Genomic DNA, 72089 nt, shown 5'->3' with positions numbered 1-72089 from the left:
AAGAGAGAGCATGGGCAGGGGGAGAGGGAGAAGCTGAGCTCAACATGGAGCTCCATCCCAGGATTCTGGGATCATGATCTGAACCGAAGGCAGACGCTTAACCTGCTGAGCCACCCAGGTGCCCCATCAATTTTTGGGATGTTCATGAAATTTGGAGGAAAAAAGGCATAGCCTCCCTCTATTTTCAAGATACAGAGATTCTTATATGTAATAATATACATATAAATATATGACATGCAGTTTTATTTATATACAATAAATTTCTATATCATATTTTATTTATTTATGATATAATATGCAACAGTTGTTTATATAATTAAAATACTTTCCTTGTTAATTATATTTTTAATGTTTACCTTTACTTCTTTTTTATAGATTCTGTCTGGAGTGAACATCAGTGAAATAAAATTTCACACCTGTACAATTCTCCCTATATTTCTGTCTTTCTTCTCTTTCTCCTTATATTTCATGTAATTTTTGCTTTGTGTATGTTGCTGCTGTTATTTGATGCAGTGGTAGTCACAACTTAAGTTTTTATAAAGTGCCTTTTTTCTTGATTGATGTTTTTTTTTAAGATTTTATTCATTTGACAGAGAGAGAGCAGCAGAGGGAGAAGCAGACTCCCTGCTGAGCAAGGAGCCCAATGTGGAACTCGATCCCAAGACCCTGGGATCATGACCTGAGCTGAAGGCAGATGCTTAACCGTCTGAGCCACCCAGAAGCCCCTTGATTGATGCTTTTTATGTGAATTCTAGTATTTTTTTAGTTTCTATTTATTTATGACAGTATTGCCTTATATAAGTTTTTTTATCACTTTATTTTTATATTTTCATTAGAGCTTTGTTTTAGATTTGTCCTGTGAACATATCAGGGAGTTGAGTTTTGTTTTGATTACTAGATGACTTTTGTTAGTGACTATTAATATGATCATAGACATTTGTCCATTCATTATGTTTCTAGCCTCCTAAAGTACAGGCTTACTGCTATATTCCCAGAATAAATCTAATCTTTTTGAAGCATTTTTCTTTGGTATCTGTCTAGATTCACTTTGTCCACTTTTTGTTAGAATTTTACATGTATATTCCTAAGTAAGATTGAGCTATCTCTACATTTCTGTTTTATACATTACTTTTGTTACTTTTGTTAAGGCCTGGTATCCTACTCATGGTGGGGGATAATTTATATTACATTGGGATTATCTGTTTTCCAATGGTTAGATTAAACAACATTGAAACTTTGTTTCTAGGATAACTTTGGTTCTACAATAACTTTTAGTATTAACCTTTCATTTTGTTGTTCTTGTTTTCTTTCATTAACTTTCATTGTTGATTATTTTTATTATCTTTATACTGTCTTTTGACTTATGAATTGTATTCTTTCAAAACTCTTAGGATGAATTTATTGACATGCCTTAAAATTATAAATTTTGAAAATAGTTTTACATGTTTCCTTCTGGCTGTGGTAAGATGTTTCAGCAGACATTTTGGGGTGTCTATGAAACACATTTTGGGGCGCCTGCATGGCTCAATCAGTTAAGCACCTATCTTCTGCTCAGGTCATGATCCTGGAGTCCCTGGATCGAGCCCCGCATTGGGCTCCCTGCTCAGCAGAGAGTCTGTTTCTCCCTCTGCCCCTTACCCCGCTCATGCTCTCTCTTACTCTTTCTCTTTCTCAAATAAATAAATAAAATCTTTAAAAAAAAAGAAAGAAACACACATTCCTCCCTTATACCCATTTAACCCAGTTAAGTAATCCTAACTAATGTAATTAACTATGGATCAAATTTACTTTACTTGTGTATAGTTTGCACTTGGGCATGTGATCAAATTCTGGGCAATGAGATGCGAATGGATGTCTATTGGGGGACTTTGGCAAAAGGTTTATTTGTTCTTATAAACAAATGCTGAAAGAAATGGTCTCTTCATCCAGTGGATGCGGGCACATTTGAATACAATACCTGGAAATAAGGCAGACCTCTTGCAAACTTGCGAGAGTGAGAGAGAGAACTGAGAATGAATCCTATAAACCAAGAATGGCATGGCAGATCAATCCGAAAAAACACAGCGCCCTGATGATATACTTGAACAGCTGAAGTAATTCTTGAAGTGTCCCATCTCAGGATTCCTTGTTTTAGAGGATTATTATTAAAGCAATTTGATCCTGGGGCCTCTGATACCTTTAACCAAATAATCAAAGCCAACATAGGAGAATTTATTTGCCTTTCCATAATTTTCTAGACTGTAATTTCAGTTTTGTCTTTTCTTTGGCCCCAAGAAGTATTCAGACAAAAAGTCCTTAATTTGTAAGAAATTAATATTTGAAGGATATTTTATATTAAGAATTAAATTAGGTTATGATCAGAGATTATAGACTATAAAAATTTTCTTTTTGAAAATGCTTTATTTATGGACAGGATATGAATGATTCCTGTAAATATGTCCTAAATATAAGGAGAAATGTCTTTTCTCTTCTTGTAGAATCCAGTGATGTACATATTGTATATTTGTGTATACCCACCCATGAAATCTAGTTTATTGACTGTATAATTCTATGTCTCTGTGCCCTCACTTATTTCTGGTCTATTATATCTGCGCAATTCTTGATTGTGGTGTAATAAAATCTTCTCCCATAATTGCATTTTTATCAAGGTCAATGTGCATTTCTAATATTTTGCTTTATATATTTAGCTGCTATCTTCCTGGTTCATGCAACTTTATGGCTTTTATATCTTCTTCATAAATTGTTCCTTTTATCTTTGTGTAATGTCCTTCAGCATCCTCCTCAGTACTTTTAACCTTAAATCCCACTTTCTTTTGTATTAAGTCTAATACTCCTGCTTTGTTTTGTTTACATTTGCCTAGAGTATTCTTCTCTTTGTTTTCAAACTTTTTTATTACATTGTTTAAAGTATTTTTATAAGCAATATATAGCCAAAAGCTTACATTTTATTCAGTCTGAGATTTCTGCCTACTTGAGGTGAAAATGGAAACTGATACCACACTGTTTAATGTTACCACTTACTTTTCTCTGCTATGCTCTCATTTTATTTTTCCTCATTTTAACTTATTTCATTTAATTACTGTTCATTCTACTTTTCCCCTGTTAAATTGGAAATTTGACTGATTTATTGACTATTCATTCCTGTAGTTGCTTTCCTACTTTCCCTGCATTGTTAATCATGCTCATTTATACATTATTACATGTAACAAATGCTTTTTATTTTTTTCCCTATCAAGATCCTCATCCCTTACAGGAAAGTTTAGAATGCTTTTATTTCCCCCACTCCTCGATATTTTATAACTCCTGGGTTCTGCTGAAATATTTTAGTACTTTTATATAACTATGTTATTACTATATTTTTCCTTGCCCTCTGTTTTTTCTATTTCAAAAATCCATACTTACTAATTACAATGTATGTAATAATCTCTCATAATCAGTTTAGCTTTCACTATATTTATTGCAAAGCTCTTTGTCTATGATTTCCTGCTCATTTAATACTTCCTCTACAGTGAGATTTCAGATTCGATTCATTTGGTGTTTAATGTTCCTCCTCAGGTCATTTCTTCTTATGGGAACTTGATGAATATATTCTCTGAATTTTTGCATATTCACACTAATTTTTTTTTGATCCACTAGGTTAATGATATCTTGTCTAGGAATAGGATTCCAAGGTTCAAAATCCTTTAATTCAATACAGCATAAATGATCTTTCCACTATGCCTATCAGCACACTTTTTATGTAAAGACTTAGATAATAAAGAGTTTGGGCTCTGCAGACCAGTCTCTGTCTCTACTACTCAACTCTGTAGTCATAGCACAAAGGCAATCACAGACAATATATAAACAAGTAGGTGTAGTATGATTCAGTAAAATTTTACAAAAACAGACGGCAGTAGAATTTAGCCCATGAGCCATTTTTGCCAACCCTGTTTTGACTTCTACTCCAATGTCAGTCTGATTCCTTTTACCTTTATAAATATTTTGTTCCTTTTTTTAAAGATTTATTTATTTACTTGAGAGATGGAGAGTGCGCGTGTGCACATGCACAAGTTGGGGGAGGAAGGGGAGGGGCAGAGAGAGAGAGGGAGAGAATCCTCAAGCAGACTCCCTGCTGAGCATGGAGCCTCATGCAGGGCTCAATCCCAGGACCCTAAGATCATGACTGGAGCCAAAACCAAGAGTCAGCCTCTCAACCAACTAAGCCACCCAGGCAGGTACTCTATATTTTGTGCTTTAAAAAAGCAAAGAGTTTTTGCAAGATTTTTCTTTATTATTTGATTCAGAATACTGAGAAGATATGGTAAGGCATGTGTTTTTTTATTTACTGCTGCTTTGAAATTAAGTGATATTTCAAACTGCACAATTTTTTCAGTTTAGGAAAACTATTTTCTATTATTTTGATAAAGATTGTCTTCTTTCTCTGTTTAAATTTTTCTTCTTCAATATTGGGGAACTCCTATTATTGGCATTTTAAGGCTCCTGAATATCTCCCTTCCACATACTTTTTCCTCTTGCTTTCCATCATTTTTTTTTCCTACATTTTCTTCTACGTGATCTTCTGGGCCATCCATTCATGTTAAATATGAGTTATCTCCAATCAATGTAATGCTGCATAATAAATAAAATCAATCACAAAACTTCAGTGGCATATAATACACACACACACATTTATTCAGCTCTTAAGTTTGCAGTTCAGTAATTTAGGCTGGGCTCAGTTGGGTAGTTCCTCTGGTCTCACTTCTGTATGTCTTCAGGTCCTCTCTGAGTTGGCTGACCTAGGATGATCTTGGCTAGATGACTGGTGACTTGCTCTACTCTACACGCTGCATTTTCCAGGAGGGCATGTGCTCATAGTGAAGACAGAGGAGCAAAAGTACAAGTGCGAACACCTCAGGTTCTTGAGATCTCTATGCAGACCTGGCACACCATCACTCTCGCTTCATTCTGCTGGCCACCCAGAAGCTCAGCCTGGATTTCAGTGGTGAGAAAATAGATGCCCCTTATTTTCTGAGAGGGACAAATTCATGTGGTAAATGTCATAAACACAGAAAAAGAAGAATGGGGGATATTAATCAACCACATGTCTCAACACTTAAATTCATCTAGTGAATATTTTTACTGTACACTCCCATCCCAGTCTTCTGGCAGACTTTTCATGTTTGTCTAATTGTTTAATTTTCTAATTGAGTCTCCATTAATACTTTAATTCTATTGTTTGACGTTCAAGAAAATGCCCATTTCTTACAACAGTTTTATTATTATTTTTTTAAGCTGTCTGCTCTGGATGCTATAATTGTTTATCTCTCCAGTTCCTGGTTGTTTGTTTTTCCCCAGTGAGATTTTTATTCATTTTTTTGGAGCCAATGGCTGGAGAGGAAATACTGTGAGTAGTGGGAGGAAATACAGTAATCTTGGCCTTCGTTGAGAAGTGATTTGCCGGATTACAATTTGCTATTTCCCTATGAAGATACCAAACACTATGGATCTTCTTGGGAGCTACAGTTTTACATGGCCTAAACTCTCTCCAGCAATTGGAGTCAGATGCTTGACCAACAGTCTTTATTCTGGATTCCTGTGTAGCATATTGTAACTATTCAGATCCTGGCATGGCTAGAAGCCAGCTTCCACTTCTGGTTATAGCCTGCCTCCAGAAGCTACCTGGATAGATGAGGTGGTTGAACATTTTATTGTTACTAGGGAAGGAGAGCAGCAGAGATGCATGTTCTGGTCAATCTTAGAGGATTTCTTGAATGACAGCATTTAACCACTGAGTAATATGCTTCTTTATACCAATGGGTTAGTAAATTTGATTCCAGAGGAGAGAATACAACCAGACGTCCCAAGAAATGCTCAGTCATTAGAAACCCATGTCCTTGGAAGGACCCACTCATGGGTTATCATTGCCCTTAACTGGTGATTAAAACAGTTATTAAGAGGTCTACCAATTAAGGACAATGATAAACCATTGGTGAGCCCATTTAGTAGGTGTCTGGACCTAATACACCACTCACACATTGTTTTAAAAAAATAATAATTACCTGGAAGAATTTTATTTTAACAATGTCCTAAGCATGCTCATCACAAATATTTTGTCATGCAAACTATACCCATACAGTTCAGTACTTCTCAGCCGTCATCTTTTACTGTTTCTCCAATAGACAAATGCCTTTTTAGTGTGATTTCATGGTTACAAAGAGACCAGTAACAGGTAGGTAGCTCTTTATGTAAGAGAAAACACAGGGAGTTTGACTACAGGTTCTTTTGGTCCTTCACCTTTTTAGCTACTGTTATAACCATTGCTGTCCCCCTTTGATTGTATCATTTCTCTAAATCTGCCTATTTTCTTTTTTTTTTAAGATTTTATTTATTTATTTGTCAGGGAGAGAGGGAGAGAGGGCACAAGCAGGAGGAGTGGCAGGCAGAGGGAGAGGCCCAATGTGGGACTCAATCCCAGGACCCTGGGATCATTACCTGAGCTGAAGGCAGGTGCTTAACTGACTGAGCCACCCAGGCATCCCTAAATCGGCCTGTTTCTAATGATGACTCCACCATCTGCCAGAAGCTCATCTTACATGCATCTATCGCTTGTTATCTTTTACTAGTAATGGAGGAAGATAATCTTGATGCCTTATGTGAGCATTTGGTATGTTCACCATATCAAAGTAAAAAGTCATCTGACTCAGGGTAAGTGTGGGCCAGAGAATTGATTATGGCATCTGCCACGGTCTTATGCAGAACCAAACTTTTCTATCACTGACACCACCCAAAGCTGAGACTCCATTCTAGTTTTTGGTTGTGGGGAGAGAAGTATGGGGGGAAAAAAGATAATTGAGTCTTATCAATCACTGATGCCATACCAATCAGAATTGTGTTCATTTTTGTCTTTCACTTTATTTCAAAATCTCAAATGTGCTCCTCGATTTCTTTGCCTCAACATCCACTGATGCTTCTGGTTTTGGCTTGCATCTTAGATTGATTTTCATATTAATAGATAAATGTGGGTGTCTTCCCCATTGACTAGGTTCCTGACATAGCTTTTTTCCTTCTATACTTTCATTCTTTGTGAAACAAGATGTGCTGGCCCAGCTTTGCCTTTCATGCTACCTGACCTCAAACTAAATTCAGTCTTTGGTTTGAAAATTCTGTATAATCATTGGCAACCCATAAGGGTATTACTCCACAATGTGACACATAGTACATATATCTATATATGCGTATAGATATTTGCATCTTCCAGTGTGCGTACAAAAAGTTGGGTGAATATGAGAAACTATTTAAATACTTAATGCATTCAGCTATTCTTCATGTATTTATAGAGACAATACATATTTTTTTAAAATTTACTGTCAAAAGTTTACAATCATATTTACATATATTCAGAAAACACACATTTGTAACTATGCTTTACTAATTATAGAAGTAATTTGCTCTCAATATTAAAATTTAAAATATTTAAAATATTTTCTGTATTTGTTTTTGTAACAGTTTGATTTCCTCTTTGATTTTAAGGGTAATGTTGGAAATAATATTTTCTAAAAATATTTAATTTTCAGTGTAATTTGGAAATTTATTGAACTTTATGTTTCAGTAGATAAATTTTAAATATCTTCCATGGACATTTGAAAACCATGTATATTCTTTATTGGTAAGATATACAGTTTGAACCACTTGTTGAATGAAGCTATTTGGGTAATCTCTATATTACTTATTTTTGTTGAATTAATCTGCCTGAAGTTAAAAATGTCATGTTAAAATTATTCAATTTTTAAGTATATTTCTATCAGTTTTAATTTTCCATAGATATGGAAATATAGAAATAACATACAGTTTTGATAATTTTCAGAAAAAGATAAAATCATGACTCTCATACAAATATAAAACTGAGCATGTGTTTACTCATGATATGAGAGAATCAGGGAGATGTTATAATTCGTTCAAAGGACAAGTTAAAGATCACAAATTTTATATGGAGTAATATTGAGAAGAATTGTAAATAAAGAAAACTTTTTCACAGGGGTAGAGTGGGGGGAATCAAATACAATCACTAACAGACAATATAGCATATGTACATCTCTCAGTTAATTACAGTTCACAAGAAGTTGCAAAATAGCTCAAAGACAATTAACTGGACTAGAACCTGATAACCTGATAATCTGATAAAAAGCATGTATAGCTTTCCACTGGAACATGTTATGACCTTGTTAACATCTGTTAAGTAGAGCACAATGTGTCCAATGATGAGCCAAAGTTCAACAAAAGACCACAAGAGAAATTGCCTCCAGAAGTGCCTCCACAAGTCCCCTCAAGGGGCCACATGGAAAGGTGAAGGCAGGGTGCAGGCAGAAAAAGAACAGGACCTCAGGTACATGCCTTTATTAGAGTCTGCTTATAGATGTGTTTTGGGGTTCCCAAACTAAGGCTGGATTGGTCATTTCAAGCCAAAGTTAGGGGGGTTTTGGTAAGCTCCATAGGGGTCTTATCGAAGGAGCACACAAGGGGAAGGCTCTGGGAGGCAAGAGAGACTGTTGATCACAAGGGCTGATCACAAGGAAGTCATATTGGGAACCTGCATTTGCTTGTGATTCTGTAGCTCCACATGTGGCACACATTTGTATGAGAGGGCTAGTGTCAGCCACTTGGCCAAACAAAATGGATGCTGATACAGCAATACCATGGAATAGCTTAGCTAAACTCGCAATAAAACACTTTTTTTCCCCCTACAATCTACCCATTTTAAATAAAAGCAATTAAAAAAATTATTGATCACAAAATAAGATTAATCTCATTAGGTTTGACCTGATTATTTATATTGGAGCAGCAAGAGTGTGAATTTGCCATATGAGCTCTCTTAAATTTGCTTTGCTGAATGTTTTCACAAAGAATATCAGATTGAACTTTTAAAAGCCATTTGAGACAAGAAAATCAACGCAATTACTCACCACCAGCTTTCATTGGCATCATTTAATAATTTAGGGCCATTTCTTTCTTCTCCAGGGCCTCCATATTGTGAGTTTCCTATGCCTGCCAGGAGGGGACACTACTTACTCATCTGTAGGCTGGGATCCTGTAAACCAGGTAGGCACCCGGTCAGTTTTCCTATGATGGCTTTGTAAATAAATCTTAATTTCTGTGAAGTATTTAGTCATTTCTGATTAAATGAACATGTTTCTCAAATATAGCATCCCTTGATTAAATAACCAATGTTTTCCAGTCAGGTCCTGGTAAAAAGGAGGACAGATACTTATTGAACCTATACAAGAAGACCACATTGCCTTGAAAATAAAGATATTCAGTAAGTATTTCCAAATTCTGGATGGGCTATACAGAGAGAATATAATATCATTTATAAATGTTTTATTTCAGTTTACAAAGCAGAGTCTACCAAATTGTAATGAGTTATACACAGAAGAGAAGAAAGAGAAAAGGCTTACTTTTATATCTCCCAAATAGAATATTAAAACAATATCATCAATATTCTAAACAAAACTACAATTATCCCTCAGTTCACTTAGTTCTACGTAATTAATTTTTGATCCCCTGCCTCTTGGGTCAGCAGTCTAATGAATTCAACTACTTCTCCACCAGAGTCCTGACTCAGCTCACTGATACTGTCCCAAAGTTGTTAAAGCGATGCCATCAGAAGGCTGTATTCAAAGGTACCTTTTATAGTCCCTTTACATTTCCCAAGATACCTTGTTTGCTGAAGATAAAGCAATCTGGTCTGCAGCAGATTGTGAAAGCTTTCAGGAAAGCATCAGTATAAAACAAACAAACAAAAATCTGTAGATGACAAAAATTAATTAGTTAATTTATTGCTGATAATTTTCAAATGTGAAAGATCAGATGGGAGTTCCTAATAAGAATAGTGCAACTGACAAGGGAATTTTGTTCCATGGAATGCAAAACAAGATAATAAAGTCAATTCCAAAGTAAGTTTTAGGATAATTATACACACAATGATTAACCTTATTTCAAAGAAAACAGTGAACATGACATCTAATTTATAAAAAATGGATGAAATATATGCATTGCAGAGAAAAAATATTGATATATAATAATCCTGACACAATACACCATCACTATCCCAAGCATATAGTAAAATTATATCTAGAATAGATAAAAATTATCAAGTAATGAAATTCAGTAAGTCTGGAGTGAGTTCTAAGGAGCTGTATTGTCTAAAAAAAAACTGTTTTCCTTCACACTACACTTCACTTCACTTCTGACACTAGATGTGATGTGTGGGTTTTGCCCATATCAAACAATTCTCTGACAACCTCTGGGTATTGTACAATTCAATTCGATTTGACCCTCTCTACCTAGAGTTAGCATCAGACCCCACAGGTTAAGAGATCAGTCCCACAAGCCTACTCCCACTTCAGACACCAATTGCAAGTCCCAAGTTGTTACCTGTACTTCTGACCTACAAGATAGAAATCAGGGTTTCCATGAACCCCTCCTTCGATTCAAAACACTTGCCTACATTTACTGGCTTATTAGAGAGGATATAATAAAGGATACAGGTCAGCAGCCAGGTGAAGAGATATATAGTATAAGGTATAGGGAAGGGGCATGGAGTTTCTATGCCAGCACCAACATGCATTCAATAACCTGGAAGCTCCCTGAACTACCAATTTTGGGGATTTTTTTTTAAAGATTTTATTTATTTACTTGAGAGAGAGAATGAGAGAGAGAGCACATGAGAGGGGGGAGGGTCAGAGGGAGAAGCAGACTCCCCGTTGAGCAGGGAGCCCGATGCGGGACTCGATCCCGGGACTCCAGGATCATGACCTGAGCCGAAGGCAGTCGCTTAACCAACTGAGCCACCCAGGTGCCCAATATTGGGGATTTTTATGGAGGCTTCATCTTGTAGTTAAGATTGATTATAAAATCTATTTCCAGCCTTTCGCCTCCATCTGGAAAATGGTGGTGTGTGGCTGAAAGTCCCAAGCTTTTTTTTTTTTAGAGAAAGAGAGCACACGCAGTGAGGGAGGGGGAGAGGAAGAGGGGGAGGAAGAGAATCTTAAGCAGGCTCCACACCCAGTGCAGAGCCTGATGGGCAAGGCTTGATCTCACAACCCTGAGATCATGACCTGAGCAGAAATCAAGAGTCAGCGCTTAACCAACTGAGCCACCCAGGCACCCCTGAAAGTCTCAAGCTTCTAATCATGGCTTGGTTTTTCTAGTGACCTGCAAACACCCAGGAGCCCCCTAAGATTTGCCTCATTAGAACAAGAGATGCTCCCATCACCCAGGAAACTATAAGGGATTTAAAAATTCTGTGTCAGAAACTCCTATCACTTGTAAAATTACAAGTTTTAGGAGCTCTATGTCAGGAACTGGGGTCAAAAACCAATGTATGTATTTTTTTTTTATTATTCCACAATATATTAATAAAACTCATAGGTAAGTAATGTCAATTCCCAATTGAAAATCACCAGCCTGGAATATATTGGATTCAAATTAAAGAAGTAAAGGTGCAATTGAATTAACGTTTAAAAAAAGACAACTGAAATTTGACTGATAAGCTGTGCCATTTTTGTCTAATATCAATGCAAAACAGCAACAGGATTCTGATAAATAGAAACATGTCAGGGACAGTGAAAGCATTGACAATTATGTAGACGCTTCTCATATAACATACAATTTCTGAAATATCTGTATTGATAATATTTTACCATTACAAATTTAACCTAGGCAATGCTAAGTGTTTCTTTTATTTTTTTTCATGAAGTATTTTTTTTAATTTCAGTATGGTTGACATACAATATTACATTAGTTTCAGGTGTACAACTTAGTGACTTGATAAGTTTATGGAGTATGATACATTCCCCGCATGTGTAGCTACCATCTGTCCTGTTACATTGCTATTAAGCATTTCTTGATATGACGCTTCCCATGTAACACATCAATAGCAATATCTCAAGTAAACCAAATTATTTCTAGTACCTCTGTTTTTACAAGGTGAAAGGACACAACTTTTGATTTTCCAGAGGTTCTTGGTGAAATTTCATAGATAGTTCTAGGTGCAAAAGATATCCTGAAAGTTTTATTCTACTTTATTTCATTTTACATTTAGGATTCAATTTGGGGAAGGAAAAAAATCAAAACTGTCAGAAGATTTTAACACCTGAGATAGGAATCAGACCATGGGTGCCTAAGAAACAATAGCTGGCTCATTTCAAAGTGACAACAAAAAGTATTTTTAAAACCTTGGAAGATAATATGATTGTAAAGAACCTTAGCTTTTTATTCAGTGAGAAAATGGTTTTCTTACATAATCAGAGATATGGTAACGTCAACAAAAACCATAGAAGGTTATTTTGGTAAGACATTGAATCTTTGTCATCTAGATAAATAACATACAAAGGAAAAAAAAAGAATCCTTTTGGTGGAAGCAATCAACACTAAACAAACAAAAAAACAAGCCCATCAAAAAGTGAGCACACTTTGCTAAGATTTTAACACAGGTCATAGCTTTTCAAACTCAGGTATTACAAATCATTGCAAAGTAAATTCATTTTAAAATTTTGTACTGCATTATGCTCTTTTGTATTCTGGAACAAACAGACATTTTACCCTAGGATCAATTGCAGGGTAGCCACAAGTTGAAAATAAATTTCTTAATATTGCTAAGTTGTTGACATGCAATGCATTCATCCTGGTTAACTTCAAATGAAGCAATAAATACATATTTAAAAGTTTTCTGTTTCAATTTTCAATATGGTACATGTCAATAATTATAAACTACAAAAACTCTCTTTGTGTCCTCGATAAGGTTAAAGAGTGTGAAGGGGTCTGGAGATTAAACAACAACCCACTCCTTTAGGACAAGACTGCTCTTTCCTTGAAAAATAGAAATACACATACAATTATTTTTCTCTGAAACTTTTGTTCCTAAGCAGAGACTTTTAACCAAAGCTAACTTTTATGTCACAGAGAAAACTATGGATAACCATGAATGTTACACATTAGCATCCCGACAGCCCAGCAGAGCTCATGGATACACATGGAATAGTCGGGTTTCATACAACTTCTCAAAGTAGCAACAACGAGGGTGCCTAGGTGGCTTAGTCGGTTAAGCATCTGCCTTTGGCTCAGGTCATGATCCCAGAGTCCTGGGATCAAGTCCCGCATCGGGCTCCCTGCTCAATGGGGAGTTGCTTCTCCCTCTCTCCCTCTACCCCTCCCTGCTGCTTGTACTCTCTCTCTGGCTTTCTCTCTCAAATAAATAAAAAAAAAAAAATCTTTAAAAAAAGTAGCAACAATGAATATGTTCATTAACAGATTCAGAAATCTAGTCTCACTATGTTATATGAGAATAAGAAGCAAAAGTCTACAAATGTAAGTGTTGCTTAGTAATCTGTGTTTCAGTATTCCATTTTAGTGAGAAGTGATCTAGATATTAAATGAATATCTATGTTAATTAACTCAAATTAATATCAGTGTAATGTTTCAAGTTACCTGAAGATCTTGGAAATTATCTTTAAGCTGACATACTAAAAACATAACTGCAGTAGAACTGAAATTTTGTCAGAATAGTCAATCGATGTGGTTAAACACAAATTTAAATTTTTCACAATCCTAAACATTAAATAATAAAGAGGAAGAAAAGAAATAATAAAATAAAAAACCAGAGCACAGCCCTTGTTGAGGTCAGTGGGGAGGAGTGGCTGCCCCGAGTTGGGTCCTTGCCTGGATTTTGACACAGCAAGTTCCTGTAGTGAGCACTTTGTATGAATCGTGGACTTCCTGTTCTCAAGGTGCAGGTATTTATTCTGTAATCTGTCTAGAGCACACACTGAAATCCAACCTTCTAATAAACATAATGGTGCAGTACCCCCCCCCAAAAAAGAAGTAATGTTAACTTATTTGATTAGTAAACCTGTGTAAGTTTAAAAAGAAAATACTCAATGGAATAAAAACATAGGATCATATTACATTTAACAATGATAAGTCAGAGAAAATATAATTGTTTTTGTTAAATTAGTCTCAGTTGCTAAAGATTTACCTAAATTATGCAAATTTGGATTCTTAAAACATTTTTTAGTTTGTTTTTATAAAAAATACGTTTAAAACCTAGCACATTAAAAGTATTAGAAGGTTAATGTCCTTATTTGGGGGAACTCTGGTAAATTTAGTTCTACAGAACTTAAAGAGGCTATATAATCTTAATATCATCTAGAAGTAGAAAAATATTACACACACAAAGGCCTTCTGAATTACAGACATATAGGTATAAATAGAGAAAAGTTTTAACTTTAATTCAAGAGTTAACAAATTACAGAACTCGCCAGTGTGTATCAGAGAGCTCTTCCCTTCCCAATGGGTGGAAATTCTTAATTGATTTGGTCTCAAGATAGACAAATAAATAGGAAAGACTAACAGATTCTCTGATATCTCTCACCCAGAGACAAGATCTCTGTAAACCATTAACCTCTTTACAGAGATCACCAAATGGTCAGACCATAAAACTCACTGGGGAATCATTTGTCAGCTGTAGACAAACTAAACACAAACCGAAGCACAACTAGCATAGAGCAAAATTAAAACTAGAAAAACAGAAAGCAAAGTTCTATTGCCACTCTGATTTCATCTCAAGGAGCCAAGAAAGATGCATCTGGGTTTAAATAATTCAAGAGTTGCACTTTGCTGGCAACAAAGTTTATCAGGCTTTGGTAAATAAAACCATTGGATAACTCAGTAGAAATCCCATAAAACTGTTAAAAGGTAATTTTCAGGCAAAGGTAAAATCACAACTTTCTTAATCAGTTACCTACAGAAGGCATGGTTCTGGGTAACCATGGACTCACTACTTGAGAACGTGTTAGTCATACTAGAGAGTACAATAGGATTGGATGCCTGTTCCTAACCGTGCTGCAGAAAGTGGGCAAAAGAAGAGAATGAGCCCAGACTTCAAATTCCCAGTTCAAGATCTTTATAAATAACCTGAAAAACTCTCTGCCTGAAAAACAAAACAAATCACCTCGCCCAGATCTTTATCTCCTGGAGCTTCATGGCTGGGATTTCTAAAAAAACAAACCCAGAGTCTCATACTGTTAGTGATTGAATTCCAACTCAAACTGAATCCCCAATTTATTAGAGTATCTTCTGTTAAAGCAAGTAAATTGTTGAGAAAGAATGAGGTCCTGATCATTGGACTAGGGACAGGTGGGGAAATCCTAAGGAAGCTGTAAATCTTGAACCCCTAAACTCTGCTGAGTCCTCTCTGCCAATAGATACACTCCTTCGATCCCTCCCTGAGGACGTTAGCCTTCCTTTGCCTGAAAAACCTACCATGGTCTCCCCTGAGATAGATGCCTTGTAAGACACTGCTGATTTTCCTTGAGACGTCCCCTGGCATCTCTCTTTGCTTCTAGATCTATATCTAGACTTAAGTCCTAGAGGCCACAAAGGTTGTGTGACCCACATCAAAAGTGCACTATATAGGAAAACAATACATCATTGTTCCAATGTATACAGATAAAAATATGAAGAATATGTATAGAGATGGGTTTTAAGGGTGTGATGATGGATGATAAGGATGCTAATGGTGGAAGGAACATAAGGTTGCATCATATTTAATTTTTTGTTATGAGCCTAAGAAGAGATTCTGGATACAAAGGTTTAGTTTTTTAAAGGCTTTAAAAGGGCTCTATTAGTTTAATTGGCTAACACATGAACCTGAAGGTAACCTACACCAAAAGTTGAAATGCTAGAAGTTCTTTGTTATGTTATAGAGGGAGGTATCCAAAACCTTGGGGAGATTGGAATATTAGAGTAGATTTATCATGTAAGATCCACTTATCAACCCTGGGAGGGTTCAGAGGACATATGTTTCACCACTATGAGAAATGAATTTGTGGAGGAAGACTCACATCTTTTTTTTTAAAGATTTTATTTTTAAGTAATCTCTACACCCAATGTGGGGCTTGACTCACAACCCTGAGACCAAGGGTCACATGCCCCACCGACTGAGCCAGCCAGGTGCCCCATGGGAGCCCCACATCTTTGAAGATCTCTATGAATGCATTTCTCTGTAGGTCAGAAATTATAGCGGGACAGCTACCATCTAATGGGGGTTCCTAAATGGAATGGGGATAATTGGATCCCAGGGTGGCAGGGGCCCAGTAGTAGCACATAATTGCCAAAGACAAGGTAGATGTGGCTACTGTAATGGACGCCAGGCTCAAAGCAAGTAATCAGAATAGTCTGACTTGCAGAAACTTACAGCATTTGGCTGGTTGATCATGGTGTCCCAAGCAAAGAAATAAATAGCCAATTTATTCCTACCTGATCTATCTAAGAGAAAGGGTTCTAGGTTGTGAATTCAATTTGAATTACTGAAACAGAGAGTCACTGACCCTCAATCAATTCTCAGACTTGAGAAAGTTTAAACAAATAGAACTCCTAGAAGGAAGGAGGGGCCAGATCCCCTCAAGGAAGGACCCTGCTATATTGACAAAAATATATACTGTTGATCTTATGAAAGTAAGATCTTTCCCCAAAGAAGTTTACTGTCATTTACCAAAGTGATTATGTTTTGGGGAAAGGAAAACAATTCCCCCAGTTCCAATGCATAATTGGAATATATATACCCAACAACTGACATAATCCCACATAGGCTCTCTGACCTGTAGAATAAGAGCTTTAAGGATAAGAAAGACCTGCCTCAACTTCTAAAAAGAGAGAAACATCACATAGTGGGACTCTTTGGATTTGTGAGGCCACTTTTGTGAGTGATTTGAAAAACTGCAAGTTCTGAATATGCCCAGAATAAAAGAAGGCTCTACAAGGCCAGGCCTCCCTAAAATGGCTCTGCCACTTAGGCCATATGACTTAGCAGATCCAGTGGTGCTTGAATTGCCAGTGGCAGATAGGTATGATGTTTGGAGCCTTTGCAGGGCCCTAAAGATAAATTATATCTCAGACTCCATTCTGTTATCTTGGGTGGATAACTATTTTCCTTTTCCGAAGGAGCTTTTGGCTTACTATTAGAGCTTACTACAGACTGAACACTTAACCATGGACCACCAAGTTACCATATGAACTGAACTGCCCAACGTGAATTACATGTGGTCTGACCCAGTAAGCCATAACGATGGGCATGCACAGCAGCACTCCATCATCAAATAGAAATGGTATATATAAGTTGAGCTTAAGCAAGCACTGAAGGCACAAGTAAATTGCATGAGGAAATGACCCAAATGCCCGTGACCTCTACTTCTGCTGCATTAATGTCTCTCTCCAAACCTATACTTATGACCATATAGGGAGTTCCCTATGAATAACTGATGGAGAAATAGGAAACTAGATGCTAGTTTATAGATGGTTCTGCACACTACTAAAACACTATCTAAAAATGGACAGCTATATCACTGCAACCACTTTCTGGACATCCCTAAAGGATACTGGTGAAGGAAAATCCCCTCAGTTGACAGATCTTTCAACAATGCACCTGAGGTTTATTTTTCTTGGAGGAAGAAAAGACCATAGGTATGACTCTACATCAACATGTATTCTGTGGCCAATGATTTGGCTGACTGCTAAGGGACTTGAAAAAAGACAATAAATAAATTATTGACAAGGAGGACTTGGGAAAAGTTGTGTGAATAGATCTCTTTGAATAGGAAATAATATGAAGAAATTTCTGTCCCATGTGAATGCTCATGAAAGGGTAGCCCCAGCAGGGGATGGTTTTAATAATGAAGTGGATAGAATAACCTATTCTGAGATCCCAGTCAGCTTCTTTCCCCAGCCTCTTATATCATTGTCCAATTGGCTCATGAACAAAATGACTGTGGTGGTAGGGATGGAGGCTATGCATGGTCTCAGAACATTTACTTCCACCCACCAAGGCTGACCTCTCTACATCCATTGCTACTCAGACATTGCTGAGTATTCAAACTGACAGCAACAGAAACCAACACTTAGTCCCTGAAGTGGCACTATTCCTAGGTAAGTGGCAGACTGGTTACATTAGAATGCATCTATCATGGAGGAGGCAGGACTTTTCTCTTAATGGAATAGACACTGACTCTGGATGGGCACTGTGTCATGTTCTTTTTTGTATAAATCAAGGTCTAGCACTATGCCTGTTACATAGTAGGTAGTCAAGTACTGTATTCTGCCTTCAGCTGCATAAGAGAATGGAGAGCTCAATATTTTCATCTTTAATATATAGGCTGCCAAAGCTGCTTATAAATATTCTTCATTATATAGTACTTGTTTCCATCTTACTTTTTTCCCCTTTTCTCTCCCCCTTGCAACTCCATTTTGCAGTATATTTGGATTTCCTCTGTATTTTCTGTTGGAAAAATGCTTAGTCAATCACAATATAACAGACTGAGCAATGATATAATCTAGGGGCACCTGGGGGGCTCTGCCAGTTAGGCATCCAACTCTTAGTTTTGGCTCAGGTCATGATCTCAGGATTGTGAGATGGAGCACCAAGTTGGGCTCTGCACTCAGCACAGACTCTTCTTGAGATTCTCTGCCTCTCCCTCTGCCTCTCCCCCACTCAGTCTCTCTGTCTCTCACTCTCTCTCTTTCTCTCTCAGATAAATAAATAAAAACTAAAAAGAAAAGAAAATAGTCTAATAATACCATTTAACATTTTTGGGTATTTACTATGTCTTTTTTTGTGAATTCATTTAATCTTTTTCTAAATGACTTAGTATTTAGTTTCCTCAGTTCTCTAGCTGACTTGGCTGCCTTCATTAATTAGTCCATTTATTCCACAGCCTTTGAATACTGATTTTGTGGCAGATGCTGTCCTCAATTCGGAGAGCACCGCACCTAACACAGTGTTCAGTGCAAGGTCCCTGTCCCATTCCACACTGCCATATTCATTTCTTGTACTGTCCCCATGAAGCCTCTGATCCAGGTACTATTTCTGTGCGTGTGTGTGTGTGTGTGTGTGTGTGTGTGTGTGTGTGTGTGTGTATGTCTGAGCGGACAGAATTCAAGGCTGCTTAGATTATTCTTTATTTAATAGAAGTCTTCAATGTGGCTATATTCTGAAGAATGTTCCTTAATTAAATAATCAGAATTGTCTGCCAAGCATTTATCAATACAATCCTTGGATATATAAAAAGCTAAAGGGAAAAGCAGAGAATCTTCAAGAGAGTGAAAGAAATAATCATTAGATGTTATTAGATCAATGACCATGGGAAGCTCATTCTTTGTGTAATAGCTGATGTTTCAAACACATATTGATTCACCTTTGTAACAATTATGTTAGATGCAGGGGCAGGGGCAAGTCCAGGAATAGAGAAACAACAAATCTCAGGCATCTCTTCATGCCTCAAAAGACACATAAGTGCCAAATGTTCGCACTTGGATGGGCAATCTGTTCTCCAAGTGGCTGGAGGGGGAACTGTGCTTTGATATACCCAGGCTTATGTGTTTTGTTTAATCATTCATGGCAAAATATCTGATGTTAATGTTTCTGTTGCTTACCTTCAGCTCTTCAAATTAATATTAGCTGTATCACAAATCCTTTCCCTTTGGATGCTTAGCCTCTTTAGACAAGCTCACTACAGAAGCCATCCTTCCTACATTATTTATTAAAGCATGAATAAGGTGAAGTAATTATATTATCAGATATCTCTGTCGTATTTGAGCAATAAGGCACCATAATAATAGTATAAGACATCTTGGAAGGAGGGTATAATTACCACAAGGCAATCACACTCCTGGGGATTATAGGAGCTTGGATACATGTCTTCCCTTATAATGCCCTAAGGATGTGATTATCTCAAGAAGAGAGAGAGAGAGAAAGAGAGAAACCCAATGAATAATGTTGTATTCTGCTCAACAAAATTTATAGGAAAGGGCAAAAGTGTATTTCATATGAGGATGTGATGTGGCAGTTTAAAATATTTGAACAGCAGTTTCAAATGAGCTGAACTATTCGTAGAAGTTAACCTGTCTCTTCAGAAAGCAAGTAGGCCACTCTAAGTCATTTTGTAAAGCCAGATTGGGCTTAGAAATGCATTACATTTTTAGCATGCTTTAAATGTTAAGAAAGTGGTTTGATGGAGCTACTAATTTCTAGCTGGCTCAGTGCATCAAGCTTTTTATTCTCTTGCTAGCTGGTAAGGTGTGGACTCATCAGTCAGGCTGCTATTGACATTTCTTGCCTGGTGGCACCAAAATGGAAAACAAAGAGGTGTTTTTAAATTATCCCACCAAATCTGAGGAAACCATGTTTCAGTTGTGGTTAAAGTGAATTTCCAGGCTGAAAGAAAGTAAAGAATGAGTAAAGCAAATATCAACCAGCCTGGGGTCACATCTACATCCTGAATGCTCTGGGAGAACTCAACCAAGTCTTTTATAACTAAACCAATTTAAGAATTTTCTGATCTATAAGAATTGAAAATAAATATTTCCAAAAAATTGCATTAAGGTTATTTTCTGAAGAATATTCTTCAGAGAGACAAGATAGAATAATTAAACCTAAGACAAATTATTGGAATTAACTTTTAAACCTTATCACAAAAGTATTTTAATCAGCAAAAGCTAGAACCTTCTGTAACAAAAAAAATATTCAGATAAAAAATGGAAATTCTGTTAAACACAGGCTTTCAATCAAATAATCTGAAACATCTGGATAGACAGAAATATCTAGCTGTTGACTGACGACTTCCTTCTGGAGGCATGTTCTGTGACACCAACACACCTGATAAGAAGGTAAATGTTGTACTGCACTATTTTTGTTTGGAATACTTTATAAAATTTCAATGTCTAAAATCACATAAAAATTCAGGAGCTTTATTGAGTTGACTTATTTAAGTGTCATCTAGATTCAGATATGTGGATTTGGCATCATGTGATATCACTCAAAATCATACTTATCTATTATGTATAAAGTATGGGTTCATTGAACAGTGAAAAAAGAAAGAAATTGGAGCGCAGGGAATCATGAACAAGGGAGATTCATTAAATCTCTGTGATTGAAGAGTTTCAGCTGTGATGAGATTTCATTTCTGGTGTATTTGGGTCTTGAACTAGGTGCTGAGAACACAGTAGGAAATTAGACATTGCCCTTGCCCTCAAGAAGATCAACATCCTATTTATTTCTCTTTTATTTTTAGTTCTCACTGCATGTAAAATTCTTTACATGAATAAATTCATCTAATTTTCACAACAAGTCTATGCCATAGGTATTATTATCTTCATTTCAAAGGTGAAGAAATTGAGGTAGAGAGAGTTGAAGTAATGTGTTCAAGGTTGCAAAACCCACAAGTCAAAGATGGGACTTTGAACTGACCCATGTGGATCTGGAACTCATATTTTAGCCACATATACTTGTACTGCTTCTAGTTGAAGAAAAAATGGCAAATTAAGAAGAGAACTAAATTGTTTCAGGTGTGTGATAAACATATGTAAAAGACACAATGGGGAACCTACACTCCATTTCATAGTGAGGGAATGGAGAACCAGACTTTATAAAGGAGATAATTATATTTCCTTGAATCACAATTTACAAAATTGGTAGATAGAGGATAGGAAAATATATAGTTTTGACTTCAGTATGACATTTCATTTAAAACAGATTAATGGTATCATCACCCAAGTAAATATAGTTGTGTGTTATGGTCCTAAGCCTCTACTTTCTGATGAGTGGATGATATAAAAACTGAAAGTTTACTGTACACTACCAGAAGCCTCTCCACTAAGGATTATTATAAAAAGAGAATCACAAGCCAGCTATAAATTCTGAGAATTTACAACCAAGACAACTCAGGAATGTGTCATAGGGTGCATTACTGGCATTATATTTTTTAATGATGGATTTCTGCACAATAGAGTCAGATGCAAAGGTTAATAAATGGTGTAAAATTAACTGTGGACCCTCATATTAGGGGCAAGAAAAGGTACTTTTTCATTTATGCATTGAATAAAGAATATGTGCTGCTATGTATATCATGTTAAATACTCTAAGTGAAACTGGGATAAAGGTCCATAAAGGTCTTAAAATTATTAATTCCCCATTTTAGAGGCCAAAGAAATGAGGACAGAGTTGGAATGGAGGATATTTTGAAAGGGGTAATTAGAACAAGGATTGCCCTACTGAAATGAGAAGAAGGTTTAAGAAGGGGGTGGAATGTCAACATTGTCACTTGCTGAAGAAAGGGAAATGAAAGTCTAGAATATGCTGTGGTGATTGAGTGGTGAACAATCTACACAAAAACTTCCAGGATATCTGTAGTACAGAATCCAGATCATAATACTTAATTGATGCAGTGGGGCTGACTCTCAGGAAAGGATGGCTATCCCAGGGCAATGGTTTTGTGAAAAATGTTGAACAAAGAAATCCAGCTGGATCTGACTTCCTTGGATTACTGAATAAATAAATGGGTAAATTAAATCTGTATCAGTGTTTTTTTACAAGCGTAATTTTTTCTTTTTTTAAAAGATTTTATTTATTTATTCATCAGAGAGAGAGAGCAAGAGAGCACAAGTAGGGGGACCATCAGGCAAAGGGAGAAGCAGGCTCCCTGCTGAGCAAGGAGCCCGATGGGGGACTCGATCCCAGGACCCTGGGATCATGACCTGAGCCGAAGGCAGATGCTTAACCGACTGAGCCACCCAGGCATCCCATACAAGCTTAATTTCTAAAAGGAGAATTCTGAAGGATAAATTCTTTTCTTCCCTTCAGATTCCAGTAAGAGATCTTTTATCATGATTACATGACTGTACACATTTCCGGAACATTAAGATACTTAGTAGACTGTATTTGGTTGGGGGCAGAGGGGAGAACCACCTTCTGTAAGCTGTAATAAGAGAAATGATCATTCCAAAAATACATTAAGTATTCATAATATGTAAGACAAAGTGCTAAGTTTTATGAGAAATATGAAGATGCTTACTTAGGTCTAAGATTTATTTCCTGTACACACTTACAATGAGGTTGTGGCCACTGGTGGTCTCAGCTTAATACAGGGATCTTCTATTTTATCCCTACCCGTTGTGCTTAGCCTTTGTCTGGGGTGCTCCATGGAACAAAGACCAAAGCTCACTTGCACCAGGGTTCATGTTAAGCAAGTACTTCACTCTTTCAGATTTGCAATACTTATTTTTTTGTGCGCTCCTAAAATTTTCTTACTTTTTAGCCAGCTCATGGATAAGCAGTTCATCCAAAAATTTTAATTGTTTTGAGAGTGAAGATGACTCAGTTAACTAGTTACCCATGATATCTTAAACAGAAACCCTTGCTAACATTCTTAAATTTAATTGAAATGTTTGTTACTTGGAGTTCTCAGGGATTAATGCACATCCTTATTTATTTGAAATTCTGCCTATCTACCTATCATCTATCTATCCATCCCATCTATCTACCTACTTAGCCAGCATTCCAACTCTTTGTTAACCAGGATAATGGGAAAGAAGGGCAGAAGATAGTCCTAGATCATCTCCAATTAAGGCTAAAACAAAACTAAATTTTTCAACAAACACTTTTTAAGTAAATGGAATTAATTAAAATGACATGCAATATTTTGGAATGCAATAAAGTCTCTAAAGACTTATTATAATTAAGGTTACAAGTACACAAATAATAGGACAATAATCAAGGAACAAAAATATCACATAAGTTGCTTGATTAAAAAATGGCTAAGAGGGCGCCTGGGTGGCTCAGATGGTTGAGCGTCTGCCTTCGGCTCGGGTCACGATCCCGGAGTCCTGGGGTCGAGTCCCACATCGGACTCCCTGCTCTTTGGGAGCCTGCTTCTCCCTCTGCCTCTCTCTCTCTCTCTGTCTCTCATGAATAAATAAATAAAAAAAATCTTTAAAAAAATGGCTAAGAACATAATATACGTTAGAATATGCTAAAATTTTCCCTCTTTGTAAATAATAGCCTGATAAATAGTGAGAAATACAGCAGTAAACCAAATATCAATGTCTATTTCAGGCCTTATTTTTTTTCTTGGTAACCTCCAGCAGCTCAGTCTTTTTTTCCCACAAGGAAGAGTACTAGAAGTTGCACAGTTCCACACTTCCAGAAGCCAGAGTGCTCTGAAAGTACAATCCAAAATCTAGTCCCCTCTAGGATAATACTCCTTAAGATTCAAGAGCCAGAAAAGAATTTTCTGAATTTCTGCTAGATAGGAAATACATCCAATCATCCTTCTTCTTTACCCCCTGAAAGATGATAGGAGAGAGGAGAAAGTACAGAAATCTCATTGTGATATAAACATCAAGGAAGATTTCAGGTGTCCATTCAGGGGAATTTTAAATATTTGAATATTTTTATTACATTTATTAGCATTTGGCTTAGTTTACTGATTAAATTCCTTTTAATTTGGGGGTTTATTATTTTGCCTTATTAAATATATATGCAAAATTAGATATTGGTAATGGATTGTAAAGTTTTCACTGTAATTGTACTAACTAAAGATTAGACAACATCTCTAGGGCTGGATGTTTAAACAGACGCCCAGCCACAATTCCTGTTATGACTTGGTACCCAGTCTTTTTTTATTTTTACTTTTTTAATTATGTTATGTTAAGCACCATACATTACATCATTAGTTTTTGATATAGTGTTCCATGATTCATTGTGTGCATATAACACCCAGTGCTCAATTCAGTATGTGCCCTCTTTAATACCCATCACCAGACTAACCCATCCGCCCACCCACCTCCCCTCTAGAACCCGCAGAGATTGTTTCTTAGAGTCCATAGTCTCTCATGGTTCGTCTCCCCCTCCGATTTCCCCCCCTTCATTTTTCCCTTCCTGCTATCTTCTTCGTCTTTTTTTTTTTTAAACATATAATGTATTATTTGTTTCAGGGTACAGGTCTGTGATTCAACAGTCTTACACAATTCACAGTACTCACCATAGCACATATCCTCCCCAATGTCTATCACCCAGCTACCAATCACTCCCACCCCCAGCACTCCAGCAACCCTCAGGTTGTTTCCTGAGATTAAAAATTCCTCACATCAATGAGATCATATGATACATGTCTTTCTCTGATTGACTTATTTTGCTCAGGATAATACCCTCTAGTTCCATCCACATCCTTGCAAATGGCAAGATTCCATTCCTTTTGATGGCTGCATAATATTCCATTGTGTATATATACCACTTCTTCTTTATCCATTCATCTGTTGATGGACATCTTGGCTATTTCCACAGTTTGGCTATTGTGGACATTGCTGCTGTAAACATCGGGGTGCACATACCACTTCAGAGCCCTACATTTGTATCTTTGGGATAAATACCCAGTAGTGCAATTGCTGGGTCATATGGTAGCTCTATTTTCAACTTTTTGAGGAACCTCCATACTGTTTTGCAGAGTGGCTGCACCAGCTTCCATTCCCACCAACAGTGTAGGAGGGTTTCCCCTTTCTCTGCATCCCCACCAACATCTATCTTTTCCTGACTGGTGTGAGGTGGTATCTTGTTGAGGTTTTGATTTGGATTTCCCTGATGCCGAGCCATGTTGAGCACTTTTTCATGTGTTTGTTGGCCATTTGGATATCTTCTTTGCAGATACGTCTATTCATGTCTTCTCCCCATTTCTTAATTGGATCATTTGTCCTTTGGGTGTTGAGTTTGATAAGTTTTTTATAGATTTTGAATACTAGCCCTTTATCTGATATGTCATTTGCAAATATCTTCTCCTATTCTGTTGGTTGTCTTTGGTTTTGTAGACTGTTTCTTTTGCTGTGCAAAAGCTTTTTATCTTGATGAGGTCCCAATAGTTCATTTTTGCCCTTGCTTCCCTTGCCTTTGGCGATGTTTCTAGGAAGAAGCTGCTGCGGCTGAAGTCAAAGAGGTTGCTGCCTGTGATCTTCTTTAGAATTTTGATGTACTCTTGTCTCCCATTTAGGTCTTTCAACCATTTTGAGTCTATTTTTGTGTGTGGTGTAAGGAAATGGTCCAGTTTCATTCTTCTGCATGTGTCTGTCCAATTTTCCCAACACCATGTGTTGAAGAGACTGTCTTTTCTCCATTGGACATTCTTTCCTGCTTTGTCAAAGATTAGTTGACCATAGAGTTGAGAGTCAATTTCTGGGCTCTCTATTCTGTTCCATTGATCTATGTGTCTGTTTTTGTACCAGTACCATACTGTCTTGATTATTACAGCTTTGTAATAGAGCTGGAAGTCCGGAATTGTGATGCCACTGGCTTTGCTTTTCTTTTTCAAGATTCCTCTGGCTATTCGGGGTCTCTTCTGGTTCCATACAAATTTTAGCATTATTTGTTCCATTTCTTTGAAAAAAGTGGATGGTATTTTGATGGGGATTGCATTGAATGTGTAGATTGTTCTAGGTAGCATTGACATCTTCACAATATTTATTCTTCCAATCCATGACCATGGAGTGTTTTTCCATTTTTTTTGTGTCTTCCTAAATTTCTTTCATAAGTATTTTATAGTTTTCTGAGTGCAGATCCTTTGCCTCTTTGGTTAGATTTATTCCTAGGTATCTTATGTTTTTGGGTGCAATTGTAAATGGAATTGACTCCTTCATTTCTCTTTCTTCTGTCTTGTTGTTGGTATATAGGAATGCCACTGATTTCTGTGCATTGATTTTTATATCCTGCCACTTTACTGAATTCCTGTATGAGTTCTAGCAGTTTTGGGGTGGAGTCCTTTGGGTTTTCCAAATAAAGTATCATATCCTCTGCAAAGAGTGAGAGTTTGACTTCTTTGCTGATTCGGATGCCTTTTATTTCTTTTTGTTGTCTGATTGCTGTGGCTAGGACTTCTAATACTATGTTGAATAGCAGTGGTGATAGTGGACATCCCTGCCGCGTTCCTGACCTTAGGGGAAAAGCGCTCAGTTTTTTCCCCATTGAGAATGATATTCGCTGTGTGTTTTTCATAGATGGCTTTTATGATATTGAGGTATGTACCCTCTATCCTATACTCTGAAGAGTTTTGATCAAGAAAAGAGGCTGTACTTTGTCAAATGCTTTTTCTGCATCTATTGAGAGGATCATATGGTTCTTGTTCTTTCTTTTATTAAAGTATTGTATCACATTGATTGATTTGCGGATGTTGAACCAACCTTGTAGCCCAGGGATAAATCCCACTTGGTCATGGTGAATAATCCTTTTAATGGACTGTTGGATCCTATTGGCTAGTAATTTGGTGAGAATTTTTGCATCCATGTTCATCAAGGATATTGGTCTGTAATTCTCCTTTTTGATGGGGTCTTTGTCTGGTTTGGGGATCTAGGTAATGGTGGCCTCATAAAACGAGTTTGGGAGTTTTCCTTCCATTTCTATTTTTTGGAAGAGTTTCAGAAGAAGAGGTATTAATTCTTCTTGAATGTTTGGTAGAATTCCCCTGGGAAGCCATTTGGCCCTGGGCTTTCATTTGTTCGGAGATTTTTGATGACTGCTTCAATTTCCTTAGTGGTTATAGGTCTGTTCAGGTTTTCTATTTCTTCCTGGTTCAGTTTTGGTAGTTTATATATCTCTAGGAATGCATCTGTTTCTTCCAGATTATCTAATTTGCTGGCATAGAGTTGCTCATAATATGTTCTCATCATTGTTTGTATTTCTTTGGTGTTGGTTGTGATCTCTCCTCATTCATTCGTGATTTTATTTATTTGCATCATTTCTCTTTTCTTTTTGATAAGTCTGGCCAGGGGTTTATCAATCTTGTTCATTCTTTCAAGGAACAAGCTCCTAGTTTCATTGATGTGTTCTACTGTTCTTTTTGGTTTCTATTTCATTGATTTCTGCTCTGATCTTTATTATTTCTCTTCTCCTGCTGGGTTTAGGCTTTATTTGCTGTTTTTTCTCTAGCTCCTTTAGGTGTAGGGTTAGGTTGTGTATTTGAGACCTTTCTTGTTTCTTGAGAAAGGCTTGTATTGCTATATACTTTCCTCTTAGGACTGCCTTTGCTGCATCCCAAAGATTTTGAACAGCTGTGTTTTCATTTTCATTTGTTTCCATGAATTTTTTTAATTCTTCTTTAATTTCCTGGTTGACCCGTTCATTCTTTAGTAGGATGCTCTTTAGCCTGCATGTATTTGAGTTCTTCCCAACTTTCCTCTTGTGATTGAGTTCTAGTTTCAAAGCATTGTGGTCTGAAAATATGCAGGGAATAATCCCAATCTTTTGGTACTGGTTGAGACCTGATTTGTGACTTAGGATGTGATCTATTCTGGAGAATGTTCCATGGGCACTGGAGAAGAATGTGTATTCTGTTGCTTTGGGATGGAACGTTCTGAATATGTCTGTGAAGTTCATTTGGTCCAGTGTGTCATTTAAAGTCTTTATTTCTGGGGCTCCTGGGTGGCTCAGTCGTTAAGCGTCTGCCTTTGGCTCAGGTCATGATCCCAGGGCCCTGGGATCGAGCCCCGCATCAGGCTCCCTACTCGGCAGGAAGCCTGCTTCTCCCTCTCCTACTCCCCCTGCTTGTGTTCCCTCTCTCTCTGTGTCTTTCTCTGTCAAATAAATAAATAAATAAATAAAATCTTAAAAAAAAGTCTTTAATTCCTTGTGGATCTTTTGCTTAGATGATCTGTCCATTTCAGTGAGGAGGGTGTTAAAGTCCCCCACTATTATTGTATTGTTGTCAATGTGTTTCTTTGCTTTTGTTATTTATTGCCTTATATAATTGGCTGCTCCCATGTTAGGGGCATAGATATTTACAATTGTTAGATCTTCTTGTTGGATAGACCCTTGAAGTAGGATATAGTGTTCTTCCTCATCTCTTATTACACTCTTTGGCTTAAAATCTAATTTGTCTGATATAAGTATTGCTACCCCAGCTTTCTTTTGGTGTCCATTAGCATGGTAAATTGTTTTCCACCCCCTCACTTTCAATCTGGGGGTGTCTTTCGGTCTAAAATGAGTCTCTTGCAGACAGCATATCAATGGGTCTTATTTTTTCATCTAATCTGATACCCTGTGTCTTTTGATTGGGGGTTTAGTGCATTTACATTCAGGGTAACTATTGAAAGATATGAATTTAGTGCCATTGTATAGCCTGTAAAGTGACTGTTACTGTACATTGTCTGTGCTTCTCTCTGGTCTATGTTACTTTTAAGCTCTCTCTTTGCTTAGAGGACCCCTTTCAATATTTCTTGTAGGACTGGTTTCGTGTTTGCAAATTCCTTTAGTTTTTCCTTGTTCTGGAAGCTTTTTATCTCTCCTTCTATTTTCAGTGACAGCCTAGCTGGATATAATATTCTTGGCTGCATATTCTTCTCATTTAGTGCTCTGAATATATCATGCCAGTCCTTTCTGGCCTGCCAGGTCTTTGTGGATAGGTCTGTTGCCAGTCTAATGTTTCTACCATTGTAGGTTACAGATCTCTTCTCCCAAGCTGCTTTCTGGATTTTCTCTTTGTCTGTGAGACTCGTACGTTTTACTATTAAATGTTGGGGTGTTGAGCTATTTTTATTGATTTTGATGGGGGTTCTCTGTGCCTCCTGGATTTTGATGCCTGTTTCCTTCCCCAAATTAGGGAAGTTCTCTGCTATTATTTGCTCCAATATACCTTCTGCCCCCCTCTCTCTTTCTTCTTCTTCTGGGATCCCAATTATTCTAATAATATTTCATCTTATGGTATCACTTATTTCTCAAATTCTGCCTTCATGATCTAGTAGTTGTTTATCTCTCTTTTTCTCAACTTCTTTATTTTCCATCATTTGGTCTTCTATATCACTAATTCTCTCTTCTGCCTCATTTATCCTAGCAGTTAGAGCCTCCATTTTTTATTGCACCTCATTAATAACTTTTTTGATTTCAACTTGGTTAGATTTTAGTTCTTTTATTTCTCCAGAAAAGGTTTCTCTAATATCGTCCATGCTTTTTTCAAGCCCAGCTAGTATCTTTAAAATTGTCATTCTCAACTCTAGTTCCGACGTCTTACTAATGTCCATACTGATTAGGTCCCTGGTAGTCAGTACTGCCTCTTGTTCTTTTTTTTTGAGGTTATTATTTCTGTCTTGTCATTTTGTCCAGAGGAGAATAGACGAATGAGAGAACAATATGCTAACAAGATAACAATGACCCCAGAAAATTATACACTAAACAAATCAGAAGAGACCTGAAACTGGGGGAAAATAAAGGGAAAGAAAGGAAAAAGGAAAAAAAGATAAACAAAAAACAGAATGTGATCAAATATGATCAGGCTGGTGCATAGATCAGTGCCACACACTAGATTTTGGCTGTATTTTGGTCTGGTAGAAGAAAGTGCCTCCTAAAATTTTAAAGAATGAAAAACTTATATATGTACAAAAATAAGGGTAAATACAATGAAGGGATGGAATATGACTGTAAAGATGAAAATTATAAAAGATTTTATAAAAGGAACTGATAAGATAAGAAGTTGGTTGAAAAAAGAAAGAAGAGGATTTAAATAAGAGGTGGGGGAGAGAATGTGATCAGGCAGGAGACTAGAACAAAGCCATACACTAGAGATTTAGGGTATATTTTGGTCTGTTAGAAGAAACTGTATCCTAAAATTTTAAAGAGAGAACAATTTATGTATATACACCAAAAATAAGGTTAACTACTATGAAGTGATAGAATATGACTCTAAAAATGTAAAACAAAAAAGGTTTTTTAAAAAAGGGTTTGATGTTGGTTGAAAAAGGAAAAAAGAAAATTCAAAAAAAAAAGAAAAAAAATTTAAAAAATTAACTTTGAAAGACTAAAGAATCATGGGAAAAAAACCCATGAATTCTATGTGCAGTATGCCTCTAGTGCTGGAGTTCTGCCATTCTTATTGATTGGTAAACTTGGTCTTGGCTGGCTGTTCTTGCTGATCTTCTGGGGAAAGGGCCTGTTGCCATGGTTCCCAAATGTCTTTGCTGGAGGAGGAATTGCCCTGCCCTTGCTGGGGTCCAGGCTAAGTAATCTGCTCGGGTTTGCTCTCAGGCGCTTTTGTTCCCTGCAAGCTTTCCATTGGACTTTGGAGGATGAGAGTGAAAATGGCGGCCTCCCAATCTCCACCCTGGAGGAGCTGAGAACTCAGAGCCCCACTCCTCAGTGAGCCCCAAAGAAAAGCAGTCAATCACTCCCGTCTCCCTGTTCTCTGACCGCATTCTGTGCTCACCCGCCTGTGACCAAGCGTTTCTATCTCTGGCACACGACCCGGTTTAGAGTCTCCAAACCCAGCAGATTCCTGCGGTGCACTCCCACACCGCTCCTCCCGGGGGAGGAAGGGGAGTCTCCCCGGATCTGCCACTTGTTGGGTCCCTGCTGGAAGAGCAGTGGCCCGATTGTGCTGAGGATCACTCCTCAGCTCTGTCACTGCAGCCTGCTTCCCTGCTCCGATACCTGGAGCTCTGCCACACTCAGGCACCCCTGGTCTTTCTGTGACCCCGAGGGTCCTGAGTCCACATTGTCTCAGTGAGGGTTCCAGCCCCCGCTTAGCCACTGGAGCGACGTCCCTCAGCGGAGCTGACTTCTAAAAGTTCCAATTTTGTGCTCTGCTGCTCTATCACTTGCCAGTAGCAGCTGACGGAGCCCCCCCCCCCACCGTCTATCTTCCCGAATATTGCCTCGGATTCATTTCTCCACACGTCCTACCTTCCAGAAAGTGGTTGCTTTTCTGTTCAGAGAGTTGCTGCTATTCTTTTCTTCACTCTTCTGTTGAGTTCGTAGGTGTTCAGAATGGTTTGATCCCTATCTAGCTGAATTCCTGGGGCCAGATGAAATTTAGGTCTCCTACTCCTCCACCATCTTGTTCCTTCCCCCAACTTTGTACCCAATGTCTTAATGAATTATTTATTTAAAATGTGTACATTTGTACTGGAGAGTTAGAGATTTTTTTTTAACATTTATGATTCTTAGAAAACCCAGAGATACTGGTTAAATCATACACATATATTGTGAAAATATTTGCTGGCATTTCCGTACCAAAAGAAAGACTTATGGAATTACAAATGCCTTACAGAGGAGCCAGCGTGACTTCCTGTATGCATGGGTTCCTTCCATACAGAATGGGTTGCAATGAAGTGTGGGTAAGAAGGAATCCTACAGCCAGTGAAGTCACTGTGTATCTGACCATGGCTGTATCAAAGATTTCCAGGACCTTGAAGCTTTTATCCCATCCCACTTACTCATAAAATTCTCATGAAATTTGGATCTGTGTTCAATTTCCTTTGAGAGTAATCTTATTCTAGATTTTTATGAGCTTCTTTTCCTTGAAATGAATCAAGTGTCACACCCACAACTATATGGTCAACTAATCAGCAAAGGAGGAAAAAGATACTCTCTTCAACAAATGGTGTTGGGAAAACTGGACAGCAATGTGCAAAATAATGGAACTGGACCACTTTCTAATACAATATACAAAAATAAATTCAAAATTGATGAAAGACTTAAATGTGAGAGAGGAAACCATCAAAATCCTAGAGAACACAGGCAACAACCTCTTTGACCTTGGTCAGAGCAACTTCTTACTAGCCATGTCTCCAGAGGCAAGGGAAACAAAAGCAAAAATGAACCAATGGGACTTCATCAAGGTTAAAAGCTTCTGCACAGTGAAGGAAACAATCAACAAAACTAAAACACAGCCAGATGGAAGAAGATATTTGCAAGTGACATATCTGATAAACAGTTAGTATCCAAAATATAGAAAGAACTTATACAACTCAACACCCAAAAAACAAATAATCCAGTTAAGAAATGGGCAGAAGACATTAGACATTTTTTCCAAAGAAGACGTCCAGATAGCTAACAGACACATGAAAATTTGCTCCACATCACTCATCATCAGGGAAATACAAGTCAAAACGACAATGAGATACCACCTCACACCTGTCAGATGACTAAAATTAACAACCCAGGAAACAACAGATGGTGGTGAGGATGTGGAGAAAGGGGACCCTTCTTCACTGTTGATGGGAATGCAAACTGATGCAGCCACTCTGGTATACAGTTTGGAGATTCCTCAAAAATTTAAAAATAGAGCTACCCTACGATGCAGCAATTGCACTATTAGGTATTTACCCAAAGGATACAAAAATACAAATTTGAAGGGGCACAAGCAGCCCAATATTTATAGCGGCATTATCAACAATAGCCAAACTATGGAAAGAGCCCAAATGTCCGTTGACTGATAATGGATAAAGAAAATATAGTGTATATATGATGGGATATTACTCAGCCATCAAAAAGAATGAAATCTTGCCATCTGCAATGACGTAGATGGAACCAGAGGGTATTATGCTCAGTCAGAGAAAGACAAATACCATATGATTTTACTCATATGTGGAATTTAAGAAACAAAACTGATGAACATAAGGAAAGGAAATAAAATAGAGAGGGAAGCAAACCATAAGAGACTTAACTATAGAGAGAATGAACTGAGGGTTGATGGAGGAGGTGGGTGGGCATTAAGGAGGGCACTTGTTGGGATGAGCACTGGGTGTTGTATGTAAGTGATGAATCACTGAATTCTACTCCTGAAACCAAGATTACATTGTTATGTTAACTAACTAGAATTTAAATAAAAATTTGAAACAAGCAAAAAAAAAATGATTCAAGTGTTTACAAGCAATTTTACAACAAATAAGAGTGAAGAACTACCCAGAGGGTCGGGGGTTGAGGAGAAGCAAATGTGGGCAAGAGGAAAAAAAGGCAGAAACCTAAGGCAAACCTTCCATGTTTAGCCTAGTGGTTCTCCCTGACTCTGCCTTGTAAACACCTGGGGATTTGAAATAAAAATACTGATCCTTGGGCCCTTTCCCCTGAATGGAGCATTTTCAATATGTCACAAAGATGTTTCTGAGACATAGCTGGAAGGAGAATAACCGATTTACATGCTGAATCTTGGGCTTCTCCTGATGTAAGCCAAATGATTTGCCATTTATTTCCACTCCACACAGGGAACCTCATCTATAGTCCTCTAACCATTTTAATAAATATTTCATGTAAAATAAATTTGATGCATTTCTTCGGAGAGAAAATTACATTTTCCCCAAACAATGCTACTCAGTAAGCAGTGAGGTTGGTAAAAGCGTGACATATGAGAACATCCCTAAACACATGCAGGCACTGTCACTGTCACTGAAGTGGAAGGAACCAGCTGATACAATCCCACAACAGGGAATCCAGCATGGGATCTTTTTCCCCAGATGCCCAAAGCTGAAGAGGAAGTAGCTGAAAACGCAAGTCCTTGTATCCTCCAACACACATCTATGACAAAACCCTAAGGGTTTTGAATCCTTCATAACTGAAGGCAAGAAAGAGAAAAAAGAAAAAAAAAATGTAAAGGAATCTGACAACACAGGTTTTAAAGATGGCAGATGTTCAATACAACATCTACTGCACAAGTATTCATCAAATCAAAGCTAATGTTTTAACAGGTAAAATGTTCTCATTAAACTCTAATAAAAGTCTCCTCCCTGAAAGAAGTAAAACCATTTTTATCTGCCCAAGTCTTCAGGGAAGACTGTTATCAGCATCAAATTCTAATTCAGCTACTCCATAGAGAAATCTAAAATTCCAAAGCAGTATTTTTTCCTGTGAATGCCTTTTTTGCTCCTTAGAATTTATTTTTACATGTTGAAGACAATAGCATGGTACAAATGCAGTTGGAAGCCTTTAAGAATGGTCTGTTATTATTAAGCATTGTCTATAATTAATATCAATTAGAATCTATTAAATTTAATAGGCTTTGAGTTATTGAGTTTAATTCAATTTCAATAAATTTCAATTAAGTACAATTTGTTTCCATTACTTTTATTAATTTCAGTCACTATCAATTACCTTCAATTAATTTAATTTACTGGCAATATATGTTCAGGTAATTCCCTATTACTTTCAATTAGTTTCTATTCATTTCAGTGGGCTTCCTTGGCTGCTAACTGATTTCATAAAAATAAATGTGAAGCTATAATATAGTTTCTATATTCTACTGTCACATAAACTAATTAGCTCCACATTCAAACTTACCATAACACAATTAAACCACTGCTCAATCTACATACAATCCGTACTCACCTCTACCCATTTTCTCCCCAGGTTCATATGTCTGAGAAGCCTGGCCTACTGTGGAGAGTCTGACATTTGCAAAGATGTCAGACCAGTCAACTGATTCATTGCTCAGTTATATCTGCTTTGTATATGGAACCTTGCTAGATGTTGGAGGTAATCCAGGTAAAAGAGTACATTTAGAAGATTACAACAGGATTTCCCAGAATCAATCACACTGATGTTTGAAGGAAGGGGCTAGATGTGCCTTATTCACTATGGTTTTATTGCATGAACATAATGCTTCACAGGATAGGTATTCAACAAATGTGAATCTTTTCTGGGGCTGTCAGTAAAGTCAGTGTTGAGGTGGAGAAATCAGGATAATCAAGGCAAATTCTGAATCATACAATTATGAACATGCCCTCTCTATAGGAAGAAAAAAAACACTCATACAATTATCAAATATTAGTGGTAGGAGAAAAAAAAACAGGGATCTTGTAAACTAACATTATTCTGCAGTTGGAGTTTTTAATATCAAATAAGTGATGCAATGTGTGTATTATATTACTAACTCTATAGCATTTACATTGAAAAAGCTATCAACATACAGCTTTTCATAGTTTGCATAGAACTTTAGCCTCTGATAACACATTCATACTCCTAACAACCCTATGAAGGAGACGGTGCAAATTTTATCTGCACTGAGAAACTGTCATATTAAGGTGAGATGGTTCATTCAATTTTGGATAACTAGAAAATGGTAGGGTTCAGAGGGAACGAGGTCATAATAACAGAAAAATCCAGACCTAGGGTAGCTTTTGAGGGCCTCAATTTAGGAAGAGAAGCAGTTCATATTTATACATAACAAATCCTGCCCATTTGCCCCAAAAGAATATGTTCTTTTGGTCTAAGCTATGCAAAGTAGGCACCCATGTGCCTGGGAGAGACTCATAGAACAAATGACTCACTTACCAGTCTTCCTGTTCTCCACTCAAGACTCCCTTAGAAAAATGTACCTGTCTGAATGGAAGCGTCTGGATGTGTGACAGCTGGATAAAACAGGGAGCATGAATGGAACATAACACCCTTCCAGAGGAGAGCCAGTTGCCTGCAGGAGAAGATGACTTTGAGCAGGTTTCTTTGACAGCAGGGCAGTGCTCCAGCCCAAGAGGACTTGGCTCACTCCCAGCACATCTCTGGCAGTAAACTCATTGTGAGAAAAGAGGGGAGGAATTCAAGGCTGAATCCAAATCAAGTTGCCAGAACCCTTCAGCTAAGATGTGGGAAGTCCTGGGAAGGAAACCAGTGACTTTAAAATCAAAAGGAAAGTTGGCTGGAGGGAATGACAGAGTCATTGGAAATAAGACTGAAGGAATCTCAGCTTGGTACCAACCCACCGACAGGGATGACCCTTCCCCATAGTGGTTTGCCAAAAATAAAATGGAGACAGGAGAGGGTGTGGAACATCAGAAAGCCAAACATTGAACAAACTGGGTCAGAGACAGTAGACAATGCTAATCTCTAGTCACTTTGCCATTTTATATTCTACTTCTCTATACCCATCCTAAGTTAATATAACAAATATTTCCATAAATGTTTAATGAGTGTCTTTGTTACTTCCTAGGACAAACTGTCTTCCCTACCTAACTATTCCATGCAATTCACACACCATGCCATCATGCTATGTTCTTGCCCATGGTGTCCCACCCCCAACTGCCACATATCTAAATGCTACTCATCTCCCAAGGCCTGCTAATATCAAGTGTTAAAAGACTTTCAAGAAACCTTTCTCACCACTATCAGTGAACTCCAATGCAAAGAATATTATCAAGCATGTATTGAGCTCCTTGTATATGCCAAGCAAATGAGAATAAAACTGTTCCTTTCCTCCTAGTAATGAAATGGTGAGGTCTAAGGAATTCTCTCACCCACTGACTTACAAAGAGTGAGTTTCTTTTCCACACCTGCCATGGCACTTACAGTCTCCAGAACCCCATTTAAGATTTATAATTCTAGCATTTGTGTATTTTACGTTTATAAAATGCATTCGTATGCCATGTCTTGTTTAGTCATACACTAACCTGTGTGTTTTTCTAAGTATACCCTGTGAATAGAATCCTCAGACACTAAAAATAGAAGCTGTGACCCTTCTTTTTTTTTATACTTTAGTATGTACAGTATCTAAAAGATACTCAATGTAGACTTATTATCTATACCCACTACCGGCTGAGTGGGTTAGTCTGGAAAAATGGATCAACAGATATCTTTCCAATTCATTTCAAAGCACTGTGCTAAATGCTTCAATCCTGTGAAAAATCTGAGGTCTCTTAAGTTGATATGATATAATGCCCAGAGATAAATGAAGTGTAGGGATTCTTCTTAAAAGTATATTTTTTAAAAAAGTATCATTCAAAAACATTTAATATTCTCTCTCTTTGATAATTACTCTTTCTTCAGACTTCTACCATGTTGTCCATTAAGCCATATTCAGTTCTGTATTTGTTTTAATTATTCCATGAATATTTATCTTATTACCCTCTCTAGCTAGAAAACTCTTTACAGACTTAACATTTTTTGACTTCCATTTCCTCCTCCTTACCTATCATAATATTGGACCCAACACATGTTTGTTTGTTTGTTTGTTTTGACATACTTCTAGAAGAGACGTCCAAATTGCATTCATGATGCTTACTTTAACATTTTTGCCCATATCGACAACCACATTAAGAAACTTACAATGTTGTGCAGGCAGGATCAGTTGATCAGTGGTTCCATCAACACTGTTAGACTCTGGATTTCTCAACATAATAACTAGAGTCCGTGTTATAAAGACCTTTGAGTTACTCTCTAAATATTCAATTTATTTCCATGTATATTAATGTTTGTTAAGATTTTGAAAGCATAGATTTGTTAGGTCTTCCAGGATCATGGTTTCTTTCTTGTATGGGATGAGAGAAGATTCCCATGAATTGTCAGAGCAAAAAATAGGCAGAGCATTTCTTGTATCAGTGTTAACAATGACCTTCAGGTAAGATGCCAAAACTAACTGAAGTATATCAGTGACCTATTAGTTTTGAACCTAGAGAGTTCCTTCGGTTTGTTAGAGGAATGTAAGAATGTACTCACAATATGAAGAAAGATGGTCAGAGAAAAGCTGACAATCAAGGAACTAGAGATGCCAAGACATTATACCAACCCCTGAGCCAAGGTTTCAGTTACCTTGGTATTAGAAACCTGCACTTAGCAACCTTGACTGCCTGTGGTAATTGTCTTCTTTCTATTATTCTTTGGTATTGAGTCAAGTTTATATTTATGTTTTTCCCCACCTTTCTAATACTGGAGCTCATTTTAATTGTAATCATAGAGACATAGCAAGGGACACATGTTCCTGCTCAATGTAGAGGTTGTTTTTTTTTAAAGATTGATTGATTGATTGATTGATTGATTGATTTTAGAGAGAGTGTGAGAGCTTGAGCAGGAGGAGGGGTCGGGGGAGAGAGAGAATCTTCAAGTAGACTCCCTGCTGAGCACGGAGCCTGACACAGGCTTGATCCCAGGACCGTGACATTATGACCTGAGCTGAAATCAACAGTCAGCACCCAACTGACTGAGCCACCCAGGTGCCCCTCAAACTAGAGTTTGAAAGCAGGAACAGGAACAATGTCTTCCTGAAGAGTGTTCTAGAAGGTAGCGGCAGAAATCATACTGAGGGAACCTCAAGGAGAAGAGGGAACAAAATAAGGAGGCTAAAGGCTATTTATGAAGACCCCCCCATTTACCTGATTGTTTTTGACCAAGCATTGGAGAAGAGTGTGTATGTTTAATATGGTGGGCTTACCACTCATGGAGCCTTCTGCAGCCTTTTAAACAAAATGAGTTCATGTGTGATGTAAAATGGATGGTAGAAACATACATAGAAACATTAAATGTTTATGGTTCCTCTTTGTGTGTTTGTAAACCTGGAGGGGGTGGTTTACTGTAACAGATTCTGAGCTGATCTCCCTCCCTTCTGGTGCTCTCTTCTAGAGTCATTTCAGCAAACAGCAGACTAATTTCCATTAACAGGGCTTTTGTCATGTCACTGCCAAAATCATAAATTTTCATTTGGCCTTGTTTCCTGCCATTTCACGCTCTTACTAGTCTTATTGGGTCTTCCCCTTCTGGTCATCTATCCATTGATTCTCACCTCTGAAGTCACAGCTCTGCCTGTTCTTTCTCGTTCCCACATCTTTCCTCACCCTCTTAATGTCCTCTCCTCCACTCTGGCTTCTCAAGCTCTCTGCAGCTTCTAAAACAGTACAAAAATTTACTCTGTCTTGAAGCTGCTGATGACTTTACAGCCTTCCATTCTTGAGACTGTCCTTACAAGCACAGATTCTAAAGCACTGGCATCATAATATCATTATGCCATGTTGAACTGAAGACTGCCCCAAGGGGTGGCCTTGACTTATATACTGTCTGCATACTCTTCAAACCATAAAAACAATGAACAGACAGGAGAAGGCCTCTTAGTGTCTGGTGAAATACCTGCTTTCCCTCATTTCAAGAAGGGCAAGGCAATGAGCTGTTAAGGTGATTAGACCTGAAATCTAATATGGATCAAAAAGCATCTGCATTTGATGAGAAGGGATCAATTAGCTTGAATCCTCACATCCACTGGATCCAGCTTTTTATTTTATTTTTTCTGCCAGGACATCTGAATATATTCCAGACAAATGAAGCCTATGGTTTGCTAAACTTTCAGAAACCTTAATGCTTGGGCATCAGTATAAAGCAAAGTTTTCCAAATCATCCCAAATTATTGAGAATTAGGTTAATCTGAGTTTCTAGAACACCATACTTTGTATCTCTGTGTCTTGGTATAATCCTTAGTGAGCAGAGTGGTTTGGTCTCTAATGAACATGTCTACAAAACTCTGCCTGTCTGCGCTTCTCTCTTCACAGTCTTAGAGAAGACTGCTTGAAAGCCTGTAGCATAATTCAATAAAACACCATCCCATTGATTCCAAATACCTCAGAAACCTCAAAGTCTCTGGTAGTCTCAGAAGAATAATTGACCAAGAGACAAATGAAGGTAGATTTTAACTATTTGTGGTAAGAAATCAGGTTGATATTAAGACAACTTCATATATAGATGTAATTCAGCATGTCTGGTGCATTAGGAATAGAATTGCATTGCATCCGTGCAGCATAAATTCCAACCACGGCCTTAAGCAAGACCTCACTGACCCTCTGGGTCCGCATCTATAAAAAAAAGAATTGGGCCCAATTTTACTTGTTGTTCTTTTAATTCTACCATTCTGTATTTCTATGGTTTAATGGTTATTTCATCCTCTTCCATTCACTGCACCAGATGCATATTTAAATCCTACTTTGCTTTTTGAGATCGAAGAGACAGAGGTTAGTGACCCCATCTCCTTGACTACTTTGCCCTTTAGGTTTTGGTTGGGTTTGACCAGTGGAAGTCCTCAGCAGGATCTCAGAAGGAGGAAAAGAGATAAGTTGTAACACATCTTCTCTTCTCTTGCCTCTCTTAGACCGTGTTTTCTGGTAGCAGCCATGTCTCTCCACAATATACAACTCCTGTTAGACAGCAGATCTTTCTCATCTCTACCTCTCACATGGTGATGGTATCAGTGACTTCCCCATTTCCCCAAGCTTGACACCAACTTCCCACTTTTTGCTAACCTCTGAGTGCCATGATATTACTTGTAAATTCCCTTAACTCTCCTCACATTTCTGTAAGTAGTTCCTTTGGTATAGTTGCATGGACCATCTGGAATTGTTTCCTGTTGTGACCTCAACTGATATATATAATTAAATAATATTGAGTATTTTTAAGGGAAAAACAATGAAAATATTATGACAAATTATTTGAATGGGGTAGATAAGGTAAAGTTACATGTTCTTTCCCTCATAGAGACTGCATCACTGAACTATGCAAGCATCAGGAGAAAGAGCCCCTTCCCTTTCTTTCTCTAGCATCCAGATGGACCTGTGATAGGAAGGAATTGGTTGGCAGGAGATGAGGGTGGAGGAGTGACTATGAAACAAGATAGTTCCATAAAATGAAGAACATTTATAATATGATTTTCTGATGCTTCTCTGTAAGATGCTATAGTAGTTTCCCATCCCTGCTATAATAAATTACCACAAACTTGGCAGCTTAAAACAACATACATTTATTCTCTTATAGTTCTGGAAGACAGAAGTCCAAAATCAATTTCATTGGGCTGAAATCAAGGTATTGGCAGGGCTATGCTCCTTCCATTGGCTCTGAGGGGAGAATCCCATTTCCCTTCCTTTTCCAGCTTCTAGAGCTGCATTCATTGTATTTCTTGGTTCATGGCCCCTTCCTCTATCTTTAAAGCTAGCAACTCAATATCCTGCTTCAGTGGTCATATTGCCTTCTTCTCTAGTAAAATCTACTTCTGTCTCCTTCTAATAAGAACGTTAGTGATATTTGGCCCATCCAGATAATCCAGGACAATTTGTACATCCCCAAATCCTTAAATTAATCTTATCTTCAAGGTTTCCTTTGCTGTATAAGGTAATATTCACAAGCTCCAAAGATTAGGTTGTATCTTTGGAGGCTTCTATTCAGCCTAGCACAGTGTGATGGTTAATTTTATGTGTCAACTTGACTGGGTCACAAAGTGCCCAAACATTTGGTAAAACAGTATTTTGAATGTGTCTGTGAGTATCTCTGTATGATATTAACATTTGAATGGGTAGACAGAGTGAAGCAGATTGCCCTCCCTAATGCAGATGGGCCCGATCCAATCAGCTGAAGGCCTGAATAAAACAAAAGGTCTGACCCTCCCATGAGTAAGGGAAAATTTTCTCCTGCCTGACTGCTTTGAGTGGGGACTTCAATTTTTTCCCACTTTCAAACTCAAACTCTCCCCTGGTTTCCAGCATGCCAGCATTTGGAGTGGAACTACACCATTAGCTCTCCTGGGTCTCAGACATGTAGAGTTAAATGAGAAGTGGAAATCATTGGTTCTACCCAACTTGCTGACTGCAGATCTTGGGACTTGTCAGTCTCCATAATCATAGCCTCATTCCCTATAGTAAGTTTTTCTATATGTATACACTATTGGTTCTGTTTCTCTGGGGATTCCTGACAATATACACAGGTGGCCTTTTAATCTGCTATCTAAATTCTCCTCATCTCTTGGTTAGTGTAGAACTGGTTTAAAGATCTAAATCCAGCTGACTGAAACCTCAGGAAAATCACACTGAAAAGAAAGACAAAAAAAATCATATTTCTTTAAGTCTCTTAGGTTTAATTTTTCCTTTTATTTTATTTTTAGTATGTGAAGAGGGTGTAAATATATTTATTGTCAATTTAAACTGACTTGGTGAAATCAATTTAACATTTTCCACTGTGTATGGCCATTACCTATGACTACAGCCTTTCATCAGCTATTTCTATATATCCCTTGTTAACTACTGCTCTTACCCATTGTGTGGTAAGTTGGTTCCCAGACCTGGTTCATCATCAAAATTACCTGAAGGAACTCTACAAATGTAATTGGCTGACCCTAAAATAGAGTGTATCCTAGATTATCCAGGTGGGCTCAATATAATCTTATCACTTTTAAAGAGGGGGAAAAGGAGGGCTAGAAAAGATTCAACAAAAGAGAAAAAGCCAAAGAGAGAAGCAGCAGAAAGGAGAGTCAGAGAAGCAAAACAAAGATTTGATGTGCCATTCCTGGCTTAGAAGATAGAGGACCCATGAGGGAAAGTGGGCAACTTCTAGAAACTGACCATGACCTTCCCACCAACAGTCAGCAGGGAAATAGGGGCCCCTGTCCTACAACCACTATGAGCTGAATTCTTCCAACAGCCTAAATGAGTTTGGAATTGGATTCCTCCCAGAGTTTCCCTAGCCAGCCACAACTTTGATTTCAGCCTCGTGAAACTCAGAGCATAGAACCCAACTGAACCAAGCCAGACTCCTGACCTATGGAACTATGAGGTAATAAATTTGTGTTGTTTTAAGCCTCTAAATTTCTGGTAATTTGTTAAAGCAGCAATCTTAAACTAATATCTTGTGTTTCACTAAGAATTTATATTTTGAGTAGGATATGGAAGTGCCTAAATTTTTTTTTAAGTTAAGTGAGCACTTAAGTGTTAGACTTCCTACTCTTTGTTAGGAACATAGATGGATACAGTACTGAATATAGACAGGATACATATTTTTTGTCTTTGAGGAATGTTTTTGGACTGGCAAGAGAATTTAAGCCCATTAAACAATTATTGAAGATTATTTGACACTATAGAAAAACTGCGGGAGAAACCATGTAGAAGAATTGAGATAGGTTGACCCTTAAAGAAGGGTTGTAATTCATAGAGATGATCAAAGAAAAATGGAAGACATCTTGTTGGGGTAGGGGGAAAGCATAAATATTACAAAGCAGAGCTGAAGGAAGCCTTCAGTACATCATCCCACCTCCAATGGAGGTAAAAGTATCTCTATATTCATGTCTTTGAGGAAATCATCCCATGAAGGTTTCCTCTGGAAAATCTTTGCTCTATTGAGCACCAAACTGGAAATGAGTTATTTTTAATAATTTCAGCTGTGGCTATTCAGGAAAGTGTGTGTGCCTGTGTTCTTGTGGGGTTGTATGTTCAAATATATTAGGCTGGTTTTCTGGGGAGTTGGGTTGCAATGGTAAGAAAGAAACTCCAGGGAAAGGGACATAGTGTTTTAGAAGCTGATCATTATTGGTAATGGAACCTGGTGTGGAAAGCCTTTCCTTGATTTTTAAACTAGACTAAGAGGAAACTAAATCCACAAGGAGGAATTAACTTTTTTAAGCTTAGTCTTATATAAACACATAGTTTTAAAGGCTGGGAGGATGGTGGGAAGGTTAAACATTTCTTAATGTAATCTCATTTTACTACTGACAGGAGATAAGTTTTAGAGCTTGGGAGTTGTATTTTTAAGCACTCTGAAGGATAGAAAAAATATAATTTTAAAAAAGACACTTGCCTTTTTGAATATTGAATTGTCTTGGTGTTATCACTGCTAATTTAAAAATCTTATGTGGGTTGTATAATGCTAAGAGATTAGTCACTTCCATGGAGATTCTTAGATATTCTTGTTTAGGATACTGGGGGATAAGAAAAGAGACAGACCAATGCAGGTGATTGTGATTTTATATAACAGCAGTGGGAGTAGATGAACTCTAGAGAACTTAAAACTGTAGATCATGGGTAGAGAAAGGGCTTGAAGAAAAATCACTTTAGGATTCCAATACTTCAAAAAGTCATGTTAGTTTCCTATCTAAAGTAGATTTTTAGTTCATCCAGTTCCCTCTGACTTCTAAGCCACCATTCACATTCATCACTTGCTCAGACTAATACTGGTCCCTGAATCCATTCTTGTCCTCCTCCAAACCATTTCCTAATATCAGCCCAGAATAATATTTCAAAGTCAGAATCTGCTCCCATCTCCTTGCCATTCTGTCAATTGTTCCATCTTATTCATAAAGACAGAATACTGTGTCAACCCTTCCTTGCTCCTTGCCTTCTGCACTCCTGCAGCACGTGGCTTCTCTTAGCTGCTTCTTCCCATATACTCTTCCCTCTGATTAACCACTTAACCACAACTGTTAATCAACCAGCTCCTCCTCATTCTCTAGATTTTGCTCACAGACCCCTTCCTCAGAGAAGTCTTGGCTGACTTCACTTCCCATTTACATTATCTCCCCTTAGTATATTCTTTTATAGCCCCTTGTACCTTTCCTTCACCTCCCTTATCAGTTTTTAATCATATCTTTAAATAATTATTTAATATTTTTCAAACTCCCACATGCTAAACCCTGAAATGCAGTTACTTTTTCTGTTGGTCACTTGTGTTCCTTCACCTACTCCAACACCTGGCACATTGAAGGCACTTAATATCTATGAAGAGGGTGGGGGAAGGAGGGAAGGAATATAAGAAGGGAGTTAGGAGTGTTATCAATCAAAGTATAGTCAAATCCAATGCCATAAGAGTGATCATTGTCCCATTGTAGTGCTCAACTGAGAATTAGGAAAAATAAAAATTATTGGGGAATTTAGATGGTGAAACATTAAATGAGAGAACTTGAAGTCAGATTAAGCTGTTAGTATTGATCGATTTGCTCTCAAACCTACCTCTTATCCATCAATCACCAAATTAACTTTTGGGGAAATATTAAGCCAATGAAAAAATACACTTAAACTGGGCTCCTATTCCTTAGGAAACCATTCCGTATGGGGTAGAAGCCAGCATGATAAAGATCTGTTCCCTGAACTCTCATCTAAAGAGAACTTAGATGTCTTGTCTACTTAACTGTGGTTGCAAAGAGTGATTGTGAGCTTTGACATTTGTTAAGAGGAGGAATTTAAGAGGAATTCTGATCTGAAGACCTGTTGGGACTCCTCTCCAGCCCAGTTAATTCCTTTATACTTCTCTTATGGGACTGGAATTGGAAGATACTCTACAAGGGGAAATGTTTTAGAACTCTGCCTTGAAGAGTATGATTTAATTTATATAAATCTTGATTAAAGACGTACAAGCTAAGTCTTTAGATTGGGACACTAGTTCAAAAATGAGTTTAAAGAAAATGAAACACCCATTTTCAGGAAGCAGACAAACTGATACAGTCCTCAAGAAAAATGTACAAAAATAACAATTTTAGAAGCTGCCACCCTGCATCTGTAATTCTGCCATGATCTCAAAGATCTATAGAAAAATACTGCTCTTTGATACTGTTGGATTGTTAAGATGAAGTTGATACCTTCTATTTCACAACCCTTTATAGATCACAAAATCATTTCCTATATAATCTCATTTTATCCTACAACAACCTGATAAAGTAAGAGTTTACCTTTCATTTTATAGATGCAAAAACTAAGGCTTTATAAAGTAAGTTAGGCAAATTACCCAACTTGTGAGTGGCAGAAGTATCAAATCCAAGTCTATCTCAGAGCCTTTTTTGCACATCTCTAATTAGTCAAAGAGATTAATATAATTCTGAGAGATGGTACAGATCTACTAATCCTCACCCACCTATTCTACACATAAAATCACATCAGGAATTTCACAACCCTTCAGAACATCCATACTCACTTTAATACTCTTTGGTGCAAAAATGGCTATTTATTGTCAGTCCATCATGTGACTATGGAGGATAATGAGCATCCTCATAATTTGGAAGATTTTCTAGATACACTCCAGAGTTTTCTTGGACTTTATTGATTCACATTATATAGGTTATCCCCAAAGATCGTCTACTCTAAATTTTTACTTAAAAATTTTTGGTTTTTTTCAACATAAAAAAATTAGGAAAACAGAGAAACATAAATGAAAATATATACAAAAACAGTAAATGTGTGTGTATGCTTTGTTAATTCAACTTTTTAAAATCAACTGTGGTAGGTCGTACAGATGGCTCCATTTCTTCCTTTTACACTCTTTTGCAATGTAACTTCCTTCTTCTACCAAGAGGTGCAATCTATTTCTCCATTTCTTGCCTAATTCTCCACTCCTTGTCATGAGTCTTACCTTGTGACTTACGTGGCCAAGGAGTGTGTGCCAGTTCTGAGAATGTGCCTCAGGAAGTATTGTAGCTTCTGCTGTCTTGCTGGGAACCATGTCAAGCTTCCATGTAAACAGCCCTGGACCAGTCTATTTGCTAATAGGCACGTGGCCTACTTGCTTCCTTGGAGCTGACTGACAGTCAGCCAATACCCAGAAGCAGAGCCACTAGATGACCAGTAGCTGATTATAACACGAGTGAGCCAAGCCATGACTGGAAAACAGCCCAACTGAGTCCAGTCTAACTTGCTCGCCTGCAAAATCTTAAGCTGTTGTTGAAAGACACTAAGTAACAGATATCTGATATATCAATCTTGCTGCTCTCCCAAAAACTTTCTTTTAAAAAAGATCACATTTTACCCTGCTATATAAAGCACAATGCAGTCAAAAGAGCCTTAAATTAGCATCAAGTGATCTAATTCCTGTCATTGACTAGAGGTATCACTATAAAAACATCAAATACATTCTGAGTTTTAATTTCTGTATCTGTAGTCAGATACCATGTTGCATATATGCCCTTTCTACTTTGATGGTTTGTATAAACAGATGAGAAAATAAATATGAAATTGCTTTGACTTTGTATATATTTTTCCTTTCTTGGACTTTGGTTTTCTCATTTAGAAAGGTTCAAGGATCAATCTGGCTCAAAATCCCTGGAATATTATTATTGGTTGATGTTACTGGAGAATCAAATTCAAGTTTCATATGCTGATCCACAAGTATTGGAACGTACAATGGAACAATTCCTATATAAATACCTACTGGTATTTATACAATGTGCAGACCTGATTTCATCCTCCACTTTGGAATAGTGGTTAATTCAAACATAGGGTGGAATTCAGGAACAAATTGTGAGCAGTCTTTTCTCTGGTACAATTTTAAGAAAGGAAACTCTTAAATATTTCTCCACTCCCTTTCATTTGTAAAGCACCTCTTTGAATAAGGCAGAAATTCACAAAGTATTGGTCAAAGACAAAATTAAAATAACCTGGAAGTAATTGTTAAAATAGTGATTTATTTCCTATATATGTAAAAGGCAAGTCCTCAAGCTGCTTTTCAGTTTACTAAATCAAAATATTTGGTGCTCTTTATACTTAGGGAAAATTTTGAGAAAATTGTGATTTTGATTAGAGATGTGAGAGAGAGAAATTTGAACCCTGCTATGACAGGTGAGAAAAATCTGATTAAAGATTCCAGGCATTAAAACAAACAAACAAAAAAAACAGGCATCAAGAGAACACTGGAGTCTTGGAAGGGACAGAGGCAGAGAGGAAGAAACAAAAGGGTGGTAGGAAAACAAATATCTCATGTTTTCCTAGGTCTAACCCATGCTAAAACTCGCTGGGAATCCTGCTGCTTGGATTAATATGATTTAAAGATAATTGTTCTCAGGATTTATCCCCATTTTGAGGCCCCACTAGGCTAGAAAGACTAGCAAGTGTAAAATATAAAGCAAACGGGAGATCCTATAACTTCTCAGCATTGTAGCTGTACAAAGCCACAGATATCATTTGCTCTTTTCTCTGCCAGAGTTCCTAGTAAGATTTTCCTTGGGTCAGTGGCTAAGAATATTTTCCTTTGTTTTTGTCTTTAATTGACAGTCTGCTTCATGAAGAGTTGGCTTTACTTCTTGGCAGATGAAATCACTATATGAGCATTATACCTTCTATTCTAATGATTTCATGTTCAATTCTATACATAACTATGCTTTCTAAAGGAAAGGAAGGAAGGAAAAAAAAGGGGGTAAGACAGAAGGAAACCAATATTTATTGAACACCTACAATCTGTCCTGCACATTCACAAACATATGATCACATTCTCACAATAACCAATGAGGTAGGCATGATTTTTTCCTTCTTTGGAAATGAAGAAATCGAAAGTCAGAAACTTTATGAATCATTTCTCAAATAGATGTGTTTGAAACCTGGTTAAATCTGGCCCTAAAGACCGTAATTCTTCAACTCTTTTAGAATACAAGTTTGAAAACAAATATTCCTGGGAATACAGCGAGAGAACTCTTATCAGTCAGCATGCTCATGTGAATACGAAGACCTCTCATCCTTCAGAAGTCTTGAGAGGTGCATCAAAGAAAGAACTCTTGTCTAAGCCAATGTTCTTTAAACTGTGGATATCATCTCATTTGTGAATGACATCACTTGGGCATCAACCAACTATATTTAATGGAAGATTACACAATGATACAGAAGCAAATAAATTCATGGAGCATCACATATGCTAAGAATTTTCTAGATATCTTTTTTCTGTTGCATAGATGTATATATTGTCACAATGTAAATATATTTTTAACATAATTCTTTTGTGGAAAAACAAGAGTTTGAAAGTTACTGGGCTAAGCAATTGGAATGTTGCCCAAGGCAACTGTTATTGAGAAGACCTCAGAGAGAGGCCCAGAAAGGAGATGACCAACACTACAGAAAAATTTGTCAAGTTTTCAAGTGTCATAGACTGTGTTGAATAGCTCTCCTCATTTTTCAACTTATGAAACCATTGAAATGTAGAAGAGAAAAGTTCCTGTAGCAGAGTTAGGTTGAAATCTGCAGACAGTGATCAGCAGTCATCTCTGAGGAACGGGGTCTCCAGTTAAACTCCTGTTAAATTTTTCCAGTGTTATTCTGTACATGCAGGATCAACACCGATTTCCTTTTTATTATGTATTGTCCAAAATGGATGAGGCATTTCTCATTATCTCTCCCTTGAAGAATGTACTCAACATTTATTCAGAACTTGCTGAGATATATGCTCTTTATTTTCTTACTTGCTCAGGAAAAAAATCCTGCTACATTTTCTTTCCCCATTTGGATCACTTAAAGGGTGACTGATAATAGATAACAAGCATCAGTTCTTCTTTCTTGGCTGTGAGACTCTTGTCTGTTGAAGAGGCCAAGGAGAAGTGTAATGAGGCTTAATATGTGGGCTAAATACCAATGCAGTTGTCTGGCCATTCAGAATATTGTTCTAGTCTGAGACTGTCACAGAAAAAGGAAAAAAATTCAGTGGAATTTGGTATGACTGCTTCTAAGTTATGATTTTATTTGGCCGTTGGCCACTGACAACCATTTGTTGAAACTGAGGACATGGGAATTATCAGTAACAATAATATCTATTATCTCTGTAATGATTAATCGACCACTTCAAAGTAAGTTTACACGTTTATCTCATCTTCATTTTTATAACAACCTTGTGTGATTAAGGAAGTATTATCTCCATTTTTACAAATGAGAAAAATTAGGCCCAGATGAGTTAAGTGATTTATCCAAGAACACACAAGTTAGTTGCAAAATTGGAACAAAATCCGTAACCACTAACTCCCAGCCCTGCATTCCTCCCAACAGATATTAGTGCCCTCATTAATTTTGTTCCTCCCAACAGATATTAGTGCCCTCATTAATTTTGCTTCACAATACATTCTCTTCTGTTCCCCTAGCTGACCTGTTTCATAAAAGTATTTTTAAAAGTTTATATTTAAAAAAAGAAAAACGGAAGTGAAAGGAGGGGTGATTATTCTGTCACATCTGCTGAATGCAGTTAACTTATTGGTTTCATGAATATGAAGTGGTCTAGAGGAATATGTATCTATTTATGTAACAATCACATATGCTGGGAAAATGTATGTGGTTGAAATACAGATACATTGGTTTTAATTCTAGTATTGGTTTAAGTAAATTATATGTTAGGCCTCAGCCAACAAATATATCCGTTACAGTTAACTTCTCTAATTTGGTTAAAGGACCCTAGATTTATTCAGCAGTGCATGTATATCAGGTTATGTAAAATTAATAGCTGAAGTTCATTCATATGGCTTTAATTAGGATGCATGGGTTGGGATGAAAAAAAAATCAAAAGTTCTGGCTTTGATTATAACTGTATCTGCTCCAGTATCAGTTTCTGCAAAGGCAAATACCGTGTTGGCTTAGCTTAATACATGCTTATTCAAAGACACCGTGCATTGGCTTAATTTTACTTTGAAGGCTTTCATTAAAATATATTGTTTGTCTAAATACCAGTTTAGTTCACGTCATTTAATTATCCAAGAGTATTTACAAGGTCTGGAATATTACTGTGCCCATTGAAAAAATAGTTGATTGCGTTATGTTTCAAAGAAAATAGATTCATTTCTGTGAAAACTTCTTGGAACATCTGAAAACTGTCCTGCTTCCAAGTCTATGTACTTGTCTCCAAACTTGGCTTTGGGAATCTGACCGACTGTTTTCTTTTCCAGGAAAGAACTTTTGGGAGAAAAGCATTCTTTGCTGGGCAATAATGTTCTTCTCAGGTGGTTGCTAGCCTTTCCCAATGAAACCTGGGAGAAAATGAGTTTTATAGTTAATAACTTTTTACATTTGCCTAAAAATTCGTCTTCAAATCCAAAATAATTTACCACCTTTTCTGTGATAGTCTCTGTGATCATTTGGGTTTTCATTGAGACTTCGAGTTTTCTTGCCCATCTTGACTTAGAGGCAAGGGGCCATGCTCTGAATACCTGTACATCATTAATTCCTGGCTCTGTGTTATACACAGAGCATGACTCTGTGTTTGTCAATAAAGATGGTATAGAAGCTGCTAGGTGAATATGAGCTATTCTTTGCTTAGTGTAAAGCATATTTAATAGCAGGATCATCTAAACCTAAGATGAATCACACCAGTTGGGAGTGACAGAGGTCCCAAACATTTAGTGGCAAGAGGAAACTTGTATAGGCAGGTAGGGCATCAGGAATGTCTAATGCCAGGCATCAATAGTAGGCAGAGATCTGAAATGGCAGATGATTTGAAGCAGAGCACTTCATCATGGATAGCACACGAATATTGTATGAGTTCAGTATCGGCCAGATAGACAGATATGGTTCAGGAATAATCTGGGACTTGGGTCGTGAAAAGTAGTTGTCACTGATCAAGTCTGTACTATATGCCAGGCTCTGAGTGAACAGCATAGGCTCTGGAGTTACACAGATCTGGGCATGTTACAGTGAAGCCCCTCCTAGCTGTATGACCTGAGGAAGGCTTTTCAATTTATCCGCACCCAAGTTCTCTCCTCTTTAAAGGAGCTGCTGCTTATAAAATGGCTGGCACCATACCTGGTATGCAGTTAGGAATATAGTAATGCTAATTGCTATCATTGTTCTTGATTTTCCCCCATAACCTTATAATACCTAGACTATTGTCCATATTACAGTAATCAAAAAATTGAAGATAAAAAGGATAATGTCCACTGAAGTAGTAAGTGGTTCAGCTGGAATTCAAATATACCTGGTTCCCAAAGATGAGATATGCATGCATGTAACATATTGAGAGGCCAGAACCCAAGGTCAAGCAGTATGTCATCTGTAATGTGCTGAAACACAGAGCTTCAGGCCAGGCCAGGATTCCAGGAATGGTTAAAAGTATGATTGGTTTGAGATATTTGTGCAGGGCCCAGCTTGAGAATGGGGATAGGGTGGTTTAGCTGTGGATATTAGAGAACCTCTAGGGAAGAAAGCCAGACCACTCAATCTAAATCTTTTCAGACCCCACCTTTCCTTTCCTTTCCATTCTTTTTTTTTTTTCCTTCCTTTTTCTTCAAATGTTATTCCTTTGGTTAAGATCTGGGCTTCAAACCATATGGCCAAGAACATAATAAGAAAAAGAGCTGTGTATCCTGGCCATCAGTCCAGAGATATCCTCCTCACAAATTATCTTGGTGCCAGAAACCCACCATAAAATATTCATTGCTTTTGATCCTAAACTATTTTTAGTCTGCAAAGCGTCTTCTATTAAAATGAAAATGTCCCTTGAGGGAGAGAGAACCTTTTAAGCTATTATCACTTAAACTCATAGTGGGTAGTTGGTTTATAAAAATTGAGATTAAAAATCTTCAAGAATTGAAGGACACTGAAACTGTTTTAGGGAAAAAAAGAAAAATCAACAAGGAAGAGAATAGCATAGAAAGGATCATTGGAGGATGTCACATTTTCCCACTTTTTTCCCTTGAAGTTTGGAACTGTCTTTGTGTTACATGCCCTTCTGTTCCTCTTCCTTCCTCTCCTCTCTGTCCCCTGTACAGTCCTTCATGCAACCCATTCTCTCTCTAGAACTCAAGACCATGAGGGTGCTGAACATGACTGATGGGACAAGATGGAAGAAATCAGTATTGGAGATGTAAAGAACATTACCGCATTTTGAATTTAAGAATTTCTCAATTTCTGACCTTATAGTAGAGTTTGGTTAAGTGCTTGTGTTTTGTTTTGTTTTGTTTTGAGGCCACAGTTCAGATCCAGGCTTTGTGTGACTTTGGCCATATTATCCTCTCGTCCTCTCTGAGATTCAGATTTCTTAGAGAAAACCTAACTTAGGGTAGTTGTAAGGATAATTAAAACACTTAGCATCATGACTGGTGCATAGTAAGTGCTCAATACAGGGCAGCTGATAATAATAAGGTGCTAGTATAACGACAAAAACAATAACAATACTACATTCAACTCCATGCTGGACTCTACGTTGTATGTTGGATTCACTCATCCCGACCACTTTTGGACTCACACTGTGTTCTTTAGGATAAAGAGCCAAGGCCAGGGTTAATGAAAGATAATGAAATGAGATCACATTTACAATGTGAGGGCAATGACAAGGCATAGCTGAGTAAAATCAATTGTATCCCTTCCAAAAAGCCATCACTCCAGTCAGTTCCTCAGAGAATGAGACTGGAGGGGTAGGGGCTTATATAACTAGATTTCATTAAGGAGGGATGACAGGGGTGGTGCTGTCCACAAATGGGTGAAAAAACATGTATGAAAAGGATGATAACCTCATTTAATTGGAAACCTGACGTTAAGCTATTTGGTTCACACCTAAATACTAAGAAATAATTCTTAAAATTTAAAAGCAGCTATAAAGCAGCTCAATAAATGTTTGGGTCCCATGAAATGAGACATGTACTCAACTCACAATGCCACAGACTGTTAACTTAGATTTTCTTACTATATACATTCAAAAGAACCAGGCTATGTCCTATGCCTGCTAGAGGCTAACAATCTTTAGCATTAAGGGCTGGTCCCTTCCCTATGGAGAAAGGAGAGAAAGAACTTAAAACCCCAAAAGTTCTGCTATCAGAATATTTCTTTAGGAGGAGATCACCAAGAACTGGTTTCCAGGATATTTTCTGGTTTGTCCATAGAGTTTGGCCAAGCCAGGAGAAAAAAACAATAATAATGGCCATGATTACTAATAACTACTACTATCTTTTAAATTCTTGATATGTAATAGCAATACCCATGACTATCCAGTAAGAAGTTGTTATTGTCCTCAGGTTAAAAATGAGAAAGTTGAGAAAGGGGAACCCTCCTACACTGTGGGTGGGAATGCAAGCTGGTGCAGCCACTCTGGAAAACAGTATGGAGATTCCTCAAAAAGTTGAAAATAGAGCTACCATATGACCCAGCAATTGTACTACTGGGTATTTACCCCAAAGATACAAATGTAGGGCTCTGAAGGGGTATGGGCACCCCGATGTTTATAGCAGCAATGTCCACAATAGCCAAACTGTGGAAAGAGACAAGATGTCCATTGACAGATGTTTGGATAAGAAGATGTGATACACACACACACACACACACACACACACACACACACACTGGAATATTATGCAGCCATCAAAAGCAATGAAATCTTGCCATTTGCAATGATGTGGATGGAACTGGAGGGCATTATGCTGAGCAAAATAAGTCAATCAGAGAAAGACATGTATCATATGACCTCACTGATATGAGGAATTCTAAATCTCAGGAAACTGAGGGTTGCTGGAGTGGTGGGGGGTGGGAGGGATGGGGTGGCTGGGTGATAGACATTGGGGAGGGTATGTGCTACAGTGAGTGCTGTGAATTGTGTAAGACTGTTGAATTACAGATCTGTACCTCTGAAACAAATAATACATTATATGTTAAAAAAAGAAGAAGAAGAAGATAGCAGGAAGGGAAAAATGAAGGGGGGGAATCAGAGGGGGAGATGAACCATGAGAGACTGCGGACTCTGAGAAACAAACTGAGGGTTCTAGAGGGGAGGGGGGTGGGGGGATGGGTTAGCCTGGTGATGGGTATTAAAGAGGGCATGTATTGAATGGAGCACTGGGTGTTATACGCAAACAATGAATCATAGAACATTACATCAAAAACTAACGATGTAATGTATGGTGATTAACTTAACATAATAAAAAAATTTTTTTTAAAAATGAGAAAGTTGAGATTTTGAAAAGTGAAGCATTTTGTACAATGTGACACAGGTAGAATTTATCAGAACTAGGATTTAAATCTGAGAGCTCAAACTTTAAGGACCTCCTTCTTTAGACTATATCATGCTTATGAAAACAATGGCAGAAATCTGAAAGAGGTTGTCCAGAAAGTAGTAAGATACCCTTCCCGCATAGCCTTCCTGCATGACCAGGTAGCAGAGAAAGGCAAGGTATGATCCATGGACCTAATCAGCCCCAATGCTATTGAAACATGACTCCAGCTGTACACTATTCAGTCAACTCTTCCTACAAGCACTCTTCTAACCCAGATCTCCTTGCCCAGCTATATTTGACTGTTCTGTCCTGAGTAGCATTAGGGTTGGGCTCTGAAATTAATAGTCTATGATACAAGCATAAAGGGAAATGTGCTCTCATGGTTCGTCTCCCCCTCTGATTCCCCCCTTCCGTTTTTCTCTACCATGAGAGACTATGGACTCCAGGAAACAATATGAGGGTTTCAGAGGGGTGGGGCTTTGGGGATGGGTTAGCCTGGTGATGGGTATTAAGGAGGACACACGTGTTGTAATGAGCACTGAGTGTTAAACACAAATAATGAATCATGGAACACTGCATCAAAAACTAATGATATACTGTATGGTGACTAACATGACATAATTTTAAAAATAATTAAAAAGAGGCAAATGTGCTTTCCCACTTTGCTAGGTTAAGATGAAAGGAACAATTTTGCCTCCTTCAAAATTATTCTCAGGGCTTGACCTTGTGCATGAATTCTATGTATGAATAAAGCACAGTCCTCAACAGGCGGGATTTTGTTTTGTTTTGTCTTAGCATCTATGCTCTATGAACTTGGAGACTTGCATTGTATATCTAGGTAATATTTTCTAAGGTAACATTATATATCTAGGTAATATTTTCTAAATATTTTCTAATACTTTCCATTTTTGGACACTTAACGTTTAAGGTCAGCCGTAGACCTTATTAGGGATTTTGAACATATCATGTATTCTAGCATGACCATAACCACAAAGCACACTGTGAGAGATGGGTCCCTGGAACAGAAAGAAGGGGGAGTTACATGTCCCAGTATGGAGAGTATGGATTCCACAGAAACAGGACTGAGATGATGATATCAGGGAGGCTCATGATCAGAAACTAATTTTCATAAATCCATTCCTGTTACAGATCAGATATGTGAGTTCCCATGTGGTTTATTTAGCAGTAGGTAGAAAATAAGAGAACGCAAAATTGTGTATATATGTATTGAGGACATAGCTTTCAAGGTGCAGAGTAAAAAATGTAGAAGTCTCAAAAATTCAGTATTCTCATTCTCAAATTCTTTATTTCTCCTGAAAAGTACAATAAGACTGTAAGGCACGGAAATAATAGCAGGTAGCCATGAAGTAGCAGGAAATAGCTAGCTAGTTCTATAACACAGGATAAGTTTACCCAAATTTCCAAATTAAAAAAATGTAGTTACCTAAAGGGGGGGAAAGTACCAATAGTGGTATTGTCACTTTTTTTGTGTTACAGAACTTCCTGGAATCATATCCTCTGGCAAAATAAAGGAAAATAGAGGTGGCTCTTCCACCAGACTAGTAATTAATAAAATGGAATCTGCTGGTGGAGCTGATGGTTCTAGAAGAGCACAGAGGGTTCCCATCATTGGGTTGAGAGTGGGACCGATCAGGAGCTGTCCCTTCTCCAGCCCCCACAGAGTCATTACATTGAGGCAACTCTGCAGTCTCATTCTGCCCTTTCTTCTCTGAGACTTGTCCTTTCTGTTGCTCTGAACCTCCTTCTTCCTGTTCATCTGGTGTCTCTCTCTCCCCTGCCTGTTTCTCATCTCTTTCAGCACTGCTTTTAGAGGTAGGAGTTCTAAGTATTGTGAAATTTCCCCCAAAGAGCACCTAGGCTGCTTCTCTGTGCTGCTAAAAAGTACCCCAACCCTTCCACTCACAGTGTGTTACTGTAGAGCTGATACCCCGCTCTGTTATTGTCCTCTCTGGCCTTATGTGGACATTTCCACCTGTGTTTTATTCTTCACCCATATGTAGAGAAAGTAATGCTTACCTTGCTTAACTTAATTTACCTTCTGGGAGTCTCAGAGAATCCAAATTTATATATGAATGCACATGTGTGTTTTTATTCATCCATTCAAATATTTATGGAGTGCTTACCACATGAAAATGATTAGAAAGTAGAAAAAATACTCTATGAATATTGTGATTCTTCAATTTAGTATTCGTCTGTGAGGGGCATGGGGGAATCCATCACACCAGCCTTTTTTTGTTTTGTCCCAACATGAAACAAACTTCTAACAACCAGACTGAATTTTTCACTTGTCACATATTGTGGATACCACATTCAGAACAGAATAAGCAAGAATAATTGTTCCTTGCGTTTCCCAAACCTATGGAAAATGATAGAGTGTGAAGGAGAAATAGGTGCATAGCAACGAGTTTTCAGTGGAGGAAATGATCACTTTGTTCCTCATGGAAAATAAAGCTCTCTAATCACCACATTCCATACCATGCCATGCCAAGTCTTCTAATCCACACTGCTAACAACCCCAAGGGTGGAAATGACTCCAGTGAATCAGTGCTTCTGAGAGTTCCATAGAGCAACTCCATCTTGAAATTAAAGGTTTGACAAAGATTTGACAAAAAAAAAAAAAAAAAGAGAATGATGAACATCCTTGAGTCCTCACAGTGAAGAAAGTACTTCTCCCTGCCTGCTTATATCACCACTGCGGAAGGTGGTGATATACACCACCTTCATGTGGAATTAAGGTGCTGCTGACAGAACTGTTTTACTCTTTTAACAAAACTCTACCTACTTCTCCTCTCACTCTAAATTATCAAAGCATCCGTGTCCCATCATGGTTCTGTGATCTTCCAGACTTGGGTTCAAATCCCTGCTCAGCCATTTGAGAGTTTCTAACGCAGGGCATATCACTTAACTTCTTGGTCAAATATGATAGTACCAGTTTCTACATCCTTCAATTTTTATGAGGATTTAATTCAATAATACATGTAAGGCAATTGGTAAAGTGACTGGCATGTAAGGACCTAATAATCCCTATTGTCATTATCTCTAGTATTATTATTCATAATGTTGCACTTTCAGCCAGTAGTGAACTTAGGGTTATATAAACCTACAACCTCCCATTTCCAGGGTTCTTTCTCTTCTTCTACTTTGCTACCTAAGGACAGATATCTATAAAGCATTTTAGCTAAGCAATAAAATATACTAAAGTGAAATATGTTTTTCTGGAGCAGGAAGAACAGATATATTTCCAAACAAGTATATGCAAACCAATTCTAACATTTAGGATGCATATAAATAATAGAGAATGCCGCTTGATATCAATTTTTATATCCCAAATCATCCTAAACTGTAAGTTGTACTTGTATAGAAGAGATAAAATCTTGTCTACTTCTTTCCTGAAAGATTCTCCTCTGGAGCTCTTTATTTCAGAGGTATAAAAGTATCCAAAGTAACCAAGCTTACTTAAAACTGAAACAAGTTAATTGTTCATATCTCCAGAGAAGAACAAGAATAGGAAGGTTTTCTGTGTAAAAAATGACAAATCTGACCTCTGGTGCCACAAAGATAGAGGTCTGGTGATGTAAAGAGTCACATAATTCTCCAACGACCAATTCTACAAGCAGATCAGAAAGGTCTTGGGCCCATTCAGACACACACCAGCGAGCTACCATTCATTCATCTCAACCTATAATGAATTTCAACACTACTGTCTTTTACCAAAAAAAAAAAAATTCTCCTGAGATTTGTTCTATGATTTTATATTCAATGAAAGTAAATAAAGGTGGAATAACCTAGGAAGGAAAGAGAGTCTGGTTAATTGAATTTTCTGCTTTAGCAGAGAGCTCAATAGAAAACATTTTTGTTTTTAATCTTTTGTTTAAAATGTATGAGCTTGCTTTCCTCCCTTAGGAATTGTAATATTACCCAACAACTCACTTTGATTTTTTGTAAAGTGATAGAGTAGGACAGGATCATCTGTTAAGTCCTTTCAATTTTTAATATGCTGTGAATTTGACATCCAATGGATAACCTAACAGGGGTGAGAGGGACCCCAACATATGCTCTACAGAGCCATTCCTATCATAAACAATTCTTCATAGACAGTTTGTTTAAAGTAATACCTTAACTAGTTCCCTGCAGCTAGGATGATGGCATAATAGTGGGCAAATTTCAGACACAGGTCAGTTGATGTGCAGAGGGTCACAAGAATCTAGGAATGCTTGGTTTGCCAGGGCATCAGAAAAGACCATCTCAGGAGAACAGCCTGTATTTGAGGAGATTTCCTCTCACACTCCTGCTCTGAGGATCAGCAGAAACACTTGAATGCCTTTGCTTTGACTTCAAGAAAATAGAGTGAATCCTTTGATCTGCAATTACCTAATTAGCGGGAAACTGAAACGAAGGATTATCAACCATTTGCATTTTATTTGCAGGCTAACTACCCTCTTATTCTACTGTTAACTCCATCTCAACAAAATCAGCCAACAGGTGCCTACCTGGTCGATTAATGTCATGGCTATTTTGATTCTGGAAGGGGATGGAGGAAGTGGAAAGGTTTGGAACTGATCCCTGCTAACTCTGTGCTGAAATGCTGGATATTTTGAAATCTACCATTCCTTGGATACTTGTCATTGTTCATAAAAGAGATTGACATCTCCATTATCTCTGAGGTGACTGTGTGTAATTCCCATTAGTGTGAGCAGGACTTGCAGCAGCACAGAAATTCGAGACTCTAGTCTCTTGTCTTGCTCTAAAGAGTGGTGTTGAAAACAGGCTTTCAGGTAAACTGTAAAAAGGTCAATGTGTCCATCTAAAGATTTGGCAAATGGTTTTCTACCATAGATTCAGAATGTTTATGCTAGAAAGCAAGTTGGAAGCAATTAACTAAAATTCTCTCTACTTACAGTTGATGGGAGTGAGTTGTAGAGAGGGTATCACATTTTCTTAAAGCCATGCAACTAGGTATAGTGGGAAGCTGAGACTATATCCCAGGACTCCTCATTTCTCTTCCAGTGTTCTTTATCCTCAGTGCATTATTTGACTCTTCTAGAAATTTAAGACTCTAATCACGTAACTCCAAATGAAAAAGTACTGTGATCTACTGTTTCTAGAAATGTTGAAGTAACAAAGACTGGCCTTGACCTCCTACCATAAACAGATTGAAAACCAGACAAAATATATAAAACACTTGCTTTGAGAGATTGGGCAGTCAGCAGTCCAGGACTGTAAATCCCAAGAGAAGAAAAACAATATAAGCCCCATTCCTCTGAAAGTGCTGGTAATCAGAACAAAGCCCTATTGGCTCATGAAGTTAAAGAGATGGAGATCAATGATGAAGGAGGCTGGGGCAGCTGGAAGTTGAAGAGCAGGGTTTTGACAAGGAGGGAAATATATAGGAAAGGGAAAGTTCCAGAAATCTACACAGGGGTGCCTTGTTTGATACTATGCTGCACATATACAGACATCCAGGTGAAGAAGAAATAAAATCATATTTGTGAAATTCCTAGAGTTTACATGGAATAGAGAGATTTTGAGCACTGATGAGCTAGTTCTATTCCATTTTTTTAAATTTGTCTTTCAATCTGTGTGATTTGTATTGAAGTATGCTCAAGTTACCTAATTCTTTCCTCAACTTGGCTGGGTCTACTGATGAACTCATCAGATTATTTCTTCATTTCTACTACAATATTTTCTAGTTGCAAAATTTCTCTCTTTATTATAATTTTTATCTTTTGGCCAGAATTTCTCATCTGTTTATGTAGTTTACCCTCCTTTTCAACTAGCTCTTTTAACATGTTAGTCATAGCATTTTTAAAGTCCCTGTTTTATAATTCCAACATGAGTCATCTCTGATTCTGGTTTTATTGCCTGCTTTGTCTCTTGATAATGACTTGTTTTCACTTGATTTGTTTGTATAGTCGCTTTTTAAAAATTGAATGCAAGACATCTTATGTAGGACAGGAGAGATTGAGGTAAATATTTACTCAGACGTTGATATGCTTAAAGTTCCTCTAGAGATTCTTTGGACTTGGGATGTGGGCTGGATTCAATGACTCTCTTTCTCACTGCTGCTTTTTCCCCCACAGCTATGGGTCTTTACCTATGCCTGGGAGCAACACGTTTTTTTTTGCCCTGACTGCAGTAGCTTAAGTCTTTTGAAGGAAGCACCAGATGGTAGACCTTCATCTGCTTCCCACAATGGCAATCAATTTTCTCCTTCATACCCGCATGACTTGGGGAGTCTTTCTCTAGTCTTTTCAGTGCCCTGAATCTTTCTCATGAACACTGGGTGAAGGTTCTTTTGAAAAGAGTCAGCAAGTGGATATAAAATCCCACATTCATCTTTAGCAATTCATTAATACTTTAACTGATTTTTTTTCTTACCCTCTTATATGGGGACTTCTGACTGTACTCTGCCACAGTTGGCAGAGTCAGGTGTCCTATCTATCTTAGTAGAGAGAGGGGAATGATCTATCGTTGGCTTCAGGCAGTTTATTCTTTGTTAATGTAGCCAAAATGAAATTTCCTAGACAGTATAATAAGGCAAGAAAAAAAAACATAAAATATTTGGAAAATAGAAAATGAAACTAGCAATATTCATTTAAAATACTATTGATATGTAGATAATTTTAAATATTTTACAATTATTGGTTAATGGATGTAAATTTAGCAAAGCCACTCAATGTATGGTCATTGTATAAAATCAGTCATCTTTCATACCAGCAACAAATTATAATAAAATAAAATTAATACAATTTATAATTACTGTAAAAACTGAATATGTAGGATTGAATTTAATAGAAGATGTCCATGGTGTTTTTTAGAGAAAAGTTACATTAATAAAGCTTATTCTTATGAATTGGAAGGCTTGATATTGTCAGTGACTTCAAATGATCTATAGACTCAATACCATCTCAAACTTGTACCAAATGCTTTTTATTTGTGAAAATTTAAAAGCTGATTATAAAATACATGGGAAAATGCAGAGGACCAAAGATAGCTGATACCATATTAAAGAAGAATGATATTGAAAGACATATATCAGACATAGGTCTTTTTAAAAAACTAATTTGGTATTAGAGCAAGACTGATAGACTAATAATGCAGAATAGAGATTCCAGAAACAAACCCATAAATACATGGTCATTTGATCTATGTTGAAGATGACACTCTAACATAAGATACAAGGAATTGTCTTTATTTTGAGACAATTTTTATTTCACATCAGTTGTAAGATATAACACAGAGAGAACCTGTACTTTCTACCAAGTTTCATCTGATGCTAAGATACTGAAAACTGTATTACAATATCACATTCAGGATATTGACGTGAACATATTCAAGACACAGAACATTTCCATGACCACAGTGATCTCTTCTATTAACTTTTTGTAGCCACACATACTTCCCTCCTGCCTTTACTTCTCATTCTTAACTTCTAGCAATCACTAATGTGTTCTGCACTTCTATAATTTTGTTATTTAAAGAATGTTATATAAATAGAATTACACAGCATATGACCATTGGGGATTGGCTTTTTCATTCAGCATAATTTTATAGAGGTTCATCCAAGTTGTTGCATGTATCAATACTTTGTTCCTTTTTACCGCTGAGTAGTGTTCCATATCATGGATGAACCACAATTTGTTTAGCCAGTCACCTACTGAAAGACATCTAGATTGTTTCCAATTTTGATCTATTATGAACAAAGTGATAGTATAGTAGTGTAAATGGAGAGAAGTGGAGAAAAGTAAACTTGTATATTTTAGAATTCTAGCCAAAAGGACTTGTTAATGCATTAACTATGGGTGCTGAGGAAAGAGGTAACAATTGTTTGTTTCTTGAGCACTTGGGAGAGGAGCTGCCTTTGATGTAGCGTTGATGCTGCCTCTGAGTTGTGAAGACAGAGAGAAAATCAGTTTGATAAAAAGTTCATTACACTCCTGTAATTTTCTGGATACCATTATTGCTGGCAGATATTAACTTGTTTGTTTAGTATTTGTGACAATATGAACTGAACGAGAGCAGGACCTCAGTGTTTGACACCTGGTAGGAGCTCAGTGTAAATATGCAGTAAATTAGTACTGCTAGAAACAATCAAACCAGGGGACATTTAAACCCATAGACCAGTTGGTATTATCAGAGGTAGTTAATAGCTACCTTACACATTTATAAGGGTTAGGAGAAATATATGCAAATTTCTTGGCAGTATTTGGTACATAGTAGGCACCCTGTGAATGGAACCCAAAATGATCATTTCCACTAACATGTGCTACCTGAATAGTTTTGCCTTCTCAGCAGCACTTGTAAATGGGACAACACAGCACCACACCAGCTACTTAAAGGGAATATTTGGTCAGAAGGGGATATTGTTGTTTTTTACTAATAACAAAATTATTATTTCCTATTTATTTTTTTAAGATTTTATTTATTTATTTGAGAGAGAGAGAGAAAGCATGAGCAGGGGGAGAGGCAGGGGGAGAAGCAGGCTCCCCGCTGAGCAGGGAGCCCAATGTGGGACTTGATCCCAGGACCCTGAGATCACGACCTGAGCTGAAGGCAGACGCCCAACTGACTGAACCACCCAGGTGCTCCTATTTCATATTTATTTAACTAAACTCAAGTATGTTCACTCTTCTCCTGAATTTAGTCAGACTAACAGAAACATAGGCTTATCGTAATAGATATCAAAAATATTAAGTAAGCAAAAAAAAATTCACATGAAGACAAATGACTGAAAGCTGGCATTGAGATATACAACAAAGTCACAAAAGTAGAGCAGCCTCCTTTCATATTGTGTGCTCAGCTCCCCCCCCCCCCCAATTAGGCCTGGGTTGTCCATATCTGAACTGTGTCCCTTCCTTATTCCATTGACTTTCTGGGTATTAGATACTGGTAACCACATTCTTTTCAGTTGCTCCACATCTATTACAAAGCAGCCCTATCCTGGATGGATGTGTTATTTATAGGCTACTCAAAGGAAGTGGGCAATTTTGAATGTTGAAGAGCATCAAAGCAGGGCTGTCTATGGCTGAAGGTTTGCTAGGAGTCTGGTCTTCTGCTTCATTATAATAATGATTTATTTCCAAGCTTTCTGAATGATTCCATGCAGATCTTGTGGCAGGAACTTTATTTTTGTCATCTAGATAGAAGTCACGGTGCCAAGGACATGGGTTTTTTTTCTTTGTCCTCCCTTTATCATCACCCTATATCTGGCCCCTTCAGCTTGCTAAAGGTTTGCTTTTGAAATGGAGGTCAGGGGTATGGTTAAAGCATTTGGAGAAAATCACGTTCTCCCTGCCCTAGAAAAATATAGCTCTCTAGGAGGAGGGAGAATCTCTCTGGAGATTGCGTCTTTGAATTCTAGAGGGTCGCATGTTTGAAATGTTAATACAATTTTATGGATGAAAATTTTACCTGCAAAACATTTCTAAAATATGTGCCTGTCAAATATTCTTTCCCCTCAGGGATAGTCCTCCCAACACATCAAAGACAGCGCCTCTCCCAGAGACAGCTTTCTGCAGTGGGAGAAGTGAGACCTTCCATTACAAAGATGCAAGGCTCACAGTGTTCAATTATTATACAGTTGCAATTATCCACTTGGAGAGAGGAGATACTAAGAGAACAATCCAAAAAGCATCACTTTCTATAAAGCATTTTTTTTATAAAATATTTGTACTACACCTTTGTGATCTTGGAAATGCCAATCTCTCTGGTTTAGATAGACCAAAATATATTAATTTCCCCCCTATGATATAGACCCAGTCATCATAAAAATACATCTATCAAAACAGAGAAGCAAACCTACAGAAAATAGCCAAGTCATACTAAATAATGGTAGTAAACTAGAGTAGTAATTTTCAAACCTTAGTGGGCAGGGCATCAGTATCATTTGGACAGAAAGTTCCCAGGTGATGGATGCTAATGCTGTTGATCTAGGGACTATACACTGAAAACCACTGCCCGGAGCAAAGACATACAGCCTGTTTCTGCTATAATTCCTGTTGTTCCTGTAGCTCTAGTGTGGTGGTTCCTGATCTTTATTAGTCCAGGTATTTAGCTTTTCCTAGGACTCTCACATAGCTTTTTCACTAGAATAAACTTCAATAAGTCTCTGTTGTTTCCCCCCACCCTAAACTAACTAACAACCAAAAGATGCTGAGTTCCTTTTCTTTTTTCATCACTTAGAAAATACTAGTGTGTGTGTGTGTGTGTGTGTGCTATTATGGTTTTAATCTTCTGGGAAGAATTCTTGCTGGCTCTTTGAGAGTCTCTTTTCTCTAATCTCTGTGGGGTCAAATTCAAGTTGGAAGTAATTCAGTAGTAACAAACACATTTATGTCAAGACAGTAAGAAGACAGAAGGGTCAAGTAAATTTCTCTGGAGCGTTTGAGAAAAAAATCATTCTTAATCTGTGTCTTCATTCAGCCCTAAGCCTATAAAATAGGAACTTCTCCCAATACTTCCTGCCCTCTGAGGTAAGTTACTCATTCCTTCACATGAGAAGAGTCAAATTTTGAACTGCAGAGATGAGAACTTGAGGCTAATAATCAATGTTCTGCATTTCTCCATGGGACTGCATCAATTGTCAGAGGTTGTGGATCTTGCATTCTGCCTGTGTTTGGGGGCAGGGGCAGCAAGAAGCTGCCTGACTGCAGAGTCGGCTTTCCCTCCTGTGACTCCTAATACCTAGACTAGGAGGATGAGGTGGGAAAAATTAGGACACTCACATGTGGACTCAGCTCAAACCATGCTCGGCAATCTGGTTTTATAAGCAAAGACTCTATAATCACTGTGTCCTTTTTGCTGGTGCATATGTCTCAATTTCTCCCAGGTACAGAAGGAAAGAATAATCTTACTAAAAAATCCCATCTAAGAGACGTGGGCAGACTATTGCACTGGTGGAACTTGGGCTGGCAAGTATTGAGAGTTAAGCTAGAAAGAAGCCATGCTGAGAGGTAGCTTGAGTCCAAGTGCATAGGTTCAAGTAAGGAAAAATGGACAAGCACAAGCTAGATAATATGAGTGGTACCAGACTCAGGATTGGAAATCCAGGCTGGGTATCCCCGGGGTGGGAGCTCAGTCCTGGCAACAAACACAGGAGCTGTCTGAGAAACATGACTTTTGAAAGGGGGTGAAAGAATTGTGGTTAAGGCTAAAGCTTAAGACAGCAGAAATCTTAAGTGGCAGCCTAGAGGTATGGGGAACAAGGGGGGTGGAAAAGAGGCAAGACTTAAGACTGAAGTCCGCAAGACCATTTGTTTTCTTGCTGTTCCATAGTGGCTTAAATTTGGTTTCGTATTTTCAATGGTTTCTCTTTCTTAGCACCAACTTTTTGGTTCTCTTTTCATTTTTATTTCTTTTCTTTTTTTAACTTTATTTTATTATGTTATGTTAATCACCACACATTACATCATTAGTTTTTGATGTAGTGTTCCATGATTTTATTTGTTTTCATTGGGTGTTCGTTTTAAGATAGAGCAAGAGTTGACTTCCAGGTTCTAACACATTGGTAAAAGCTGTAGTTTGCGGTTGTAGTTGTAGCTTTTATTTTTTAATCTCATAGAGCTAGACCAAAAGTGGGTGTTTTTTTTTTTTTTAGTGTAATTTGTGTGTTTGCTTATTTTGTGTGTATGAGTGAGTGAAAGTAGACAAGCAATATTTTCCTAAAACAACCTAAGGGAAGAAATCACTGGATACAAATTATTGATCGCATGGCTCCCCTAGTGGGCTTGTTATCCAATTGACAGTTTGTCCAAGATCACAAATTAATGCTGTATCTTCCAGGAGAAATATGATATTCATTCAGTGTTGAGTAAATCCATATATTAAAGCCAAACATTGATAAATAATGTAGGCCAATAACCCCCAAAAAGGCATATTTCCATATTTCCTGGAAGAGTGACAGCATGCTACTATTTTTAATGGCTCTCACTATTGCCATCTCATATGTGTGAATGAGGTTTCAGTGGTTAAGGTTCTGATTTATTAATTAGAATGCAGTTTTCAGTGTGCTAATGTTACCCTGAGTTGAATGATAAGCACATATTTTAAATATGAGGTTTGGCAATTGCACAATATTTTAAGTTGAATTGGAATATGTAAAGGATGAAAATCTCTCAAAGGTATAGAGGATTCAGATCACTTCCCTGTGTACTGGCAATTTAAAAACAAAATTAGCATTTGTTTTATCAAGAATGAAACAGTACAGGGTATTACTGTAAATGTAACTTGTTTTTATTTCTTTGCTTGGAGACCTTTTCCCTCTCTTCTGTTCCCCGCCCCCCCCCCCCCCCCCGCCCCGCACCCAACTAAAACTCAGATATTTTGAAACATGTTACTTCTCTGTGTTCTGTCTCTGCAAGAGCAGCATGCAAGGGTGTTCTCTACATAAACAAATAACTCTCTTATCTGTCTTAGATTCTAAGGGAAACCTGCTTTCTAATTCTTTCTTAATTGATGATGTTTTTTCCCAAGAAAAGTCCTCTATACAGGCTACAAAGGCATCTGTTTTAATTGTGCGTGCATGCGTGCGTGCATGTGTGTGTGTGTGTGTGTGTGTGTGTGAGAGAGAGAGAGAGAGTCCATAGTTATTTCAAGTCCAAAGGTTCTAGCCATCTTCCCTTTGTTTTTCATGGTTCCTCAAAGTCTAACATGAGTCCTCAATTTGGTGACATAATACATTCAAAAATGGGAAAAGCCTGTAACATAGGGGTTGGCCCTGTTCCCAGGCACAAACTTCTAATGGAGTGCTTAAGTATGTGAATGGATTAGTTGCTCATTGGTTGTCCTTGAATTGTTTGTACAATGGAAAACATGATACCATATGATGTCAATATGGCATAAAAGATGAGAATAGATTACTTTGTAATGTTTAGGTTTTAGTTTTTCTTTTCTTGCCTCTTAAGTTCTGACCAAAATACAGTAAGAAACATGAGGTTGGTCAAAAGTAGGAACTTCCTAACCCTGCAGATTTGTAATGATTGGAATTGTGAAAACAAAGGTAACAATTCCTCCTGTGTCCATCCACACGGTGGGACAGTTGAGGAGCTCTTCTGTCCCAAGCATGGAGATAGCCTTGATGCTTCCATGGGAGTTCCTTTTATACTTTTCCTGTCAGTGTAATTAAACCACGCCTCCGTTCCCACTCATGTGGAGGTTAGAATGCAGAACACCAACCACCTGACATTGGACGTGGTCCATGAGGGGAGCTCAAAAGGTCTCTCACCAAGCCAGTCTTAAAGCCACTCCTGCATCACTCCACCAGCTAACAACCACTCTCGGATAAAAGAAAAGCAGGTGATTTAAAGCAGCCACTCATTGCTGCTATTGTATCTGTGGTCTGGGTCATCTATAAAGAGGTGTTCAGACATCTGTGCCTGAGAATCACCCAAGACCAGTTCAGTGTCCTTCTCATTATAGTCATGAAGGTTTCTGAGGATAATCCTGGGTTACCAACGGAAACTAAGATGTTCTTAGTATTTTCTATGTAAAGTGTCAGAAGTATATATTACTCCAACAATGAATCATGGAACACCACATCAAAAAATAATGATGTAATGTATGGTGATTAACGTAACATAATAAGAAAAAAGAAGTATATATTACTGTTTTCGATAATGTTAAATTTTTAAACAAATTCCTTTGCTTGAGTGAACAATTGTTATCTATTTTGTACCAAGTATACTTTAGGATTTAGTACATTTTATTTAAAGGCAGGTGTGTAATATGTATATATAATCTGTTTCACATGTGCACAGACAGACACACAAAATTCAAATGTGTCTCTTGCCTTTAATCCCAAGGTTCTCCACTTTGGTGCTTTGAAGAATCTGGGGAGTGAATGCTTATGCCTGGCTCTTTGCTTTTGTAATAATCAAGCATGCTCCTGTCTCCAAAATCTGAATATGCACTGTTCTCAGTTTTCTCCAACCTCCAAGCTGCCTTTCTTCTGGCTGCTCTATCTATACCCTACATATTCACAAAATTTAGGAAGTATCACTGCTCAAGACTTCTATCTTTGCATTGACAAGATTATGAAGGGCTGGGGTCAGAATATTCTTTATCAGAATAATCAGAATAATCAGAAAACACCTATTTCTCTTTAGATTTCAGGGCAGGACCAATAAAAATGGGGAAAAGGTCAGTGACAGCCATGTAGGACCAGGTCATCCCTGTCCACTTACTGCCTCCATTTGTGAAATGGTAGTTCTCTGGATGTGACAGGCACTTATTTATGTCCCGGCCACCAACTTCAGAGGTTATGGTGCTTGAGAGAGACTATAATCTTTGAAAATTATAACTAAATTATTATTTATATTCTATTGTATTTGTGTATTATCTATAGCTTATTATGCTAAAGAGCTCCCTCCTTTCTCCTTGTTCCCAAGGCTTTTTTCCTCATTTCCCCAAATGCCCTAACCTTTTATAACTGCTTAGCTAAACCTTTCCCCATCTTTAATGGTTGATGACAATTTCAATTTCTTCTACTGAGACTCTGCTGGTCACTATAGACTTCATTAAAATTTGAAATACTATTTTACTTACATCTTTTATCAAGCTTGCTAACAGTGTCACATTACATTGTTCATTGTGTATTTGTCCCAGCTCTGGAATGAGATTGTAAGCAAGATTAATATAGCATACTATTTTACTTCTTTCATCATCATAACTCTATAGCACAGTTATAAGAGTGTGTCAGCATAGAACCAAACCAAACCCTATATGTGCATGGGAATATAGGATTTGTTGACTAGGGAGGAGAAATAGAATCAAAGACTTCCATTAATACATTAAATGTTTAGATTATATAAATAAGACTCTCTTATGGTTTACTCATTATAGACATAGTACACACTGAAAATATTTATTAACAAATGATCAAATGCCACTGAGTGCCAAAATATGTGGCACAGACATTCAGTCATCTAAGCTCTACAAAAACTGAGGCTGCTAAAGAAGCCATTCAACTGAAGGAGGAGTTTCTTTGGGTTGATATGTAAATGGGCAACACCTTGCAGGACAGGTTTTTGCCTTAGGGATTCTCAAAAGCTCTTGTCCCTAACTGTTCCAAGTGAGGCACTATTTTGGGTTGTGTTGGAAGTCTTAAGATAGCAGTCAGAGGGTAGTACTGAAAACAAGTTGCTGGAAGAAAACAGTTTCCACGTTCTTTTTTGCTCTGATTTCACTTGCTTCTCGGAAAGGGAAGGAATTGCAACTATGCACTTGGGTATTTGAGATAATCTGACTCCTGCTTAACCATATCCGCAAATTACTCTATGTGATTAAAAAATAGAAATAGACATTGAATGCTTTGTATCTGGTGAAAGAGATAAAGAAAGCACAGCATCTATCCTCTAAAGGATTCCCAGCTTTTAACAGAGGCCCAAAGGCAAATAATAAATTAAAAGCAGTACACATGCACACTCACACAGAGATATAGGTAGGTATGGATAGAATTAGAAAAGATAGACACAAGGGAAGAATAGTTAACTACTAGAGAACATTACACATGGGAGTGATGTGTAGGCTGTGCTATGTGGAATAAATAGGTAATAAGGTAGACATTATTGAAAAGAGCAAGTACGAAGGCATTTGTTCACTTGACATAATTTTATTGAGCACATGCTATATGTCAGAAACTTGCCTTTGTATTGGGGATATAACAGTGTGAACAAAACAAGGTCATTAGCTATATGAAATATACATTCCGGTGAGAAAGAAAGAAAAAATAAACACAAATATATTTTATGCCAGGGATAACAGTGGTGTCAGCAAATGTCTATGATAAGATGTCTCTAGAGCAGGTAGTGGGAGTGAGCCAACTGGGGTATATAGAAGAAGAACCTACTAGTCAGAGGCCCAAAGATAAACCTAGCAGTCATTCATTTTTTTTAACCAGAAAAATAATATAATTACACTGTAACTAAATAATAAAAATTTCAACTTAATAATTATGACTTACATAAGTATCTCTACGTAAATCACATCTTCTCATTTTATATCTTCATAAATATTCAAATAAACACATTACACAGTATATCCATGTGCAGAGAAAAATAATCAAAACTGAATTCATTAATAACAATAAGACCAATGATGTGTTTATGTGCAATACTAGAAATGATGCACACATCCAACACACACAACAATGCAGTAATAATATCTTTTTTATTGAAGTACAGTAGACACACAATATTATATTTGCTTCAGGTGTACAACATACTGATTCAGCTTTTATATACATTATGAAGTGATCACCCCCATAAATGTAGCTACCATCCATCACCACACTAAATAGTTACAATATTATTAACTATTTTTCTTATGCTGCACCTTGCATCCCCATGTCTCCTTTTATAACTGGAAGTTTGTATCTTTTAATCCCCCCACCCACCTTGCCTCTAGCAACCACCAGATTATTTTCTATAACTATGAGTCTGTTTCTGTTTTGTTTGTTCATCTGTTATGTTTTTTTAGATACTACATATGTGAAATTATATGGTGTTTATCTTTTACTGTCCAACTTAGCATAATAAACCCTAGGTCCATTCATGTTGTCCCAAATGGCAAGATTTTGTTCTTTTTTATGACTGACTAATGTTTTGTCATACGTTTGTTATTTATACACACACACCACGCGTGTGCGTGCACACACACACACACACACACACAATTGATACATGTATACCACATTTTCTTTATCCATCCATCGATGGACACTTAAGATACTTCCATATTGCGTTTATTGTAAATAATGCTGCAATAAACAGAGGTTCATACATCTTTTCAAATTAGTGTTTTTGTTTTCTTTGGATAAACACCCAGAAAGGAAAAGCTAGATTGTATGGTAGTTCTATTTTTAAGTTTTTGAGGAACCTCCACACTGTTTTCCACAGTGGCTGCACCAATTTACATTCCAGGCAACAGTGCACGAGGGGCCTTTTTTCTCCATTTCCCTGTCAACGTTTGTTATTTCTTGTCTTTTTAATACTAGTCATTCTGACTGGTGTGAGGTAATATCTCTTTGCGGTTTTGATTTGCATTTCCCTGATGATTAGTGATGTTGAGCATGTTTTCAGTCCATTGGCCATCTGTATGTTTTCTTTGGAGAAATGTTTATTCAGATTTTCTGCCCATTTTTTTTTTAAAGATTTTGTTCATTTGAGAGAGAGAGTGAGTGAGAGAGAAAGCACAAGCCAGGGGGAGAGGCAAAGGGAGAAGGAGACTTCCCGCTGAGCAGGGAGCCCAACTTGGAGCTCAATCCCAGGACCCTGGGATCATGACCTGAGCAGAAGGCAGATGCTTAACCAACTAAACCAC

This window comes from Eumetopias jubatus, unplaced genomic scaffold, assembly GCF_037043125.1.
Source record: "Eumetopias jubatus isolate StellerSeaLion01/CBP00866 unplaced genomic scaffold, mEumJub1_p1.0 scaffold_16, whole genome shotgun sequence".
Classification (NCBI taxonomy): domain Eukaryota; kingdom Metazoa; phylum Chordata; class Mammalia; order Carnivora; family Otariidae; genus Eumetopias; species Eumetopias jubatus.
Note: the sequence above shows the minus strand (reverse complement) of the source record.